Here is a 72,089-nt window from a genome sequence, read left to right as displayed (position 1 = left end):
TCTATGGATAGAAATGCAATGTTAGACTTGGAATGCATTAGTTGTGAGCACTTAAAAGTTTTGTTGTTTAGTTGTGTATTGTCAATGTTTGTTTTGGTTAGTTTTTGCTACAAATATAATGGTTTGCTGCATTTTTTATTTGGTAATAGTTTGCTGCATTGAAAGCTTTTGGTAATGGTTTGCTACATTTTTTTATTTGGTAATGGTTTGCTACATTTTTTATTTGGTAATGGTTTGCTACATTTTTTTTATTTGGTAATGGTTTACTGCATTTTTTATTTGGTAATGGTTTGCTGGTTTGCCGGTTTGCTGCAACTGCAAACCATGGCCGAAATTAAAGGATGGTGGCAAATTCATGATTGACCATTTCAATGCCATAAGTTGTAAATAGTGATCGCTTGAGTGTCAAGTTTTTATAAAATTGATCATTTAAGTGCCAGTCGCGATTACAAAGTGATCACTTATGTTGCACAAGTTTTTTTAAAAAAGAATATGTTAGTGCCAAACGTCACATTTCAAATGCACCTTGTCCTTGCACCTTCTTCTTGCATCAGTTGAGTTGCTGGTGTATTTTCTTGCACCAGCCCATACAGGTGTTGATGCAACAAGATATACCAGCACCCAAAGTGTTTTTGTAGCAGCACATATAATCAGAACCCCGCAAATTCATTATAATCCCCAACTTCAACCAACAACAGCAACATTGCAGCAACAGCAACATTGCAGCAACATCAACATTGTAGTAACAGCAAAAATAAAATATATAGCATAACTGACTTGCTAACATTCTAGCCAAAACCAACACAAGAGAAAATGAATAGTCATTCCAATACTTGCCATAAACATTGATTGATTGTTTACAAAAGAAAAAAAAAAGCATGTCTAACTTCATTCCCCAATCATCAAAAGTTCAGCACTCTCTTAAAAAAAAAAACAATGGCAATATGCAGGCAGCAACTACCATCAGTGATATAATATCCAGCACACTCCTAAAAACAGAAAACATGAAAGGAGACCATGTCCAGCACCCTCCCATTGGTCAATATTGACAACACCCTGATCTCATTTTCCTCTTGGAGCTTTGAATTGATTCATAATCTGAGCACTCTTTTGAACTTGATGTGCATGTTCTTTAACTGGGCTTTCTGTCACCTTATTTTCCTTTTCCTTGGTTTTTACGGCGGTTATTTTTGTTCTAGCACATGTCATGTGTTGGTCCATATCATCACTACTGCTCCCAATTGTTGGTTGAGATAGAATTAGTGTTGGGTTTTTTTTGGATGGTTGTTTCGCAGCTATACCCGCTGTCTTCTTCTTCTTTGGAGGACTCTTCTTTGGTTGCACCATTGATTCTTGAGTTGGCCCACCTTGAGAGAGAAGTACCTCCGAAGTTCTCTTAGGCTACAAGAACATAGTGATATTGTCAACCAAATGAATTGAAGTACAACAAATTAAATGCATGAGGCCTATAAATCTTACATTCAAAATAGTCTTCCAGTACGTTTATTTGTGTAAATCACATAACTATATTGCCTTAATCTTTTTCCAAGAGCCCCTCTTGTTCGCTGTGGTGCATCATTTTCAGCAACAACAATCCTTGTAGCAATCTCTGCAACTTGTGCAGTTGTTCATCTTCTCACCTGAAAAACACATAACAAATGTAAATTTTAGCCCATAAAAGACCAAATACAGCGATGTACAGCTTACATGATATTTTTTTCTTGTTTGCTCAACAATGAACTCAGATGTTGTTATTGCTATCTTGCCCATTCCAGTCCCTGTCTCTACACTTGATTCTACAACAGGGCATTTTTTTGGCCCTTTAGTAGACCTTACAACAATGTACTGTATTAGGATTATGACCAATTACAACGAATAATTAAACATCTACTCATTTTCATGGTGGAAACAAATGGAGAAAACTTCTCAAATCACAAGTGCATGACAGAGGAAAAACACAAGAGAAGCCAGTACACATGGTCAACCATCAAACTCTATCGAATAAGAGCTGTAAAGTTACTGAGACAAAGAGGATACTTACCTTACAGCATGGCTTTCTGTTTTCCCTTCAGTAAGCATTACAACAGGGCCTTCTGTCCTCCCTTCAATAGGCCCAACAAGAAACTCTTCAGTAGGTCCTATCCCTAGCACTGAATCAGCCATTGCATCTTGTTGTTGATGCTGCTTTTTCAGCTCACAACATTTCTTATTGTGCCCTTACTTGCGGCAATAGGAGCATTTCATCTTTGATCCAGTCCTACTCATCCTTTGACTTGATGCCTCTTCCTGCTACATTCTTCGTCTCTTTTTTGGCATTCCTATTTGTTTCTTAAGCGGTAAAGGTAGAGGGCTTTCATGATTTGTTGGCTCCCAAAATTTGCTACTTCTGATAGGCAGCATCATGAATTGGTATGAAGTAAGGCATGAGCTTTTTTTTGCACCAATTATGTAGGTAATCATCTGTGTTTTCTTGCTTCATTCGAATAGCACAAATGACATGGGCACAGGAAATTACATTCAGTTGACAGGCTCGGCATGAACATTTTCTTCTATCCAAGTTGACAACATACTTATCCAGATTTTGAATAATCTCATATCCATTATCTTCATTCTAAATTGGATGTCAGAACCTACTAGCAACAATATTTACATCCAATCTCTTCACAATCCTAGGGCCACAGTCTCTACTCCATTTTGTAGCCTCATCTCTTTGCCTATGCAGTCTAGTCATAGCCATAACTTGAATATCATCAAGCATGCTGATGATGTTTACACTTGGCCTCTAAAATTCTACCATTGAAAGCTTCACTGAGGTTGTTATCAATGATATCGCATTTGAACTCTTCTGTCTAGAAGAGTGCATCAAAACCTTCATTTGTCAGCTGGAACAATCCTTATTTGGCTTATATGAAATCAGCCATATTCGTACTCTTTGCTATCTGCCAGAATTGCTTCTGCAACCTATCTCCTTTGAAGTTCCTTGACCAGTTTGCATATATGTGCCTCGTGCACATTCTATGCTCAGCATGTGGCATCAACTTAGCCAATGCAAGAATAAGTCCCTACAAAAATTCAAACAAATAAATACAAGTCAAGAAAAATATGCAAGTAATTAATATTAAAAGGGAGTGAATTAATTGACAATGAAATTACCTTCTGTCGATCGCTCATGAATGCCCATCCTCCCCCATCGGTTATCTCAAGGTCAGCCATTAAATTTTTTAGGAACCAGGACCAAATATCCTTGTTCTTTATCTTTACTACCACCCAAACTATCGAGAATATTTGATTATTGGCATCTCTTTCCACAGCAACCAACAACTCCCCCTTGCATAAACCCTTTAAAAAGCATCCACCTAATCCTATAACTCTTCTACAACCAGCCAAGAAGTCCCGTTTGCATGCATCAAAATAGACATAAAATCTATCAAATTTAGGCCCAAGATCAGGGAGTGGCCTCTTCACAACCTCTACATATACCCTACTAGATGGGTTTTGAAACATGCATTCACTAGCATAATCTCATACCTGGGCATATTCTTCCTTATACCCACCCATCAATATCTTCATCACCCTCATCTTAGCTCTCTTACATTGATTCCTCGACATATTAACCCCCACTTGCTCCTTTACTAACTGTTGAAATTGAGGACTCTTGATCTCGGGCATTGCTTTGATAGTATTGAAAAAAATGCTTTGATAACCACTCACTTGTTACCCTTTTATTGTTAAATATAATTGGACAAGTATGCTCCTCCTAAAATGACCTAATCTGGAATGACCCATTCTTACTAAGCGTGGCATAGAGCTTCCACAAACAATTAGGTTGTGAGCACTTAGCTCTCACAAATTCCTTCGTGTTTCTAATGAATTTAACGCTCCTCTATTCACCAATTGAGTTCTTCACAACAGCTTTCTTGAACTGTTTGGCATCGTCAAATCTCATGCCCACTCACAAAATAGGTTTATCAACAGTTGGATCATAACAAGGGTACTTACTTTTTCTTCGAGGAGCAGGTTCTTTATCATCATTGTCAAGCTCATTTTCCGAACCAGCAACTTCATCGCTACAGATTTCTTCATCTTCACTTCTATTACCCTCAGCTGGATCTCCATCCCTATTTATTGGCTCGGGCCCTTTTGCTGAAGCTGCAAGTTTTTTTTCTCAGAAAATCCTTTTCCTTTTGTCTTGACTGTGTGAGTTCATCATCATCTTCGTCACTTGGGAAATTTACTAAAGCCAAACATTCATCTTCCGATTCACTAGATAAATTAATTTCCCATTCTAATCCAATGAAGTCTTCATCGCCCACATCTTCACCCAAATCTTCACCCAAGATTTCAGGACATCTCCCTCTTTATTCATCTCTATCAATATGACTTATCTTCCTCTCATTTTTCTCTTCATCTAACCTAAACTCATCCTCGACCTGATTACTCGCTTGAACAAGATCCCTCACTTCTCCTCCTTCAGTGGTGGTCTGCTCATCCCCATCCTCATCCGTATCCTCATCCCTACTATAATACTCAACATATACCTTAGCTTCTTCACCGTGAAGATAATGATAACTAATATCCTTAATACCATTATCGTCATTAAAAAATCTCAACCCATCCTTCAATTCTTTCTCAGGAACATAGTAATGTAGTTTTTGCACTTTGCATCGTAAAAAATACACAAAATCCCTCAGAAAATCAATATATTATGGCTTCCAAACATTGACATAAATAGTATATTCATTTCCACAACTATATTCCCAATCTTAAGTGTCAATAACAAACTCTCCACCATAGCAAACAATGATACCTACCTGATTCGCGTCCATGTCAATGCCGCACCCAATGGAAAAAAAAAAAAGAGTCATTGTCGTTTTGTTGGAACCACATGACAGAATCGACAACTTCACATGCAGGTCCTTGTCGTTTTGTTGTCAAGGAACAAATGTGACTAAAATCTCCCCAATTTGATGCATTTATAGAAACAAAATAAATCGAATTAAATAAACAAAGTGAGGTCCCCACCAGCCATTTTTCAATTCAATCACATTCACATTCGGTCCCCCATAAAAGCAGTCCAATAATTAAACAAACAAATTCAATCCCACCACTGTTTCCCTTTGAGTCAAGCCCCTCCGCACCCTATTTTTCTATTCGGTTCCCACAACATAAAGCGAACGAACAATGGAAGAATTAATTTTTCTATTCCCTCCCCATAAAAGTGACATCGCCACCACTTTCCCCACTACTTTCCCCCTTAGCCGAGCCCTCAATTTGCCCTCCATGCCCTAACTTGCCAGTCGGAACCCTAAATTTTTCGCAAAATTAATCCACGTAGAGAACATGACAAACCTGAACAATCATGAATGACGGCGCAACTACAACGGTGGCTGAGCGACAGCAGGCGAGCGAATGACGGTGGCTGAGCGAGCTATGCCAGCGTCGAGGAGAACCATATAAGAACCCTATTTTACTCCCTCTTCAGCGACATCATTTTTTCCTATGGAGCAACGCAACGTCGTTTCTTATGTGAATCCATGGTGGGTGGCAAGAAACGATGTCGTTTCTTACAAAGAAAGGAAAACGGCGTCGTTTTATGCTATCCACCGTGGACAATCTTAAGTCATGTCGATTTTTTTTTAAATATATATATATATATATATATATATATATATAAAAGCTACGTAATCATTTTGGCCGGAATTTCTCGTCGGTGGCACCAAAGTGATCATTTTTCCTTCGATTTGACACTTAAGTGATCCGACGAAAACTTTTGGCACCAAAGTGAGCACCGTAGACAACTTATGGCACAATTAGTGTACTCATCCCACGGATTGTAGTTACTTTTTCAAATCACAGGTGTGTTTGAGTAACATTTCTATTGCCGGGAACAATTTGTATATACCAGCACAAAAAAAAAATGTTTCTTCAGATAGGGTAATGGGAAAATACTTTCCATAGGAAGTTAATTCGGGATATCACTTTACTGATTAGAGCATTGACACAAGGAATGATTGAGAGTTGCATTCGATTGCAAATTACCAAAAATCCTTAGTTCAACAAAATGGAATAGTGTCACCTCATATGTAGTCACGTCCCTGGTGGAACTTAATAAAGCAATCTCTACAATATCTAATGATATATAGCGGATGAATTCGGCTATCAACTAACAACGCCAGAGCAAGGAGCATCATCATTGATACGGCAGATACTCATGCCCTTTTGGAATCATCATGTATGTTGGGCTTTGCTTAGCATTCCACTACACTAAAGTAGCAAATATTAATACGCACGACATTGCGAGTGTGTCCTTTTACGGAAAATGAGTAATTTGAAAAATATTTTTTTAAAATAAATAGAAATATTTTAATCGCCCACAAATTTGTTAGGCATAGATTGAGGAAAAGTATTTAAAAAAAAAAAAAAAAAACTTTCTTCGGTCACCTAATATGGTAGTATTTGGTTGTTTAGGACTTGAACCTTTCTTTGGTCGCCTTGACGAAAAAAATAATTTTTTCAAGACTCATACCTTTCTACGGTCACCTGAATGAGAAATAGTTTTTCCAAGATTCGTACCTTTCTACGGTCGCCTATATGAGCAACAAACATTGTCTAGAACCTGTACATTTCTACGATCGCCTAAATGGGAGCACTAAGTGTAATGTTTAGGACCTGTACTATTCTATAGTCGCCTAAATGAGGAATCACTTTTCCATGACCCGTACCTTTCTACGGTTGCCTGAATGGGAGATAGCTTTTCCAAGACCTGTACCTTTCTACAGTCATCTGTTAGAGCTACAAATATTGTCTAGAACCCGTACCTTTTTACGGTCGCCTAAACGAGAAGTCACTTTCTAGGACCGATACCTTTCTACGATCGCTTGAATAGGAAATGGCTTTTCTAGAACCCATACCTTTCTACAGTCGCCTGTTAGAGTCATAAACATTATCTAGGACTCGTATCATTTTACGGTCGCCTAAAATGAGGTTTTGCTTAGCTAAGACTCAAACCTTTCTTCGGTCACCTAGCGTTGCAGCATGGATCATCTACTAGGACCCGAACCTTTCTTCGGTCGCCTTAATCATACTGAATCTAGAGAAAAATCTCTTGAGGGACAGCTCAACCAAGTCGAGTGTCGGTGCACTTGAAAAGGAATACATGTGCAATTACAAGTATTTAAGGTATGGATAGAGATATACTTACTTGGTAAAGTCTTTGATCCTCGGGGATATGCCTCCTGTAAAACATAGTTGTAGGAGAGATAACATGCATTTATGGTCACAGACATGCATTAATTCAAGGGAGGTTCATGCATGATGATTTCTATCAATCTTGCATCACCAAATTTCCGTTGGGAAAGATTTCAAAAGAATATTCTAGTCTGAACACATGAGTGTTATGGATATGTCAAATGAGGTATCCTTCGATCTGAAAGGACATTTCACTCATCCTCATTTAAAAATGTCATTTCATCCTAACCTTTGATACAGGATTTTGTCAATCACTCTATCTTACCATTGTCATGCTAAACAAGGGTCTAAGGAATCTTGCAAGTGATACAGTCTTACCAATCTAAGAGGTCTTTAATAAGGACCGTAATGTAGACTTGGTCAATGGCTTAACAAGGAGACACTTTGAGTCGAGGCTATTAAAAAATGACATTTCTCACTTGTCTTGGGGTTTACAAGTCAAGAAACCTATGAAATGAGGCATAAATTATTTTACTCGCACTTCTTCGAGTCATGCTTTCGAACATATGAACTTTTACATTAATTCAAGTGTCCTAATTTGAAAAGACTTTGCAAGGGATGTAACGTAGGCTTGGTTCATTGGTGAGAAACAAAAGGATCATTAGGCTCAAAAATTGTTTAAGGGGGTCAAAGTTGGTGATCATCTTAACATTTCCACCAATTTTCTTCTCCACCGTCGAAGATTTTCTTTACATCACAACTCCATTGATTGCAACAGCACTTGAGTTTCTTAGTACTGCCTTGTTGGGGACAGACTCACTCCATCAAGTGTTTGATTTTTCTCTTTGGGGATTGGCCTTGCTTTTACCATGCATACTGCTTTTTTTTTTTTTTGATGACCCAAGGAAACCCGTAAGCCAACAACCGACGGGCAAACCCTAGGACCCACGGAGGAACCCACCACCCCTATGAAACGGGTAAGTCCACCTGCGACGTGCTGGGGATTCGAACTTCTCCCCTTCGTGAGGGGGAGAAAGTTCGAAGCCAGCAGCACCACTCAGTGTGGTGGTTTGCATACTACTTTTTCATGCCCCTCTTTTTGCACTTATTTTCTTTAGACTCGCACAGCCTTCATTTTTTATCAGCATTGTAAACCATGCTACTTGAGTGGTTTGTTTGTTTTTTTTTTTTTTTTTTTTTTGCCTTGCCCCAATGTGAGGGATGATCACCAATTGGGTTTAATGTGAAACGAATTCATAGGCTCAAATGGGCTATGCAATGGATAAAAGTGTATATGATAGAGAAAGATTTGCTTTTCATCATCCTAAGGCACTTCAATTACCATATAAGTTACTCTACAAAAGCAATACTCGAAGATTGATGCAAGTGTGAGTAAGAAAATTCCTATCATTCATTTCAAATTTTATCCCAGTATGGGATGATCCTTGATAGGGATAATCTAAAAAACTCTTCATGTGTGTGAGCTCAAAGAGCTAAACAATAGGTATACCTATAGTGTTTTGGGTTGAAGAAGAAATTGCCTCTCATCACCTTGATTGACGTACCCTTTGCGATATCATCCTTTTCCTCATGAGTATGGAATTTTTCCACACAACTTACTAGGGATTAGTGTATGAACAGTGTATGGAATAAAACTTGCCTTTTGTCATTCCAAAGTATCCCATTTGACATATTCAATTTATCTCACACAATTCATCAAGAAAAACATGCAATATTTGTAACAAATTTGGATAATTGAATTTGCAACTCATTGAGACAATTTATTCATCATAAAAATACTTGCAGTTCAAAACATGACATGGAAAATTCAATCATGGATAATTCTTCTTGATAGCATTAGAATTAATTGGAATAGAAAACTCATGAACATCCATTTCTGCCAGGATCAATGCACCTCCAAGAAGCACATTTTTCACCACATATAGGCCGCTGTAATTTGGAGCAAACTTGCCCCCAAGATCTTCCACTGGAGAATGATGGTCCTCTTTTACTTGCCCCAAATATGTTTTTTCATTGCAAGTGCGCTCTAAGCCTGTTGATCACGAGTCAAGTTTATGATCATTGAATCTTGATATGCTATTTTCAGATGTCCCATGTCATAACAAGTTATAGAATTATGCTCTGAGACAAGAAGTAAATGAGTCAGACAAACAAACAGGTTTAATTTGCTATAAGCTTTGGGAAAATGTTTTTTTTTAAGAGTGAAATGCTTTTGTTTTCGAAAAAGTTTTCGGGAGGAAACTTGAGAAAGTCGGCCCTCAAGATTTTTCCATGGATGATACTTTCTTTTCATGGTTGGATATCGTCATTGGAGTAGTTTGGTGTACCCCGTCATGCTCTCAAAATTGTAAATAAAATTGTAATTTCATTGAATAGAATCAAATGAATTACATTATTACAATGAAAAATGCGAACAAGCAAACCCTAGAATCGAAAGCAATAATTGAATTCTTAGAAAGCGGGAAATCCTAGAGAGCATAAAAAAAAAAATACTCCTTCATTGAGTAGTGTGAAGATAAGAACTTCTTCACTTAGTGATAGCATTTGCGCCTCCGTCATGGCTAGGCAGAGGATTTTTCTAATTACTGCTGAAAGAGAATGCCTTTGTATCTAAGAGGTTTTGGATTCGGTGTTTGAGGGCAAAAAATTCATCAGTTGAATGTCCCAATTCACTGCTGTGATAATCACATTTCTTTGCCAAGTCATAATCCCAAATGTGTTTGCGATTAGGCCGCCTCGGCTCGCTAGTAAGTAAGCCTTTCTTTCTAAGGATTGTCAATACTTGGGATGGAGATTCAGAGAGAGGAGTGAACCGTCTTCTATTATTTGCTTAAGCAAACAATTGACAGCAAGCAGTTTTTTGTTGCCTTGCATTCATCTGGATAGCCGGATTGCGATTGGCATTTTTCGTGACCTATTTTTCGGGTGAACCACCTAAAATTAGGCTAATGGACTGTTAAGCCTAGACTTAACTCGAGCTCTCCCAGGCCCATACCAATTCGCAACTTAAGTTCAAATTTCTTAACATGCAAATGAATTTTATCTAGGAGTCGCCACTAATCTATTTTTGGTGGGTCAATTAGAAACCCAAGTAAAGTAATTGGAGTTTTACTTTACTCCTACAAACCAGAGATTATGGATTCGAGGACTTGGTTACACTAGATTTCTCTAATGCCCTTTTAGTACCATTCTTTTATTTTTCAAAAATGTTTTTCGCATGCAGTTTGAATTGATTTTAAATCTATTTCCCTAATATGCAAGGTGATCATGCGGGTGCGCAAACCACCAATTTAACACCCAGATAAACAATGAATAAATTGCAAAAACTTACCTCAAAGCAACCAAAGCATCTGCAATGTTAAATTAGAATCCACATCAACAACCTTAGACATGATTTCTAATTAACACGCAATTTCTTTTTTGTTTTCGCTTGATTAATGAAAATCATGCAATATGCAATGCAGCATTAACTAAATGACCTAATTCTAATGACATGCAATTTCTAATTAAATGGACCTAGCAAAATTACTAAGTGGCATGCATTTCATGAATCTAATTCTAAATGACATGCAATGACATTTTTATTTTATTTTATTTTTAAAAAATGCAATCTATCCTAAAGATTGAACCTAATTCATTCAAAGACATTTTTTTTTTGTATTTTTTATGAAATTTTGAAATTAGAAAAATGTGAAAATTATCTAGCTAAATTAAGATTCTATCTAACTTATATTAAGGATTAGGTCAAGCGAAACCCTAATTAAAACCAAGATATTATCTTAACTTACTAATCTCTAACTTAAGATGCATTCTATCTAAATTAATCTAAACTTAAAATGAAATATGCAATTTTACCATGTATAAAATATGCCATAATTCTACATGACATATGCATGATGATTTTTTTTTTTGTTTTTGTTTAATTTCGAAATTAATTATTGCCAAATAATTAAACATGCAATCCAAATTAAAAATCTAGCAACCTAAATTGATTGATTTGATTTTTGATTTTAAAATTCGAAATAAAATTCCTATTCTAAATATGTAAGCCCTAAAACATGCAATATTATAACTCAAACACATTTCAAGATAAATAAAGCAATCAAGACCATCCAAAATTACCAAAAAATATCACACATCATTTAGATCAAGAGATGGTATTTCGCTAGAAAAATCGATAAATTGATCTTAAGCCTTAAATATCAAAATATCAATTTTATTCCCGCTTGATTAATTATTTCATCTAAAACCTTATAGATGAACTAAAAAAACCCAAATTTGGTTGTGAATCAAGTGGTGTGTTAAAATTTCCAATCATATATTAAAGACTAATTATACTAAAAAGAACAAATAAAGTAAAATAACAAAATAATGAAAATAAATACGATAAATAAATAGAAGAAAAAACTACCTAAATTGATTTTTTCTTTTTTTCTTTTTCTTTTTTCCAGGCGAAGATGATGGTTGCTCCGGTGAGGGGATTCGCTAGCAACAGTCTCGCGAAACTGGGTGACGGCAAAGGGTGCACGGGGAGGCCGTGGCGTCGGAGCAAAGGAGGGTCGCGGGCATCGGGTGCCGGTGTGTAGACGCGGTGAGGCAAGCGCGGTAGCGTGGGCGCGAGGTTGGTTGTCGGGCGCCGAGCGGAGGCGAGTAGCGACGGTGTGGGCTCGGTGGCGTCGGGTCACGGTAGGGACAGCGGCGCAGCGGTGGCTGAGCGTCGAGCGGAGGCGAGCAGGGGCGGTGTGGTCTCTGGTGGCGTTGAGCGAAGGCAAGCAGGAGCGCCAAGATTTCTGGTGCTGTAGATTGGCGACGGCAGAGGCGAAGCTCAGGCGCTCAAGTTACGGCTGCTACAGGGGATCACAGATCTGCTGGCGTTGAGGCTAGGTCGCGACGGCGAGGAGCGAGGGCTAGACGCGATCTCGCAGGGGAAAACCTCAGAGTGGCAGTCTGGAGTCGCGGGTGTAGTAGTCGGCATCTGCGAAGGCGTAGCTGGGTCACGGTTGCGGTGGTGGGCGCAAGGAGTGAACCGGCGAGGTGGCAAGGCGCGACAGTGTTCAGCGTCGTGGTGCCGGCGCAGTGGCCGGCGCAAGGACAGGCTGGCACAGACAGGGGAGCCCTTGCGAAGAAGACGACACTGTAGCTTTTCTCTCTCTCTCTCTCTCTCTCTCTCTCTCTCTCTCTCTCTCTCTCTCTCTCTCTCTCCCTCTCTGTCTCTATTGTTTCCCTTCTGCAAACATGACTTTTCCTTCTTTTTGACTTTTACTCTTCAAAACAAACTGAAGAAAAATGTGCTCAACGGAAGAAAACAATTTTTTCTCGATTTTTCCTTCGAATTTGCTCTCCCCCAGTCATGAAAATGAGCCTCTCTTTTATAGTGATTCAAAATGGTCTCTTTACATGGCATTTCCCGAGTTACCATTTCTTATCACATTAAATCAAATTCGTATGATTTGACAATTAGCTCAATTCTTGCCCATTTTTCACTTGATTTCAAAATTGTTGCTACATTTAACAAAATCCGGACATCCATCAGAATTCCATATTTCCTTGCATAATTCAATCAAATCAATTTCTCCCATTTTCATTTTTTTCTTTTTATTTGTTCAAAATGAAATATTATTTTTCCAAAATTAGGTGTCAACAGCTGCCCCTCTTTGAAGGTGAGCTCGTAGAGGTTGCCTTAAAAGACAAATTGAGGCCTAAATTTTGTCATGCACATGCACTGAGTGACTTTTTTTTTTTTTTTTTTGAAAATGAATCTCATTTTGAAATGAAATTTATGTGATGCATGAAAATGCTAATGCAAATGATAAAGGAACTTACCTGAAATTACTTACATTTGGGGATGGTAGAGTAACTCAAGATAGATTGGTGTTATATGTCCATGACCCGTACCATTCTATGGTTGCCCAGAATAGTAACATAACTTCACAAAGTGACTACTTTCCCAGGACTCGTACCATTCTACGATCGCCTCGTATGGCATTGTTTGGTTGTGTCTAGGACTTGTACCATTTTACGGTCGTTTAAACGAAAAAAATGATTTTCCAGGATCCGTACCATTCTACAGTCGCTTGAACTGGTGTTGCCTAGGACCCGTACCATTCTATGGTCGCCTAAACTGGGATTTATTTTCTATGACTCGTACCATTCTACAGTCGCCTGAATGTTATCTAGGACCCGTACCATTCTACAGTCGCCTTCACGAAAAAAATGATTTTTCCAGGACCCGTACTATTCTACGATCGCCTAAATGCTGTCTAGGACCCGTACCATTTTACGGTCGCCTGAACTAAGGTTGTCTAGGATCCATACCATTCTACGGTCGCCTAAACTAAGGTTGTTTAAGACCCGTACCATTCTACGGTTGCCTAAAATAAGATTTATTTTCCATGACCCATACCATTTTATGATCACCTGAATATTGTCTAAGACCCATACCATTCTATGGTCGCCTTAACGAAAAAAATGATTTTCCAGGACCCGTACCATTCTACGGTCACCTAAACGGGGATCTATTTTCTAGGACTCGTACCATTCTACAGTCGCCTAAACTGGGATTTATTTTCAAGACCCGTACCATTCTACGGTTGCCTAATGAATCTAGGAAAAATCTTTGGGGGTGACTCCATCGAGCGCCGGTGCTTGAAAAGGAATACCTGTACAATGACAAGTATTTAAGGTATGGATAGAGATAGACTTACCTAGTGACAACTCTGTTCCTTGGGGATATGTCTCCTGCAAAACAATTGAAGGAGAGGCAATATGCATTCATAGACATGCATTGATTCAAATGAGGTTCATGCATGATGAAATCTATCATTCTTGCATTACCTAATTTTTATTGGGAAATATCTCAAAAGAATATTCCAATCTGAACACATGAGTGTCATGCATGTGTCAAATGAGGGATCTTTTTGTCTAAAAGGACTTTTCTCTCATCTTTATCAAAAGGGTTGTTTCATCCTGACCTTTGACGCAAGATTTTGGCAATCACTTTATCTCACTGTCGTCATGCCAAACAAGGTTTTGTGCAATCTCGCAAGTGGTACAACCTTACTAATCTGAGGGGTCTTTAATAGGGACCGTAATGTGGGCCTGGTCAACGGCTTAACAAAAGGGACTCTTTGAGTCGAGGTTTTTGAAAGAATGAGTGATATTCGGTAATCATCTCTGGGTTTACAAGTCAAGAACCCTGCAAAATAAGAAAGAAATAATCTTGCTTACATTTTTTTCGAGCGATGCTTAAAACATGCGAACCCCTAGGTTAATTTAAGTGCCCTAATCAGAAGAAACTTTACAAGAGACGTAATGTGGGTTTGGTTCATGGGTTGAGAAATGAAAGGATCATTAAGCTAAAAAAAAGTGTTTAGGGAGGTTAAAGTTGGTGATCATCTTGACATTTCCACCACTTTCCTTCTTCCCTGTCGAAGATTTTTTTTTTCTTTTTATATCACAACTCCATTGATTGTAACAACATTTGAGTTTTTTAAGTATCGCATTGTTGGGGATATGAATCACTATATCAAGAGTTTGATTTTTTTTTCTCTTTTCTGGGCATTGGCCTTACTTTTACCAGGCACACTGCTTTTTCATGCCCCATTATTTTTGCACTTATTATTTTTTTTGAACTCGCACAACCATCCTTTGTCAGCATTATAAGCCATATTACTTGAATGATTCTTTTTGCCTTGCCCTAGTGTGGAGGATGATCACCAACTGGGTTTGACATGAAATGAATTTATAGACTCAAGTGGGTTATGCAATAGCCAAAAGCCAAAAGTGTGTAGGATAAAGAAAGAACTGCTCTTTTTCATTCTAAGGCACTTGAATTACCGCATAAGTTACACTGCAAAAGCGATGCTCGAAGATTGATGCAAGTGTGAGCAAAAAGATTCCTACCATTCATTTTAAATTTGCCCCATTATAGGATGATCCTTGATAGGGGTAATTTTAAAAGAATCTCCATAAGTGTATGGGGCTCAAAGGGATTGAGCAATGGATCACATGTAGTGTTTGGGATAGAGAAAAGAATGCCTCTTATCACCTTGGTTGACGTACCCTTTGCGAGATAGCCCCCTTCCTTGCGGGCATGGAATTTTTCATACAACTCACTGGGGGTTAGTGTATGAAACAATGTATAGACCAAGGCTTGCCTTTCGTCATTCCAAAGTACCCCATTAGACATATTCAATTCATCTCACACAATTCATCAGGGAAAATATGCAAAATTTGCAACGGATTTGAACAATTCAATTCATTTAAACAATTTACTCATCATAGAAAAGCTTGCAGTTCAAAACATGACATGGCAAGTTCTATCACAGATAACACTTCTTGACAACATCAGAATTAACTCATGACCATGCATTTATGCCAAGATCAAGGCACATTTATGAAGTATCTTCTTTACCACATACGGGGCCACTGTAATTCGGAGCGAACTTGCCCCCAGGATCCGAAATCGGATTGGACCATTTCCACACCTTTACATGTTATAAGACCGTCTCTGAAACAAAAAGTAGATGGGTCAAAAAGACAAACAGAGTAAATCAAGTTTTATTTTTTTGAATTTTTTTTGAAATTTTTTTTGAAAAGCATTTGGAAAAGCATTTTTTTGAAACATTTTGACACGAGAAAGCATGATGAAACCCAGCCCTCAGAATTCTCCTTGGATTTTTCTTTTCTTTTATCGGTTGGATATCATCATTGGGCTGGTTTGGTGTACCTCATCATGCCCTCAAAATAAAACTTGTAATTTCATTGAAATTCATCAATCAATTACATTTATTGAATAGAAAAAATGCAACACTCAATCACTAAAAGAAAGAAGAAACTGAAAACATTATTCAGAAAATAATAAAAATTCCCATGCAGGGGAATGTGCAAAAGCAGTAAAAGAGTTACTCTTATGGGCCAAGGCCCATCTCTTCAGAGGGTCCTTCATTAATGGCTCCTATGATGAGGTCATCGAACAAGTTTGTAACTCCGTCCAGCACATCATTAGGGTTCTCTATCTTCGGGAGTGTCGGCTTGTCCATGCCACCCCATCCATCATTTGGCTGCCCTAGGGTGTCCATCACATGCACCTTCGAGCTCTTGATTTGACTGGTGTCATGTTCTAGGTTAGCATTCACTGTACCCTCATACTCTGGTAGCAGATTTTTCTGGATGTTCGACTGAGCAGTTTGAAACGAAAAGGCCTTCGTGTCCAAGAGGTTTTGGATCTTGTGCTTGAGGGTGAAACATTCATCATTTGAATGCCCCAGTTCACCGCTATGGTAGTCACACTTCTTCATCGGGTCGTAACATCGATTGCTTTCGCAGTTAGGATGCTTTGGTTCACTAGAAAGCAAGCCTTTCTTTCGGAGGATTGCCAACACTTGGGATGGAGATCCAGGGAGAGGAGAGAATTGCCTTCTATAATTTGATTGGCGGCTAGCAGTTTGTTGTTGCCTTGGATTTGCCTGGATAGTCGGGGCACGATGGATACTTTCTTGGGTATAAGCCACGTTCACATCAACGGAATCTTCTTTCTCTTTCTTGGCAGATAATCTTTTACTTGATGGCTCAGCGAACCACCCTTCCCTTATCCTCATCTCGATCTGTTCTCCTACAGGAATAAGCTGATTGAAGCTCTCGACATACATACTGGCCATTCAGTTACGGAACTCAGATGGAAGGGTCTTCACAAACAACTTCATCAACTCCTTGTTGGTATGCTTAGAAGTAATTTGGGCCGCAAGGTTTCTCCATCTCACAACATACTCTTTAAATGACTCGCTCCTTTTCTTTTCCATCCTCTCCAAGTCTTCTCGGGAAGGCGCGATGTTCATGTTGAATTTGTACTGTTTGAGGAACGCGTCCACTACCTCGTTCCAGGTTTCGAGGAGGTTTACGTTCTTCATCACGTACCAGTTTAGTGCAAGCCCAATCAAACTCGCATGAAACCATTGGATCATGAGTGGCTCATTTTTGACGTGCTGGGCCATGCACACGTGGTACATCTACAAATGAGATTTCGGACAAGATGTCCCGTCGTACTTATCAAATTCTGGCATTTTGAACTTGCTCGGCATTTTGACCTTCTCATAAACTGAGAGGTCAAACGAAAGTGAGCTTTGTGACTCTTGCAGCTGTCTCACTTTCTTTTCTAGCTTTGCAATGCGCTCATCCTGCTCTATCTTGGGAACGCTATCAGGCTTGGCTTTTCCAACAAGGACCAGGTCATCTTCTAGCTCAGGCATTTTGTCATCGCTCATTTGGGTCCTGATCCTCAAGACTACTATCTCAGGGAGAACGGGTGGAGGATTTGGATTCACCTGAAGGGATTGAAGTTGAGCTGTTATAAGCTGCATGGAGGCGGCTAACTATTTGAGTTGATCTTCCACGGAGGACATGCGATCACGCATTTCAGCTTGATTTGCCATTCTAGCTCTTAATCGTGTAATAATGGATGAATGTGGCAGCTCCGTTGTCACCTATTTTGAAGAAATGAACAAAATAAGCACGATGTGTAAATAGATAGCCAATCCATGACAATGATCTGATTTTTTTTTTTTTCATTTTTCATCTTCATTTATTCATGAAAAGTTCGTACAATAAAGGAATTTCCTAAAAAAAAAAGGCTAGAAAAATAGACACCCTAGCAAGATCAAACTTCCTAAACATGAATTGAAAACAAATTCTCTAAAGTTTTTTTTTTTTTTCAAAATGATTCATTGCATGACAATTTCCTCATTTCATCTCTAATTAACAAAGGAGTTAAATCAATGTTTGACCTAAATTGGCATGAACAGACTAAAAGCACGACAAAATAAATTGCATGGTATAGGGATAGAAAACTTACTTCACCAAGAAAAATCGATAACAATCACATAGACATGCACATGAGATGTGAGGCTTGATTTCTACTCTAGACAGGCTTAGCAAAGTAGAGTTACAAGGGTGGGATGACTTAGTTGCAGCCTCAAATACTAAGTCAAGTCCTCCTAACTTCGGCTCAATCAAGAATGATACCCCAATGTGACGCAGCCTCGCGGGCAGAGGTAAACATTTTTTACACCAAGAAAAACTTTCGGGATTGAGTTGGGCAACCTCTACTACGCGGCCTCACGGTCGAAGTCGTATCCAACTCAATACCATCCTAAATATCATAGTGCGGCTCAGGTCCAGCGGCGGTTGTGTGTGCAAAAGTGTAGTGAAAAATACAAAGCATGCACTACAGTTTATATCAAGCAGCACTTCATATATTAATGTAAACCATACATTCATACACCTCCCTGCAAAACAAAGGTTAGCAAACACTATTCCCCTTATACTTCCCAATCTGCAAAAATATTTAACACCTTAAATGTTAGGGACGTACCTGAAATTCTCGCTGCCAAACAAAAACATTTTTCAAAGAGAAGAAAATTGACCTAAGTCCACTAAGTGTTTTAACACAAGTCCCCAGCGGAGTCGCCAAACTGTTACGACCTATTTTTTGGGTGAACCACCTAAAATTAAGCTAATGGATTGTTAAGCCTAGATTTAACTTGGGCCCTCCTAGGCCCATACCAATTTGTGACTAAGTTCAAATTTCTTAACATGCAAATGGATTTTATCTAGGAGTCGCCATTAATCTATTTTTGGTGGGTCGATTAGAAACCCAAATAAAATAATGGAAGCTTTACTTTACTTCTACGAACCAGAGACTATGGGTTCGGGGACTTGATTATACTAGATTTCTCTAATGCCCTTTCAATACCATTCTTTTATTTTTCAAAAAAAAAATTCATAGGCAGTTTGAATTGATTTTTAAATCTATTTCCCTAATATGCGAGATGATCAATTTCTCCCATTTTCATTTTTTTTCTTTTTATTTGTTCAAAATGCAATTTTATTTTTCCAAAATTAGGTGTCAACAGCATTTTATTGGGTATAGGCCACATTCACATCTACAGTAGCCTCTTTCTCATTCCTAGTAGAGAACCTTTTGTTGGATGGCTTAGTAAACCATCATTTTCTTATCCCCATCTCAATTTGTTCTCCAATGGGAATAAGTTAATTAAAGTTCTCAACGTACGTGCTAGTCATTCGATTATGAAACTCAAACGAGTCTAGATGAACAACTTCATCAACTCATTGTTAGTAGGCTCAAGAGTGATTTGAGTTGCCAGATTTCACAATCTCACGAAATAGTTCTTGAATGATTCACTCCGTTTATTCTCCATTCTCTCAAGATCTTCTCGGGAAGGTGCAATGTCCATATTGAACTTATATTGCTTGAGGAATGTGTCAGCCACTTCATTCCATGTGTCGAGAAGGTTTACATTCTTTATCACATACCAGCTCAATGCGGGCTCGATCAAACTTGCATGAAATGATTGGATCATGAGGGGCTCATTCTTGACATATTAGGCCATGCGTACGTGGTACATCTGCAAATGAGTTTTTGAGCAAGAAATACCATCGTATTTATCAAAATCCGGCATTTTAAACTTTTTTGGCACCTTAACCTTCTCATACACCGACAAGTTGAACGGGATTGAACTCTGCGACTCTTGCAATTGCTTCACCTTCTCTTCAAGCTTTGCAAAGCGTTCATCTTGCTCTATCTTAGAGACGTTGTCAAGCTTAACTTTTTCGGCAGTAATCAATGGTGGGTCATGTTCTTGTTCAGGCATGTCATCATCACCCATAATTTGAGCCTTGCTTGTCGACTTCAGGACAACTATCTTAGGGAGAGCGAGTGCAGGAGTTGGATTTGCTTGGAGGCACTGGATTTGAGCTAATATAAGTTGCATAGAGGTGAGCAACTGTTGGAGTTGGTCTTCCATTGTGGAGATACGATCGCACATTTCAGTTTAGTCGGCCATTTTAGCTCTCAATCGAGTGATAATGGGCGAACTGGTGGTTCCGTTGTCACCTAAGGTAATAAAAGTAATGTAAGAATCGATGACAAGATAGGAAAATTGCCCATGACAATGGTCTAATCACCTCATTTTATTCAAGATTTATTTGAAATTTGAACCAAGTTCCCTAACAATGAACTAAGATTTGAAATCAAAGTCCCTAAACATTGAATCTAAAAAATTGAAAACATTGAACTAGAACTCAAAGTCCCTAAACATTGAACTAAGAAATAAAATTTAAAACGTATCATTTTATATGCTTTTGGGATCCCAACGCCTTGCGAAGCTTCTTATTTTCAACTTCAATCATTTCCACTTTATGTTTAAGATACTCAATTTGTGCTTGCTGAGTGGGCTTTTCAGTCATATCAAGGACCACTAAACACAAAGCGGCAGGAATCCGGTATGGTTGGATGTAGAATGCTAACGCATAGTGAATCTCCTCCTCGCCTTTCAATCTCTTGGGCACCAAAATCTTCTATGGGTGGCATTCATTCCATGCAGCAATAATCATCTGGATCTCGTTGAATTAGTTTGTACGAATAAAACGAACTTGAAACAATTATGTCTTGAGAGGTGGAGGAACTTCTTGAAGAGCTTTGTACTGACGGGCCACCCTATATGTGTAATAAGAAGTAGCACTAGAAAGGCCCAGCAACGGAATTTGCTCATCATACTTGCGAGAGAATTGAGCTTCCTTAACACGGAACCATTTAGTATGCCATACGAATACCTTAGGATTAGGATCATTCAAAAAATTAATCCAACGGGCGTACTGTGACTGCAACTTTTTATATGGAGTGCCTAAAATCATCAATTTTAAATTGTTTCATAAGGTGCCCAAATCATTTTATGTGAAAGAAAAACCATATTTGCAAAAGTTCAGGAAGGACACGCCTGGTCTTTTCTTCATTTTGTTTGAAACGGGTTAATGACAAAAATGTTTCAACTAAAATCATATTGACATAATTCAATCCGTCACAAACTCGGCTAACCACCCATGAAATTGAAGGATTAATGGCATTTTTTCGATAAGGGAAAACAATTAGCCCAAAAAACGTTAAAATAAAGATCTTAGCTTTGAAATTATTGATTGATTTGCAAAACACTTTGCCAAAAATAAAAATGGGCACGCATAACAATTGGCCTTGACAACCTTCCTTACCGTTTAGCTTCGGTTTTAAAAACCGTGATAATTCAAAAATATAATCTATACTGATAGACAGCCTAACAAGTTCTTTTTCAAGAAGCATTCCAATAGCAACACTATATTGCTCTAGTGTTGGAGTTAACTCGTACTAATCAAATATGAATGTGGAAGTTTGTGAACATTAGAAGTGAGGCAGTGCTTGTATTACACCAAAGTGGATATTGATCTCTAACAACGGGAGAAGTCGGGCCAGTCTGGCTTTCACATATCTTTGGCCATCTTGATCTAGTTGGTCCAACCACATTTTGAGCTCTTTTTTTGGAGTGGAAATGAACTATTTGTTGGTTTTTCTCATCACATATAAAATAAGACTAACGACGAGATCTATTGTCATGAATTGACAAAATTGCATTAAGTAAGTAAATTGCAAAATGAGAATTTAGACAATTTTCTTTCATCGAAAATGGATGACAATCACATAAACACACGCATGAAGTGTGAGGCTCGATTTCTATCTAGACGGCTTAACAAAGTAGAGCTAAGAGGATGATCTGACCATTGCAGTCTCGCATTTAACATGTAAGGTCCTCCTAACTCTAACTCAGTCGAATGGAATGTCCAATAGTCACACAGTCTCGCGGATGTGGACAAATATATTTGATACCATGAAAAACTTTTGGAGAAGAGAATGTCAACCTCTACATAGCAGTCTCGCTTTAGGGGAAGTATCATTCTCAACATCATCCTAAAAATCCTAACGGAGCCCAAGTCCGATAGCAGGTTGTGTGTGCAATAAGCAATAAAATATGCACAACAATTTAAATGCAAACAACACCATCTGTGGTGGTGGCGTAGTGGTTGGGCGCTAGTTCCTTTCGCGAGAGGTCTAGAGTTTGAATCCCTGCGTCGTCCGCCTTGTTGGAAAGGAATCCACGACTTATCCGGGGAGCAAGAGTAGTGGTAACTCTACTCCCTCCAAGGTTTACTTCAAGCGAAGACGACACACGGAGGTTCCTTGGGCCACAAAAAAAAAAATTAAATGCAAACAACACTTATAATTAGGAAAAATAAATCATAATCTCAACACCTCCCTGCAAGATAAGGATTAGCAAAGACTACTTTCCCTTATACCTCCCATCTGCAACAACATTTAACACTTGATATTAGGGACGTACCTGGTATTCTCACTGCCGGAAAAGAAAAATTGGCCTAAGTCCACTAAGAGTTTTAACACAAGTTCCTAGCGGAGTCGCCAAGCTGCCACGACCTAAATTTCTGGTGTACCACCTAGGGTTTAGGCTAATGGATTATTAAGTTTTAAACTTAGTTCGGGCTCTCCCAAGTCCATACTAATTTGCGACTTAAGTTCAAATTTTAACATGCAAATGTATTTTATCTATGAATCACTACTAATCAGTTTATGATAAATCGATTATATACTTAAGTAAAATAATATGATAATTATTTTACTCATACAAACTAGAAACTTTGGGTACGGGGATTTTGTTACACTGGACTTCTTTAATGCTCTTTCGTAACCATTTCTTTTTATTTTCAAAAATGTTTTTGCAAGTTGTTTTGATTAATTTTAACCTAAATTTCTATCATGCAAAATGATAATTACATAGGTGCTCAATTATTATTAAAAACTCAATGAATCAAACGAATTGCATAAAAAAAAAATTAAAAGCACAAAGCAAACATATTTTTTTGGTTTTCTTTTATCTCTAAATTAAAGGATACACTTTAATTACATGATCTAATTTTACTAACAAGCTATTTCTAATTAAATGAGCCTAACATGCAAACTATTGATATGCACCTAATATTTTTTATTAAAATTTTAAAAAACCTAATTAAACTATCTAAAATGAATGGTCATCTAATATAGTTTAGGGATTAATTTGACTTAAACATTATCCTATTTTAGAAAACTATTTTAATTTTAAAGAAAATTGAGATTATCAAAATGTGCAAGCATTATTTAAGAGTATATATATAATTCAATCATAATTTATTCCAAAAATTATCTAAATGTATAATCCTAAAAATGCAATCCTGATTTACTAAACCAACAACTCCGATGCAAGATTTTGATTTTTGATTTTTTATATTTTTTAGTGTTTGTCCAAGACAAAAATTATCAGCGGAGTGCGTTTATTGACCTTCGTCGTCAAGAAGAATCATTTTACAAACAAAAATCCAGAATTAGATGGTTGAAGGAAGGTGAGCGTAATACAACATTCTTTCACAACTATGTCAAAGCTAGATGCCTCAACAACCGAATTCTCTCGGTTAAGGACTCTGCAGGTGTGGTTGTTTCGGATCCTGTTTTGGTGCCTAAAGTTTTCCTTTCCTTCTTTACGGATCTCCTTGCCCCTCGGGTCAATTTGGCTAAACCGGATCTTCAAGAGCCGACTTCTCTTATTCCGAGGCCACCGACGGAGGGCCAGGTATGTTCTCTAGCCTCACCGGTGTCGATTTGGAAATTAAGAATACTTTGTTCTCGCTAGCCAAAGGAAAGGCCCCGGTCCGCATGGTTTTACAAAGAGAATTCTTCAAGAATAACTGGAATATTGTGGGATCCTTAGTTACTGAGGCGGTGCAAGATTTCTTCTCCTCAGGTTTTCTTCTAAAGGAAGTCAATGCGACTATCCTAGCCCTTATCCCTAAGGTGCCGAATGCTTGTGAAGTGAATGACTTTAGACCAATTACATGCTGCAATACTGTCTACAAGCTTATCACTAAAATATTGGCCAATCGAATAGCACCTGTACTTCAGGATCTTATCAGTCCTACCTTAATGCATTCGTTAAAGGAAGAAGAATTAGGGATAATATCTTATTGGCCCAAGAGTTGTTTGCAGTTTTCACCTTGACCCATATCTTCCAAGATGTGCGATAAAGGTGGATTTCCGTAAGGCATATGATACCATTGATTGGGATTTCCTAGAGCTCACACTTACAAACTTTTCGGTTTCCTCGGTGGATCATCACTCGGATTATGGCTTGTGTTCGTACACCCAGTTCTCTATCTCTATTAATGGGGAGCTTCATGGCTTCTTCCCGAGAGGCGAGGTCTTAGGCGTGGTGACCCAATGTCACCGTATCTCGTTTACTTTAATCATGGAGATCTTCTCAGGCATTTTGAACCGAAGGTCCTCGGCCAAGGAGTTCAAATACTTCTGGAGATGTAAATCTTCCAAACTCACGCATCTGTTTTTTGCAGACGATGTCTTTCTTTTTTGCCAAGCGGATTGGAAGTCGGCTACGATCCTGAAAAGAAGCCTCGACATTTTCTCTTCTTGGAGTGGACTTCTTCCTAACAAAGAAAAGAGCGACATTTTCCTTTCGGGAGGTGATCCTTCTCTATGTAGCAGAATCCTCCTGGCCTTCGGATTCCAAGAAGGAAAACTCCCGGTTCGGTACCTTGGAGTGCCGATCATTTCTAAAAGGTTGAGCAAGGGAGATTGTGTTCAGCTAATTGACCGCATCACCTCGCAGGTTCGCTCCTGGTCTCACAGATTTCTCTCCTTTATGGGGAGGCTCCAGCTTATAAGGTCAGTGCTTCATGCAATTCAATCGTTTTGGACTAGTGTTTTCACTTTGCCGGCTTCGGTAATCCTGGGGATTGAGAATATTCTACGTAGATTCCTGTGGAAAGGTACTTCTTTGGCCACGGGAGGTGTGAAAGTTGCTTGGGCGGATATTTGTTTGCCTAGGGAGGAAGGGGGGCTGGGTATTCGATCTATTAAGGATTGCAACAAGGTCTCAATGCTGAAATATATTTGGATTTTGTTCACTGATAAGGAATCGTTGTGGTGCCACTGGATTCACTCCAACTTCTTAAAAAGCATAACTTCTTCTGGTTGCCCAAAGAGCCTTCAATGTGTGCTTGGAGCTGGAAAAAATTCTTCAATTAAGGGGCCCGTTCGGGCGCAGTCCTTTGGGTGGGAGGTCGGTAATGGCCACTCTATTTCCTTGTGGTTTGATAATTGGTTGCCCAAAGGGCCCTCTCCATCTACGGTTCCCGAGCACTTTGTCTCGATTCCGACGTTCCTACTAAGGCAACCGTGGCGTTTCTCTATTCGCACACCGGCGGGTCTTGCAAACGGTGTCCTGAGGATCTTGGGTTTTCTTTTCCATCTCTCTCGGCTAGTAATGATCGCTTTGTGTGGCATCAACATGCTTCGTGTTCTTTCTCGGTGGCCTCGGCTTGGAATTTTATTAGAATTTCTAAAGCAAGAGTTCCGTGGACCTCCTTTGTGTGGGACAAGGACTTAGCCCCTCGGTTTCAGCTTTCTTTTATGGCTCACCACTAAGAGACGTTTGCCTACCCAGCTTTTTTTGCTCTCTCATGGAAGAATTGACTATTCGGTGTGCACCTTTTGCAATTCTCACCGACTCAATTGACCACTTGTACTTTGGCTGCAATTTTCCAGCAACTTTAGTTTACTGGGCTACCGAGATGCAATTTACCGTGGAGAAATGGCACCTGGGAAGAAAACCTTGATTGGGCCCGGAGGTTCCTTGCTCAAGGACTTCTTTCATAGTCTCTCTCAGTATTCCTTTGGTGCTATGTGCTATCTTATTTGGAAGAAAAGAAATGCCATGATTTTCTGAGGGGATTCGTTGGATATTCCCAATTTCAAGAACTGTTTGATTAGGATGGTTAAGGAAAAGACCCTTACTTATAGAGATGTGCCTGACACTCCAAGGAATCGGCGCCTTCGAGAGGTTGGGGATTCGACCCAGCCATCTTTGTGTAAGACTGCAGCTCTTTTGTTCTTCCGTTTTGCTTCCTTTTGATCCCCGTCTCGGCCGCTTCCGGCCTTTGTGTTCCTGCCTTGCACAATTGCTTCACACCGTCCTTGGAGGTTTATGGTTGAAGCTGGTGGATGGGTAGTTCTACGTGTCCTGCCTTGCGCTCTTCCCCTTCACTTCCCTAGCGTCCTTGGTGGTTACGTGGCCAAGTTTTTGGCTGGGCAGAGTTTGTTATAGTTAGTGCTTTTGCCTTTTATGGCTTTTACGCGGCTCCCTTCCACTCTTGTGCTCTTGCATCGAGAGTGTAAGCTTTTGGTGCCATTTTTTGTTCATTTGTCCTAAGCTATCAATATATTCTTACCTTTACCAAAAAAAAAAAAAAAAATTATCAAATAAACATACCACCCACCTGGGTAGCGCTGCCGGCGGCGAGCTTCTCCCCCTAACGTAAGGGGAGGAGTTTGATTCCCGGGTGTTGCAATGTGACTTACCCGATGGCACATGTGTGATGGCTAACATGTGTTGCACTTAGGGTTTACTCCTGTTACCTGGGCTTTTCGGGTTGTCTGTGTTGGTACGATGCGCGGGTTTCCTAAGTCACAAAAAAAAAAATTATCAAATAAATATTATATCTAAACCAATCAAGATATTCAACAAATAAAAGATTAAAATAATCGAAAAAATAATCCGTTGTCTTACATGTTAAATTAACAATTACTTTAACACTAAACATCACAATATATGAGAATATTCAAAATGATTAAAAATTTGATTCGAAATTTTACGGATCAAATTAATAATTATAATGATTTAATAAGTTAAAATACTATCAAATTGTCAAAAAATTAACATAATTAAAAAAATGATTCGACATCATACGGATCAAATTAATAATTACGGTAATTTTGAGTAAAGTCCTGTGGATAATGCCTAGAATATTCATAAAATGAAAATCACCTTTCAATGTTCCAATTTGTACAATAATGACAGAACTTTGAAAAAAATAATAACATAATAAATGAAAAATAAAAATAAAAATAAACTACCTAAGGGGGACGTGGGGAAGGGCAGCAACGATGGTGGGCGGCGCCGGGCAGAGGGTGGCTGTGGGCGTCGGGCACCAGGCGCAGTAGCAGTGATGGCGCGGTGCAGAGGCGCGGCTGTGGAGGCGGCGGCTGCTGTTGCGATCGTCGGGCAGAGGCGCAGACAGGGGCGGCGTTCGAGCGGCGCTGCAACGGCGTCGGGCGGAGCAAAGGGGGCCGGTGCAGGTTTGCTGCAGCGGGCGGTCAAGGCGGAGCGGCGAGGGCCTCGGGCGCTGCTGCAGGCGCGGTCGTCGAGCAGAGGCTGGCAGGCGTCGGATGCTGGCTCGCGGGCGGAGCGGCAGTGGCCGGATCGGCGGGTTGCAGGCGTCGGGCGAGCAGCTACGGGCGGTGGTTCTGCGGCGTCGATGCCCGGGACAGGGGTGCTGCGACAGGCGTACGGCCGGTGGTGTCTCGGCGGGGAGCAGCGGTGGCCGGCGCGAGGACGGGAAGCGGAGGCGAGGCGGAGGCGGCAGGTGCCCGCGGATGGAGGCCGGCAGGGGCACGGACGCCCGCGCGAGGGAGACGACTCGCTTGCTTCGTCCTTTTCCTTCTTTTTTTTCTTTCTTTTCTGTCCACTCACGTCTCCTCTCTCTCTGCGTCTTCTCTGCGCTCACGTCTCCTCTCTCTTTCACTCTTTTTCTTTTCTCCTTTTTGACTTTTGAACTCAAGAGAAACCGAAGGAAAATGCCTCGAAAGAAAAAAAGAAGAAGAAGAAGCTTTTTCACTCTATTTTTCTGAATTCGCTCACATTATATAGGAGAGGGAATTAGATTTTCGTGGAATATTTTACTTTCAATTTTGCTCGTGCATAGTCCTCCTGAATATATCATTAAAATATAAACATTCCGTGCAATATTCTCCTTTGTATTTTTCAAATATTCCATCTAAAAATTTTCTTTCTACTAAAAAATATGTCATTTGACATATATTACCTGAATATGTGAAAAACCTCACATGAATATATGAAAAATCTCACGTTATATTAACGCTTATCGTCAATCCAATGCAAAAAATGGAATAACATAAAATAGATGCTCCAAAAACTATATGTTGCAATTTTAATTAATTAATTAATTAATTAATTATATTTGGGGGTAAAAATTAACTCATTTTTTATGCAAAAATTTAGGTATCAGCATATAGTAATAATATGCCCATTACAGCTTAAGTAAATTTTTCCTGTCCTCTAATAGCTTTGTTATTATTTGCTTATTGTTTAAGCAATTATTATTTGCTTCACTATTAGGAAAAAAAAGATCAGAAAATAAAAAGAGAGAGCTCACATGTAAAATGTTTTCATAAAAAAAAAAAAAATGTATCAAATTGGGCAAAAGACATATATAGTGTAATCACGTTCCAACCCACGAATCTTTGATTTTCTGAAATAAAATGGGCTCCTATGTCTAATTTGACTTCTAATTGGCCCATAATTAATTAGTAGTTACTCATATAATTAAAGTAGAAATCACGTTGTGATCGATAGGTTTGGGAGAGTTCGTGGTAAGTATAAGTGCCACCTCACGAGAGGGATCATGCGTGTCTGCTTGGCAATTCGTCAAACTTCCATCTCGGAAGGATTGTGGCAATACCGTAGATGAGAAGTTGATCACGACCTTAGAGTTGGACTTTGGTATAGCTTATTGGAGTATATTAAGCAATTAGTCAATCTCAAGTTTAACAAAATATAGGAAAAATAATTCTTATGTTAGGAGAACCGTCCACATTATCTAGATTCAAAAAATTGCAATCAATTAATAAATTTAGGATCCTCAAACCTCTTACGATAATGCAGTACAATGCAAAAAGTTAATTGTGAAGAGATTACTTTTCAATGATCTGTAAGATCAAGAATTTTATAGAGAAAAATCTTAGAATACAGGCAAAGTAATTTGTCTATCTCTAGAGAAGAGAATATCGAATCAAGAGATGAAAATGTTAAAACGATTATAAAGCAATTCAAGTTATTTGTTATTGTTAATTAGTATGATTGTATAGAAGTCCACGGAAGAAGCCAAAATACACGAGGAAGGAGAAAACTATAAACTAATCAATTATGCAAAGTTTTCTCCATCTCGTTCTCCTCTCGTTTCAGCTCAGGTGAGACGCCTGCCTACGTAAGCGGTGACGCATGCATCGCACCACGTGTTCTTGACCACTCGATCTTCTTCTCCTTATTTCGTCAGAAGCTGTCGCAAATCAGACATCCCATTTGACCATTCTTTCATTCCTTTTTCCTTCGTTTTTTTCTTCCCTTTTTCTTTTTCTTGGTGATGATTCATCTGCCTCAACGTTCTATATTTCACACCCTAACTCACGAGCCATTTCAAGGAGAAGCAACTCTAGAGCGTTGCAGTCTCTCTCTCTCTCTCTCTCTCTCTTCCTGTGTGTTTGTGAAGTCATGTGTTCTTTCTTGTTTCTAATTTTGTCTGGGGTGATTGGTTGACACTGTGTAATGATTGGGAGTTCTAATTTCTCTTGGGTCATGCTCAAAGCACTGTTTTGGTGGACTTGGTTAAAGCTGAAGTCAAGTTGAGGAAATTTAACTGGCGTTTCAGTTTGGAACAAAGAGCAATGGACTGTGACTTTGCTTGCATTCCATTTTTTAAATATAAATAAACCGAGTGACCTCTTGTGATTTCGCCATAGTGGATTTTCTTGCTTAACTTCTTTCAATGACAAATTTCCTGCAGTATTCATGGTGGATGTTTCTGAAACATGTGCATTGATTCAGGGGAAATTTCTGCTTAATGAGACTTCTGAGTGAAAAAAAGTTTCAAGAAGTTGTGATGGACCCTGGATGAACTAGGAGCGGATACCTTGCTTAGAAGATGGGTTTCGAGTTGCTGGATTGGTATTGCAGGCCGGTGGCAAGTGGGATTTGGGCAAGGACCACGGACAGTGCTTTTGGTGCATACACACCCTGCGCTGTTGATTCCTTGGTCATTTCCATATCCCATTTGCTTCTTCTGGGTCTCTGCTGTTACCGAATTTGGTTGATCAAGAGGACTTTGAAAGTCCAGAGATACCGTCTGAGGTCAAAATGCTACAATTATATGTTGGGATTGCTTTCTTTTTACGGCGCTGCAGAGCCCCTGCTGAGGTTGGTAATGGGCTTCTCGGTTTTCAATCTGGATGGTCAGACTATCCTCCCTCCATATGAGGTAGGAGTTTTATGGTATCGAGGACCTATTTGACTCTCCGACGCTCACCTAATATTTCTCTGGTTGATGAACAATCTTGATTAGCTGGTTCTTTTGCACATCAACAGAGTCCCATATGTTGTCCAAAAAACTTGCATTTGGTAGCTAGTTGCTTAACCTTAACATGTAAGAAAGCATAAGACTGAAATTGTTCACTAGCGCATTGACTCTCCTTTTGTTTATTCTTTTTCAACTGATTTCTCTTGGATGAAGCTTGGTGCCAGTGGATCCTCGTGGTACAACAGTATTCCTCATTGCCACTACATTCTGTCTAATGTTAAACTTCGTTTTTTGATAAAAGCAAAGAAACTAATGGAAAACATCCTTCTTTGCACACGTGAGTTTTTCAACTTCCATGGGTTCCAAGTTTAGCCCTCTGCGTAAGCAAATCAGCCACGGTTTATAGTTAACTTGTCACTTCCACGAGTCTGTTTCTACTGATGCTATGATATTTTTCAATCTCTGTCATACTGTAAATCTTCAGAACACCAGTCTGTAATGCTATTTTACATTGGCTGGCAAACTGAGAGTCTAATTTGCTTTTTAATAACACCTACTTTTTTGTTTGGCAGATGGTTTCGTTAACCATAGAGTCTCTTGCTTGGTGCTCCATGCTAGTTATGATTGGCCTAGAAATGCACGCTTACATCCGGGAGTTTAAGTGGTACGTGCGGTTTGGACTCATTTATGTTCTGGTGGGGCAAGTTGTGATGTTCAAGCTCATCCTCTCAATGAGAGACCACTATCAGCATCATAGGTTAGTTTTTTATTGCTCAGCAGACATTTATCATAACTGTTCATACTTCAGAACATGTACATCTAATATTCTCCTATTTCATACACTTGAGTGCAAGTAGAGAACATCTCATATTCTCCAATTTCATACACTTGAATGCAAGCAAAGAAATATAGTGATGTTATTAGATGCTCTCTCTCTCTCTCTCTCTCTCTCTCATTATGGAGATTGGTGGAAAAGAACTGACAGAATTAACTTTTCTATTGTCAAAATACTTTATAGTGTGCATTTTTCCTCCTTCGTGGCCACACTGCTTTGCTGAAAATTATGTCATCGCTAAATCATCAGAGAGGAAATTTTGCAATATGACATGTTAAATAGCCACTTGTAGGTGTAGTTGCCTAAATCTCCCTTGGGGACTTAAAAATCTTTTCAAAGCAGGTTATTCTGATTTAATGCATCACATTGTTGAAGAGTTTAAGATCCATATTGAGTGTGTTCCAGGGAGGACCCAATATCCTTCTTTTATATCTGCAGGTCTGCACTGTATCTGTACATCAGCACGGTCTTTTGCCAGGTTATGTCTTTTTCAATAAACTGTTTCCTAACCTTTTGAACAAACAGCTCCTACTGGGATTCATCAATTATGGTCATCAGTTAGTGAGATTTCTTTATGTCATTGGTGACTCCGATCTGAAGAATCCTGACTAAATCTTCTTCTCTTCTGTGCTTTTATTTATTTATTTATTTATTTATTTATGTAGGTTGTATTTGGGATTCTTCTTTTTGTCTATTTTCCAAGTCTGGACCCTTATCCAGGGTATACTACATTCCATTCCGAGCCTCTTGATAGTGTTGAATATGAGGCCCTTCCAGGAGAGGAGCAAGTTTGTCCTGAAAGGCATGTCAACATATTTTCCAGTGAGTAGTACTTTAACTTCATTTTTCTTATGTGACAGCTCGGCTTGTTTTTCATCTGACCAGACCAGTTCAGCTAGTCTTTATGAATTGACATGTCAAGAACTGCTTGTCATTCTCCAATAAAGACTAATAATAAGCTTATAAATTGACATTTTTAGATTCTGTCTGCTTAATGAGTCCATTTTGCTTGTTTTTTCGTGTGGTTTCTGATGGTGGCACTTGTTGGTTCCCTGTTTGGGTAAAACTCTTCCTCCCTGAAGCAAGCCTGAAAATAAAAGTGAGATGGGACATTTCTTTGAGGGTCTAGTGAAATGGAATGTTGGCATTTGATTAGCGTTCTATTGTTTGCTGGTTATTGCTGCGTTGTTTGATACTAACTCTCTCTCTCTCTCTCTCTCTCTCTCTCTCTCTCTCTCTCTCTCTCTCTCTCTCAAAGGGACATACTTTGGGTGGGTGACTCCACTTATGCAGCAAGGCTACAAAAGACCAATTTCTGAAAAGGATGTTTGGAAGTTAGACACTTGGGATCAGACTGAGACACTGAGTAAAAGGTTAGCGTCAGTCACTTTACTTTAGTGGTACTCCAAACTTTATTATGTATTTAGATACATTCCTAGAGCATTTCAATTGCTCTTATTTTCCAGATTCCAGAAATGCTGGGCCAAAGAGTCTCACAGGCCCAAACCCTGGCTTTTAAGAGCTTTGAACAGCAGCCTTGGGGGAAGGTAATGTATCAGTTGAATTGCACCTGATGTCCCATTGCTCATTTCAATTTCGATTTGACAGCACACTGACATCTGCAGCGTTATTCATAAGCATCCTTATTGTTTGAATGCTCCCCATCTCATTTTACTTGTTTGCTTTGTTTCAGGTTTTGGTTGGGAGGCTTCTTTAAGGTATCATAATTACCCTTCATGGTCTAATTGATCACCAGATTGATTCCAAAATGTTCAGATTCCTCAGCTGTGGGGAATGGATGCTCAATCGCATGTCGTAACTCCTTTGCTAGTAGGATAATGATGTCCATATACTATGCATGCCCCGTTACATAATAACTTTGGTTGAGCAGAACCTTAGAAGCTCATGAGTCTGAAAGAAGAAAAGCAGTATCTAAAGGATAGTCTCTTAGGCTTCGTCTTGTGAATAAGCTTGGGCGATCACTATAATAATGATCCTTCAAGAGCATACTGTTCACTTTGATTTGCAATGCTCATTGGAAGCTTAGTAATTCTTTCTAACATGGAAAAACTACAGATAGGGAGCGATCTTTCTGCATTTGCAGGGCCCACATTGCTGAACTACCTCCTTCAAGTAAGTTGTTCCAACTCTCTCTCTCTCTCTGTTAGATGAATTTGTAGGCATAAATTTTAAAATCAATGCTGGACTCTGCTTTTAAGATTTTGATGAAATCCAAGAATTGTGAATTTTTATCTTCTTTCTAGAAACATGTGCTTCATTATGGAAAATTGTTTCCATGGAACCTTCCTCTTAAAATGGTTAGAATATTGTTCAATAAACCATTTTTGGATGGAAAACCTGAAGGGTTGTTCACAGGGAGGGCAGACCCTGGCAGAAACAGAGTTAACATGCTTATCTTAGGGTAAAATGTCATTTTCTAGTAATTATTTCAGTGTGCTTCTTGCATTGTTGTGACAGGGAAGCTGCTCCAATATACACAAGGTAACAAATGAACAGCAATGGCTTAGTGACTATAGGAACTATGATTGGTTCAATAAGAATCTCATCTGTTCTGTTTTAACATTCTCTAGAAGTCTCAATTGCCCCACCTTTCTATGGCAAAGAATATTCTGCTCATAGACTGAACTTTTACTTTTGTATTTCAGTCAACATCACGGTGGATTATGTTAGATGCAGGTTATCTTTCCAGGAAGGGATTTTCTTTTTTCCCCTTCTAATGTGTCATTCTTTGCAACATGCAGTCAATGCAAAGAGGGGACCCTGCATGGATTGGTTACATCTGTGCCTTTCTGATTCTTGTCAGTGTGGTATGATCCTTTCTTTGTTTTGTGTCAAGTTTGTGATTTATGTTAGGAGACAGTCCTTTCCTTCTAAGTTTGCACACTACTAAATTTTTATAGTGCAACGTGTGAAGTAAATATCATTATCACTTTTGTAAATGGTAAATCAAGTTTATTGTCTGCATTTCTTATAATTGTCGGTGTCTCTGGCTTGTGGTTCCTATTCCATGTTTATGTCCTTTCTTCAATAAGATATGTGAAATTTACTGTTTTTGGATATGTTATTGACTTCTGATTGAAATCTGTTCAGTCATTCGGTGTGCTTTGCGAAGCCCAGTACGCTCAAAATTCATTTCGGACGGGATTTAGGCTGAGGTCAACTTTGGTAAAACCTCTGCCAGATGTGTACAAATCCTCAGTATCAGATGCTCAGTCTTGGTCATTCTTTATCATTTGTCATTGTAGAGCAATTAACATAGCTTGTTCAACCAATTGGTAGGTGGTGGCCATTTTCCGCAAATCGTTAAGACTTACTCATGAGGGTCGCAAGAATTTCCAATCTGGAAAGATAACAAACATGATGACTACAGATGCTAACACACTTGAGGTGAGATTTCTCACCTCCTGCATGTTTTATGACATAGCTGCCATAGTTCTCTTATTGCTGCAACATGATTTAGTTAAGTCAATTGTGACATCTTCCTCAGTACAAATGCCCTGCTCTTCTGACTCTGCAAAAGCAAATTCTATGATTTACGTCTGACGTGACAGCTGATATTGTTCAGCGAATATGCCAACAACTTCACAACTTATGGTCAGCTCCATTTCGTATTGTCATCGCCATGGTTCTTCTGTACCAGCAATTGGGCATTGCTTCGCTGCTTGGATCTCTCATGCTTGTCCTCATGATCCCCTTCCAAGTAACCTCGTGCTCTCTCTTTCCCTCAAAAGTTATCCTCACTATAACATCAGAAATACCAAGTTGTCCATGATTATTTTAATTATTTACAAATTTTAGTTAAATCATATATAGGTTAATATTTGTTCTGACTTGGAGGTCCAAGTTCCTTTTTAACTTTAATTTTTATAGGGGGCATTGTGATCTAGGTACTAAGTAGGGGTTGCTTATCCTTTGAAACTTCTACGTAGTCATGGTTGTATCAGTAATATTGTTGATATGGCACTTTGTGCTACAAAGCATGCTCTAGAAAGCCTAATATGGTTGCTTAAGATTTGAAGGCAATCATTTCTTATTGCCATTGTGACCAAAGAAAAATGGTCCAACAAGTAAAGAGTTCCATGAGTTAAATTTTGTGATCTCTGTCTACTCTGCTTATTGCTCATTAACAAATTGCCAGATTCACAATCTCTATATTATGCTATATTTGGTTAGCTATGAGGTTTTCCATGCCAGGTCGTCACTCAACTCATGGATTATATAGTTTATATCATGATGATTGATTCACTATCTGTCAATCAATCGTCTCACATAATCTTTTTCACGGTTAATTAGACGATCATAATCAGCAAAATGCAAAAACTGACCAAGGAGGGGCTGCAGTGGACTGACAAGAGAGTCAGCCTTATGAATGAAATTTTGGCGGCAATGGACACTGTGAAGTATGTTGAATTAGCAAGATGCCCTGCCTACATCTTCTATAGCTGTGTTTGTTTTATAATTACTAAAATTCATCACAAAAAATTCTTGCAGATGTTATGCTTGGGAAAAGAGCTTTCAATGTAAAGTTCAAGAAGTACGAAGTGATGAGCTATCATGGTTCCGTAGGGCACAACTACTATCTGCAGTATGGATTACTTCAAAATTAAGATAATATTGTGCCTTTATTGATCGTGGAATTATCATCTGTATTGACATTTGGAAAATTCTTGGTTTCCCCAGTATACATGTCTATATCGGTATAAAATATGTATGTATACATGTGTACATGCATATCCACATACCCACATGCGTTCGTGTGCACAGAGAGAGAGAGAGAGAGAGAGAGAGAGAATTTAGAGAACCTCAGTGGCAAGAAATTGCTTGTGCTAAAAAAGAAATGTGAAAACACTCTATCTATGGAACAAACTGTCTTGGCTTTCTGCCTGCGGTAAACTTACCAAGCAGTCTAACGGCAATTGAAATAGTTTCAAAGGTGCTTGTGTGCAAGCCATCGAATTCTCTGATTCTTTTCATGTATCATGAGAATAGGTTAGTGTAAAATCAAAAAAGTGATTGGTTTACCATTTAAAATTATTTATCTAGTCTTGAACTCCATTCACCGTTGCGTGTAAGCTGAGTAGTCATAGACTTATATTTGCTGTTTTTCAATCAGCAGACTTATTACAGTGCAATGAAATAGTCTCCATTTGTTTCTTATGTAGAAGTAGATGAATGAATATAGACGCTTTCTGTCAGGCGTGTGAGAACTAATGAACATGATATTTTCTTCTTCCATAATGCTAGATGGTTTTCTGTTTGTCTGAGAGATAAATTTTGGTGGCAGTTCAATGGCTTTGTACTGAACAGCATCCCTGTCATTGTAACCGTTGTCTCATTTGGGACATTCACTTTTCTTGGTGGGGATTTGACACCAGCAAGGGCGTTTACATCACTCTCTCTTTTCGCGGTGCTACGAATTCCTTTGGACTTGCTCCCTAGCTTGATGTCTCAGGTTCTTTCACTTCAACCTACCGTCATTTCTCTATCTCTGTCACTCAAATAGTATAGTGTACTGATCTTCCTTTGTCAACATCAATATGTATGGTTATTATTTGGACAGAGGATCTATCATTTTGTTTTTGCTCCTAATTTTATACCTCGGATGTGTAGGTGTGATACCCTCATTCAGTTTAAGTACTAACTTAGTGAAGAAGACAATGATTGACGCAATCAAACTGCAAGAAAAATAACATAGAATATCAAAGGTGAACTGTAGTAAAACATCATACTGAAGGGTTGATTCTGTGACTTGGACATCCGGAGTAAGAAAAGTTTTATGAGCATTTCTCATATACTACATTTCCATTTAACCTGAACTAATTGTCTTGTTGTTGAAATAGAATAAACAATAGAAATTTAATTAGTAGGACCTGTTACATCAATGTGATAATTGAACTGAAGGCTAAACCATGTTGTGATAACTAAATCTGTAACACATATTCTCTTCATTAAATGGCTTTTACGATATTTAGAAAGTGGGAGTCAGATTTTCTGTTTTGGGCTTATTGCGTTTTTTTACCTTTTTCTCAAGGATGAGGCATATTGTCCATCTTAGATCCAGCAATTTTATTATAACAGTGGTTGCAAACATTTGTTTGTCATATTTTAGTTTCCAATCTTATTTTTGTGTCCAGGTTGTTACTGCGAATATTTCCCTGCAACGTTTGGAGGAACTATTTTTAACGGAAGAGAGAGTATTAGTTCCAAATCCAGCGATTGAGCCAGGAGAGCCAGCTATTTCAATCAAGGATGGGCACTTTTCATGGGACTCAAAGGTCAAATAAACATGAGTCATTTTGTCTGGCAAAATCACTTACCTAACTTTTCTCAATGTGTATAAACTGTTGACTTTAGTATGTCTGAATTGTTTAGATTTTAAGGGTTGTAACACCATCAAAATGCATTTATAAACAGTAATTGTCACTGATGTGTTTGAAAGATAGGGGCATATAGAAAAAAAAAAAAAAAAAAAAAAAAAAAAAAAAAACCCTGAAGTTGGTTGATGCCATAATCAAAATTTAAACCATGCCTTCATTGAACAACTTAAACATTTAGCTAAGTGAGCTGCGCTCTCACAACTTCTATAAAGGTGAGCATCTTCAAAGGAAACTTGTCCTAATTTTTATTTGTAATTTACTCTTGGTGAATTCTGAGGAAAACTGAACTCAGAATTCAGAGGACATAATTTCTCTGGGTGAATGCATCTCTTCTGCCAGCATTTTGAAGGTTCAAGTTAATGTAGCAGTGTCTTCCAACTGATATTTGATGATTAAGCGTAACTAAATGGTTGTCGATGGTGGTTTCCTGTCTTTTTGTTGCAACATCTTATTTCAAGTGGAGGCTAAATTTTCACCTAACTTCAGGCAGAAAAACCCACCCTGTCGAGCATCAATCTGGAAATACCAGTGGGTAGCTTAGTGGCTATTGTTGGTGGTACTGGACAAGGAAAGACATCTCTAATATCAGCAATGCTTGGGGAACTATCTCCTGTCTCTGATGCATGCGTTACTATACGGGGAACCATTGCTTATGTTCCTCAAGTGTCATGGATTTTCAATGCCACTGTAAGTTGCACACTGCTGATTTTATTTATTTGTCGATGTTGGGCGCCTTATCATCAATTTATCTTGTGTCCTATGTGTGATATCAGGTGCGAGACAACATATTATTTGGGTCTGAATTTGAAGCACAAAGATATTGGAAGGCAGTCAGCGTTACTCAATTGGAGCATGATCTTGATTTGCTTCCAGTTAAGTGGAATCCAGTGCTTTGCAAGTATCTCTTTTAACATGGCATGTGATCTGTTAATTATCTATTTCATTTATTCCTCAGGGTCACGATCTTACAGAGATTGGGGAAAGAGGGGTGAATATAAGTGGAGGCCAAAAGCAGAGGGTTTCCATGGCCAGGGCTGTTTACTCAAATTCAGATGTTTACATATTTGATGATCCTTTAAGTGCTCTAGATGCTCATGTTGGTCGACAGGTATGAAATTCATAAGACAGAATTCGTCTCTTCAGATTACCACAGGTGTAGCAATTGATGTTATAAGCTTAAACAATTACCTGTATACTCGGAAAGCTTTTTGTGCAAGGCATGCTCAAATGCTTCGGTTAATCAAGGATAACGATTTTTTTGATGCTAGTCCTGCCCTTAAGATAACTTGCTACAATCAATATTTGGATAATCAAAGCAACATCTGCTACTTTCAATACTTTAAAGAATTTTCCAATTTGGGACTTCTTAACTTATATTTGTGTATTTCTATTATTGTCTTTGTTTGACCAGCTTCTTTTATTTATTTTTTTTTGTTTAATTTTTTTAGTAAATTGGGGTATCTGAGCCTTTGGCTTGACTGCCCCCTGTCCGAAGTGAGCTTTAGCTTCATATTTATAGATCTTCCACTCAGTAGGATCTCTTTTCTGAATTTTCAGAAATAAGGGCACTGTATTAGCTTATACTAATCCGCAGTCAACTACAGGTGTTCAATAGCTGTATCAAGGAAGAGCTGCGAGGGAAGACCCGGATTCTTGTCACGAATCAGCTACATTTTCTTCCTCAAGTGGATCGAATCATTTTGGTTCATGAAGGAATGGTCAAAGAGGAGGGGACTTTTGAGGAGCTGTCTAGAAGCAAGGTACTGTTCCAGACACTTATGGAGAATGCAGGAAAAATGGAGGAACAAATAGAAGATGATGAGGAGGGGGAGAAGAAAAATGTGGAGGAGAAAACATCCAAACCAGCAGCTGACACCATTGTTAATGAATTGCCTAAAAATCAAGACCGTGGGAAGAAAGGTGAAGGAGGGAAGTTGGTACTTATTAAGCAAGAGGAACGGGAAACAGGCATTGTGAGTTGGAAAGTCCTGATGAGGTATTAAAATGCATGATATGAAGCTTCATCTTCTAATACTTGTTGTGTAGACAGATAATTTATGAAGAAGGCTTTTATGTGGATAAGAAATTCATGACCTAAAGACTTTATTGAACTCTAGAATGGAACAAGGGTTCAAATAAGCCAATTAAATGACATAAAACATATATGTGATATATTGAACAGAAAGTTCAAGAAAGTCCATGTAATACCTAAGACGATATGGAGGTAACATTGAGTGTAAGTTTGCGTGACATTTCTTTCTCCGCTTCACGTGACATCACTCGAAAGGTCTCTAAGTAGCTTTTTCTGCAATGCTTAGGTTTCCTCCACATGATAACGATGTTTCATGCATATCACTAAATGCTTATAAACACCTAAAGTCCACGAATTTGACAGTTCCTTTTATTGAAAACCTGAACACTGTTTTTGTTTTGTAAAATGCTATTTTCCCTCTATTTCTGTCAGGACTGATAAATCTGGAACATAGAATTACATAGCAATAATGCTACTTGTCTGTGACATGCGTATGATCTGATTTCCTTTTTCACTTAATCTATTTTTAGGTACAAAGGGGCCCTGGGAGGCCTGTGGGTGGTGGCAGTACTCTTTATTTGCTATACTTTAACTGAAGTTCTTCGAATTTCAAGTAGCACATGGTTGAGTTTCTGGACACATCAAAGCACATCGGAGAACTACAGACCAGGATTCTACACATTGATCTACACACTCCTGTCCTTTGGTCAGGTATGTCAAGTCAGTAGATAGATCTCCAATTCAGTTTCTCCAATGTTGCTATCTTTTCTGCAGTAGCTTGTGCTTCTATAATTTCGTTTTGATTCTTGATGAAGTGGGGAAGCCACATTATCACATTACCTCTTGGCTAAGTAGCATCGATACTAACACGCGATATGACACGCCACGACATGACGACACGTCATTTCTAAAAAAATAGAGAATTCCGACAAGTTGGGACACTTTGTATATTAAACATATATTTTTTTATATACGTAATTAATTATCATTTTTATGATTATTTCAATCAAATTAGTTTCAATCAAATTCATAAATAAATAAATAATTAAACAAGCCTAGAATGAATATGTACTAAAAACATTAATCCGCCATTTATTAATATCATTCAATGTTTCGATTTAACAAATTCAACTCTATTTTAATAATTCATAAAACTTGCAGAAAAAACAAGCGATCCATATTCTGGACTTGCATGTTAGACATGTTAGAAGAGGAGAAAAAGAACTTAAGAGGTAAATTATATATCACAGGAAATGGGAGCTAGAAAAGAAGAGAAAACTAGGTTTTTCTTTTTTCTCCATTTATTATTTTTATTATTGTGTTTTATGTTTTCACACACACACACACATATATATATTTTTCCCTCTCATTTATTGAATTTTTAAAATTGACCTTATCGAAATTACATGTTAGAAACTCGTATGTCAGAATTCTGACTTGAGCATAAAAAAGTATCGAGAAAGTTGACTAGGTGTCGAATTTTCCGACACATGTTAACCGAGTGTCGAAGAGTGTCCGAGAGTGTTTGAGAGTGTCGTACACGTGTCGAAGTGTCTAACACGACACGAAGGCTCTTGGAAAGTGTTGGTGCTTCATAGCCTCTTGGTGCTTGAGTTTGGCTTACAACTTCTTTTTTTAGTGAAGAAAGTATTGTATCTTCAGAGAGAAACTGATTTATCATAACATGAAGCAGACTATTTGTTGGCTTTGCTATTTTTCTAGTTTTCTGTATTATAGAGTCTTTGGTGGATGTGGGCATATGTCAACTGAAGGGTAGGTCTTTCTAGCAATGTCTCTGACAACTCCCGTGTTTCTGTGAATCAGGTGACTGTGACGCTGACTAACGCTTATTGGTTGATTATTTCGAGTCTTTCTGCAGCAAAAACATTGCATGATTCTATGCTTCGGTCTATATTAAGGGCTCCAATGCTTTTCTTTCACACCAACCCAGTGGGAAGAATAATCAACAGGTTTGCCAAGGATCTAGGTGACATAGATAACAATGTTCCCAGATTTGTAAATTTGTTTGTGGGCCGACTCTATCATCTACTTTCGACTTTTGTGCTCATAGGAATTGTAAGCACAATCTCTCTTTGGGCCATATTGCCGCTCTTGGTCTTGTTTTATGCAGCCTATCTATATTACCAGGTCAGTGCAGTTTTGTTTAGGCCATAATGCTCTTTCATGCAAAGTGATATATTCTCTGCTACTAACAGCAACAATTGCCAAAACTTGTCTCACTTGGTGGGGTCGGCAATGTTCTTCTGCTACATTAACTGACAATTTCATGTTGTATTTACATTTTTTGTTATGCCTTTGACACTGTGCACCGCCATTTAATTGTTTTATAGTGGAAATTCGGAAATGCAATTTCCATAATCCTTTCATAGTAGAAAGCAACGATGTTATTTTCCATCGTATGAAACAGTGAATAAGTACTAAGCACCAACGGTTCAATAATGAAAGTTTCATTTATCCTTCTCTTTTGTCAATTTTTTGTGGTAGGGGGGGCATTAATGATCAAGGCTAACAGTAGATCCTTTTAATTGCTCAATAGAACTATACCTCTTTTTCTAACACGCGTTTCGCCCTCTACCCATAGCCGAGCCCTTTGGAAGTCTGGATATAATTGTCTTTCTAATTGTTTGCCTTGCTGCTGTTAACAGACTGTATCTCGTGAAGTGAAACGCTTGGATTCAATCACCAGATCTCCGGTTTATGCACAATTCGGAGAAGCATTGAATGGCTTGTCAACAATTTGTGCATATAAAGCACATGATAGGTTGGCCACCATTAATGCCAAAGCCATGGACAATAACATCAGATTCACCCTTGTCTATGTCTGTTCCAACATTTGGCTCCAGATAAGGTTGGAGACACTAGGAGGCATAATGATCTGGTTGACAGCAACATTTGCAGTCATGCAGACTAGAGATGCAGAAAACAGAGCAGCCTTTGCTTCAACAATGGGTCTCCTGCTCAGCTACACTTTGAATATAGCAAACCTTTTGAGCGGTGTACTGAGACAAGCAAGCAATGCTGAGAATAGTCTAAATGCTGTGGAGCGTGTGAGTGAGTACATCGAATTGCCTTCCGAAGCTCCGGTTATAATAGAGAGCAACCGGCCCCCTCCTGGCTGGCCTTCATCAGGATTAATTAAATTTGAAGATGTGGTCCTTCGTTACAGACCTGAACTTCCTCCCATCTTGCATGGATTGTCCTTTTCAACAGCACCCTGTGAGAAACTGGGAATAGTCGGAAGAACCGGTGCTGGAAAATCTAGCATGATAAATGCTTTGTTCCGAATTGTCGAGCTGGAAAACGGAAGAATCTTGATTGATCGGTGCAACACCTCTAAAATAGGACTGGAAGATTTGCGTAAAGTCCTTAGCATCATACCACAATCACCGGTTCTTTTCTCAGGTAGGCACCGTGAAATACTCTGTATCTTGTTTTTTAAAATCGCTTTTTCTTCCTTCCCCCTTTTTCCTTCAACTTTCTCTGATATTCTGTAGGAGATTCTGCTTACAAGTTCATGCTTTTGAGTCTGCCCACTGGTTGATATTGATATGTCATAGCTGAGAGTTTTCTCTTGCACTTATTATGTCTGATACTGGAGGTCCAGAACTCTGTACTCCTCGGACCAAGTATCATTCACAAGAGCCACTTACTATTCTTGCAATCCAATTCTTTGCTCAACTACCCCTGGACTGTCACTTTCTCTCGATGTGAACTGTCTGCTGGCCAGTACTAATCTGTTAAAATGTCTTAATCCACTGTCCTTTTACTTTGGTTTGATTCCAAGGAACATTCTGCATAAAAAAATTGAAAAACCTTCTTTTCATGAGTTCTGTTATTTCATGTGAAAAAGGCTACAGTACGAATCATAACTGCATACACTGAACTCCATTACTGTGGACTGAGAATCTTCAACCATATACCAGAAAGAAACTTTAGGAGAATAAGTACCGTCTCCAATAGTTTCTTTGTTTTCAATTTTGTGTAGGAGCTGTGAGATTCAATCTCGACCCTTTCAATGAACATGAAGATGCTGACCTCTGGGAGGCTTTGGAGAGAGCACATTTGAAGGATGTTATCAGGAGGAACTTTTATGGCCTGGATGCTGAGGTAAGCTTGCGAAAATTTACTAGATGTAAAATCTTAATCTTAATCCAAGGGATCATTGCGATTTCTATTGAATTCAGGTTTATGTTGATGAAATCATTGGTAGTTATCTGCAATGTTAAAGAGAAAATATCTAAGTTATGCAAATTGTACTTTGAAGGACAAGGATTGTTAGAGGCTGTCTAAAGCATGCAATTGAGATTGTGACAATAACCATTGACGAGGTTAATGCCCTTTGGCAGAGAGGAGAGAGATTGAGTGGAACCAATACAAGGCAAGCGACATGAATTAATATTAAGGAAATAAGTCTGACATGGTTTTTAAAACTTTTTGAAGTTAAAGATGTTGACAAGATTAGTGAGAAATAATTAGCAATAATCTTATAGGTATGATTACAAATATTTTTGCTCAAATGCTCTGCTTGCGCCACTGTTACCTCCAGAATTTCCATTTGATATATAATTTCCTCCACCTGAACTAAATGATAAGACTGCAAGGCAGAGAAAAAGAGCTGTCAATGTGGGCTGGACTTGGTGGTATACTGGACAGAGTGATACAGATGTTGGAATTGATTTACCTCCAAGAAATGCTGAAGGATCCGTTCCATAATATTGTCCAGATATGTTAGATGTTATAGTATCTGTAGTGTTAAACTGAAGTTGATAGGTTGATTTTTATAAATGTTTGGTCTTTCCATACGCAAGAGGTCGATGTAATGCTGTGCATTATTTTATTGGCTTCAGAATGCATCAGTCGTTTTTCCTTGCTAGTTAAGACAGGTGAAGTTAAAAATATCCATTGGTTTAATTGATGTTGGTTGTGCTTTGTCAAGGTTTCCGAGGGTGGAGAGAACTTCAGCGTCGGACAGAGGCAACTGCTGTGTCTTGCTCGAGCATTACTAAGAAGGTCAAAGATTCTTGTTCTCGATGAAGCAACTGCGGCCGTCGATCTCAGAACTGATGCTCTCGTCCAGAAAACCATCCGGGAAGAATTTACCTACTGCACCATGCTCATCATCGCCCACAGACTTAACACCATCATCGACTCTGACCGAGTTCTTGTGCTCGATGCCGGCCAAGTATGTTCTACCATCACAGTTCATCATGCATACATCTGTACTAGCATGAAATGCATGGTTTGTCATCATGAATATGTATGATTCTTAGGGTACTTGAAACTTCTCGTCAACTTAGAAGGACCGTGACCCCCAATTAACTATTCATGCATTTCAATATTGTTGCGTTTCTATTTTCCTATGCAAGTATCAATTAGGATGCCTTCAATCATTCACTTCAGGTAGCAGAACACGACACTCCAGAGAATCTGCTGTCAAATGAAGCAAGCGCCTTCTCTAAGATGGTTCAAAGCACCGGTTCTGCCAATGCGCAGTATCTGAGCGGCCTGGTCCTCCAAAGGAAAGAGAACAGGTTACGGATGGAAATGAATCATTCAGACAGCAAGAGATGACGGTCGGCCTCTGCCTACTGGGCTGCCACTGCCAATTTCACTGCAGCGGGGTCAGCCTCAATTCCACGATGCCCCTCAGATTTTGAATAACGATGACGATGACAGCAATTGTGACAATTGTTAGGAATAAAAATGGTTGAAGTGAAAAAATAAAGAAGAAGACATGTGAATTTTTACATAGAAAAGCTTTCATAATTAGGAAGGGAAAAAACATGGTATCACAGTACGCAATTTCTTCATCGTCAGTATCATTATCAATTTTCAACGTTAAAAGTTTCAGGGTTATGACTACAAAATTATTGCCCTATGCATACAAGTTATATAGAAAATACGTATATACCATTAACATAATGTTTTTTTCTTTACTCTGACATGAAAATTACATGCATATCATTAGCAGTGAAATGCGTCTTTGCTTTCGTACTATTGTCCCTTATCAATCGCCCACTTGGATGCTAATCTTAAAAACAGCAATAGTTTTTTATAGTCTTCACTTGACGTTGAAACCATAATTTTCCCACTGCTATGACCTCCTCATCACTAACTATGAGGCCAACAAAGGCAATGCAGAGCCTCAGTCCTTTTAGTGATGACAACCTTGGTTAACTCATGTGGTAGATTTTCTATACCAAGATTTTATGTTCAACTGACGAATGTGATGATACTTCTACTTAATATGCTTTGTCCTTAAATAAAATACTAGATTCTTTGCAAGACAAGTGCCATTGAATGCTTACCAAATCATCTCATTGTTAGCTTCATATGTAACAACATACTTAGCTTTAGTGGCTGAGAGGGACACACAATTATGAAGTCTAGATATTCAACTTATTGCAGTGTCACCTAAGTCAAAAGCATAATGTGAGGTGTCCTTCCTATTCTCCAAGTCAAGATTTGCATTGACAAAGACTTGTTAAGTCATGCTGTTTTTCATAAGACATAGTGACATACCTGAAGTGTCTCTGAGGTATCTTAATAGCCATTTGTAGTTTACCAATACTTTATTCCTAGATTAGCCATATATTTGCTCCCGACTACCACTTGTGAATTATAGCTAGTTTGGTATACACCATAGCATATATTGATTTGCCAACAACTTACCATAAACCCCAAATGCCTCTCAATTATCTTAATAGTTACTTTATAGTTTCCTAATTTTAATTCCTACATTAGCCATATATTTGCTCATGACTACCACTATGTGAGCTATAGCTAGTTTGGTACACACCATAGCATATATCGATTTGCCAACAACTTATCATAAACCCAAAGTGCCTCTCACCTGTCTTAATAGCCACTTTACCATAAACCACTATGTGAACTATAGCTGGTTTGGTATATAGCATATATTAACTTGCCAACAACTGACCATAAGGCACCTTAGCCATATAATCCTTCTCCTCAACTGTCTTTGATGATTGCTTTTTCAAGAGCTTGGAGAGATATGACGGATTAGTTCTAGGCTTTGCGTTCAAAACTCTGAATTTGCCCAACATTCTCAATATACTTTTCTTGAGACAACTTTAGAAATTCTGCATATCTTTCTTCTTTTTTAAAGGTAAAAGTAAGCAATATATTGGGGAGGTCAAATTGTATAAGCAACATGGCTAAAAAAAATTGCACCCAATATGAGCATGCTCATTATGAGTGGAAGGAAGCCGGGGAAAAAGCCAAGCGGCAACAACAAGATGACCAACAAAAGGCCAACGACAAACAACACCTGGCAAAAGCAACCTAGCAACCAACCCGCATATCTTTCTTGTGTGATCCTTAACTCAAGAATTTGATTTGTTGCTCCTAAGTCCTTGATTTCAAACTCCTTTGAAAATTAATGCTTTAATATCTTGATTTCCCTAACGTTGGATCTTGCAATGAGCATATCATTCACATAAAATAGCAAAATTATATAGTAGTCATCGATTCTTTGAAAGTAACAGTAGTAATCCATTTTATATCTAGTAAACTTGTTATTACACATATGTTTAAAAAAATTTATACCACTATCTAGGAGTCTATTTCAAATCATCTAGACTTTTCTTTAATTTGCGGACATAATTTTCTTCATTGGGAACTTGAAAACCTTCCGAGTATATTATGTATATGTCCTCCTCCAAGTCATCATGGAAGAATGTAGTCTTTCCATTTAATTGCTCTAGATGTAAGTTCTCAGGAGCAACAATACTTAACACTAGCTTGAGAATAGTCAATTTCACAACTTGAGAGAAAGTCTGCATTTAGTTAGTTCATTTCTTTTGCTAAAAACCTTCTATTACTATCTTTATTTGTACCTCTTGCTATCATCGGGTTCTTCTTAGACCCAGTACTTTCATTTATTCTACAATGTCTTCTTCCTATCTAGTAAGTGAGTTAACACCTAAGTTCTATTCTTCTCGAGTGCATCCAACTCATTTCAAATTGCCAATTCCACTTAATAGAATGTTTAACCTACATTGCTTCTGCAAAATATTCTTGTTCACCAGCACTAAACAAATAATGTAATGCTAGAGAATACCTCTATACATATTTAAATGCTCCACTTGATCTACTTAAAGTGGATTAAGGTGCATGTGATTCTTGTTTTTGTTTTTTTGTTATAATCTACAGCAGTAGTTTTAGGATTTCTAACCAAAGCAATCTTAAAAACCCATTCCAATTCAATCTATGTAGTTTCCTCACACTAAATTCTATAATACACTTACCTTTGTATAACACACTTTCATTAAATGTAGCATCATTTGTTCTTATTATTTTTCTATTTTGATCATCCAAAGTCAATAGCCAAAATAATCAGAATCAATCAAAAGAGAAAAAATTTCTTAGCATTTGCATCAAGCTTGTCCCTATTTTTAGAATCTATGTGGATGTACAAAATACAACAAAAAGCTTTCAGTGAGGGATATTTGTCTTCTTTCCAGTCCATTCTTGTTATGGTAACTTAAAATCAAGGGAAACTAAAGGTCATTTGTTGATTAGATATGTTGCTTTGTTAATTGTATCCACCCAAAACTTCTTAGGTAATCCTGTATGCATCTTCTTGCACGGTCATTTAAAGTACGATTTATCCTCTCAGCAATTATGTTTTGATGGCGTTGAGAACTTTTCTTTTCATCCTAATTCAATTCTTTACACAAAACTGCTTGAACTCCTACCTATCATAACCACCACCATCGTCCAACCTTAGATATTTAATCTTTAAGCTAGACTCATTCTCCCACTTCAACTTTACATTATTTCAAAGTACTAAATACATCAAAATTATTCAAAAAATAAACTCATACTTTTCTAATGAAGTCGTCAATGAATGCAATGCAGTAACACAAACCTTTAGGAAATGCATAAGGGCGCCCCCACACATTTATATGCACCAACTCAATTCTCTTTTTCCTTGTTCTTTTCCAATCTGTGGAAAATTGACACATTTTTGCTTCCCTAGAATGCAAATCTCACATAGAACAATTTTTATGGACTTCAGATTAAGCAATTTTCCCTTTGATTCTAACAACTTCATTCCCTTTTCCCTCATGTATATAAGCTTGTGGTGCCACAATTTGGAATGAGCTTTTGACTCATCAAATGTTTTTCTATTGTTTTCAATCATGTACAATGTTCCTGACTTTGGTCCTTGTGCTATCATGGTGCGTTTTACCATTTTCTGATAGCAGTCTCCAAAATGAGTTACGTATTAGGTGGTCTACTTGATTTGTAGGGATCGGATTTCTCTTAGGGACCGGAAGAAATCTAACATTTTGCAACTTTCATTGATATCCATTGGCGACTTTTTTTTTTTTTGTGAACATCATCCTTCCCCCACAATATCTAAAGCTTTATTATTTGCTAGTTAAACCTTTCCAAACTATCCAACAACAAAATTGTGCATACTTTTTTTGCACTAAATAGAATACAACAAAGCATATGATTTCAAAATTCAAGCAAAAATACACTCAAAATTATGGCATCATTGTCAAATATCTTTTCAAGGGTTGCATTCAAAGATTTGACCTCATCGTGATTTAGATTCCGAAACTAAATTTTCTAATTTAGGGTTCTACAATCTTGTCTCATATAACCTTTCTCTACACAATTCTAGCAGATTATTTCACTTCAAGGTCTTTATTTGCTTCTCTCTCTGGACTTCGATTTACCACAATACTAGTTCCAACCTTGTTGATTGCTTCTCCCTCAGCCTTCAATAATCAGGGTAGTGCCCAAAGATTTACCCAACTCTCTTTTACGAAAGTACTCACTAAGAATCAAATCTTAGATTTTTTTAAACTTCATTTCTTTTATCAAATGAACTACTCACTACAATCACAATTGCACTCTAACTTTTAAGTAGAGAATATAAAATTAAAATTTTTACCTTGTTAGCAAATTTGATATCCTTTGTACTCAATTGAGACATGATCGCATTGAATTCATTGATGTGAATTGTCATAGAAAGTACCTTTGTCCATGTTCAAAATGAAAAGATAATGTATCAAATATACCTTAATTGATGCAAATGGCTTCTTGTACATGTTTGACAAGGCCGTCATCAATTCCGTTGTTGTCTTCTCATTGGTGATGTTGAAGGCAATGTTCTTCACCAACATGAGACAAATCATATCCAAAGTTCGCCTAACTAACAATTCCCAATCATCTAACGGGTTTGTTAGAGATTGCGATGGCGGGACAATGCCAAATGCTATTCTGAGGTAGATTGCAAATGTTCAGTAAAAAAGGATTGTATGTGTAGTTCTATTTTCAGATAGTAGTTCAATGACAGCTCCCACTGTTCCTTGCTCCTTTGACCCTCTTCCAATGGATAGATTGAAGATAGATATAAAAGAGAAGACCTAAGAAGTCGAAAGAGAGAGAGAACAACATTATCTAAAGATTTGCCTTCAATTGTGTTCCTAGCGATACACTCTCGTCCGAGTGTTTCATTGAGTTTTGTATTCCTGCTGTTTGAGTAATTGTGCTCCAGATTAAGTATACAACAGTAAGAGTAGCAATTGGCTCCTGATAATGTGATTTATCTTGTGATAGGATCACTGCTTGCCTATTGTAACTATCTGAGTAAATTACTAGTGTAATCCAACCTGACTTGTGGCTATTAGTATGAAGAGTGGGACACTGGCTTAGGGATAATGCCAAATCACTATATATCGTTGTGTGCTACTACTTTATTATCTATTACTCTCATAAGTACACAAAATGATCACGAGCTTTAAAACATTACATTGACTCAATCATTACTTAACATTAGCTAATTTCCATGACAGATTGTTAAGTTTTCCAAAACAACCTATTCACCTCCCTAGATTGTATTGTTAGGCCCCAATAGATATTGGATGTATGCCATTAGCACTGATACTTTTTTTTTCACTACTTTACCATAAAAATTACATATATACCATTAGCAATAAAAAGCCTCTCTACATCACATTCTACAACTCTATCAACAATATCCTTAGACAACGAAACATGCAGTTATTGTTAGGATTTTGGCGCACAATCACAAGAAAATAGAGAGTAAAAGAGAGAGAATTCAAGACACAAGGTTTTATCCTAGTTAACTCTTAGATTAATGCTACACCCAGTATATGATTCCATTATAATTAACACATTGCATCTCTCTGTTATATCCATCAATTATAAGAGAGAGGTTATATATACCTAGTAGGTATTTATGGTTCAAGTCCAAACTATCAATAAAATATGAGTTCAAAACTATAAAAGCTCTCTTGCGGCTCAGGAATGCTACCTTGTGTTCCCCACTAGGGCAGCCTTTGGACCCCATGTGCTCAATGGGAGTAGAACTCTCATGCTATCCCATTGATAGGGAATACGGATCACACCCTATAGTTGTAACCCTTCAAAGCGTCTTGGAAGGGATGGAAGGGAAGCACAAGGAAGACATAGAACTTTTCTTTGTACCATCATCTAAAAAAAGGACCGGTGGTCTACCCTTTACACGATAGTCAAAGGTTAGTGCTTCATCCTCACAAATCCCCTATTATTCTATATTTCAACTAGGATCTTCGCTCGCTTAAGGTCGCCTTGTGGGATTGAGTACTAGAACTTTCGAAACATCAGGTTTCCCTTGCTTATAGCAAGTGGCATTGAGAAATGGCAAAGATCCTATTCACATGTATCTTCTGTTGGTTGTTATGTATCCTTGTCTACATTTTCACTCGTAGATTGTATTTGAATTATTTATTACCTACATGTCCTAAAGCAACTATGTAATAGTTACATGTTGGGGATTTAAATTGCATTATTTGTTTAATGGCAAAAAAATAGTCAATTGCCATCCCATTTATATGAGTGACTCAATAAGATTAGTTGAGACTAAGCCTATTCTTAAAGTGTTAAGAATATGTGTGACAGGTTTAAAGTTAGATTGAATCTTTAAACAGTTTCCGATCTATGAATCATTGAGAGGATCTTGATAATCCTGTTGAGACCATTGTGTTCTTAAACTTCACCATTAAGCATTGTATATCTCAGGGATGATGAGTCATAAGTCATTGGATACTATGATATTTGAGTTAGAATACAAGTGCTTGTCTTAGACAAGATCATTGAACACGACATTTATAGAATGATTAGCAACATGTAATTTTTTATCTGGGTAAATGATTAGTTGTTTGTGCTTTGGTCTTGTGTAAAATCCTTAAACCTGAGGCATGATGGTGACTTGTATATTGGATGGTTGTGATTCACAAGTGTGTATACTGATGCTTCATCCGTCTTTGTACTTGATGCTTCACACAAGATAGATGATTGATGTCTTATGCGATCTAATAATCATGACATTGTATTGAAATCATCAGTCGAGTTGTGATCGAAAGTGATTGGTTCATCTCTCATAGAAATACATGTTAGTTAGATTTGAACATATGATCAAATTGGTGGTTGGATAAATGATTCCATGGCCTTTGTTTGATCAAGACATAGTGAGACAAAAGGATTAAAATTACATGGCCACCCAAGCTAATAGATTTATTATGTTCTTGAAATATTCACACTATCTAGATAACCATGACATATTGCTAAATGTCATTCATAGTTTGTAGAAATGGGGGATTGATCAGGACAATATTCCTCTTGGTTGTGCTAAGAATTAGTATAAGTCCTACTGCCAGCTCAATGATGAATTTATGAATGTCACATACCATAACAATTTTATAAAAACATTAGAACGGAGAAACGATATTACTAATGCTTTTGCAATTGAGGCAATTAGATTGAGTCAAGTTGAAGATATAAGTTTTGAAATGGTTTCAAACTTTATGGTCGAATCAAAGATTTGAAATGAGTTCACATTCAATAGCCAAATTAATGATATGAAATAAGTTCAAAATCAATTGTGAAATTAATGATTTGAAGGAGTTCATAATCAATGGCCATATTAATAATTTGAAGTGAGTTCAAAATCAATGGCCGTATTAACGATTTGAAGTGAGTTCAGAATTAATAGCCAAATTAAAGATGTAAAACGGTTTTAGAGTTAATGAGCCAAATTAATGTGATTTGAGAGTGGTTATAAGAGACAATTGAGAGAGTGGATTAGGAGATGATCGAGAGTGATGATAGTGATCAATCAAATTAGTTATACCCGAGAGCAATTGCCAACACAATTGTAATTGTGGTCTCTCTCAACTTCTATCTATCGTTGGACGTACGATTGGTGGTGTGTTTGAACTAAAAGTCCAACATTTGTAAGACTGGATCTAAAGAATGTCAAAACTAACACTATGAGGACATCGAGTGTTTGCAGTTTGGATCCAGATCTGAAGAACATTAAAACCAATGTTACAAGAAGACCAAACGTTCCTAGTTGGAACTGAAGAATGTCAAAACCAATGCTACAAGGAACTTAGATGTTCATGGTCAAAATCTGAAGAACATCATAACTAAACTTTTGGAGCATAGTACAAGAGTAATGTGATAAGCCTTATTTTATTATAATGTGCTTTTATTAAAATGCATTGTTGCAATCTCCCCATAGTAATTTGGACCACTTAGGGGTTCAGCTAATGGATTATTAAACCAAAGACTAACTCGGTTTTCCTAAGCCCATACCAATTCGCAACATAGGCTTCATGTTCTTAACATGCAAATCATTTTCAAAAGAGATTATAGGTACGGAGACTTTGTTACACTAGATTTCTCTAATACTCTTTCGATATTGTTATTTTCATGAAAAAAAAAAATGTTTGGCGGGCAATTTAAATACATTTTATTACCTCCTAACATGTTAGGGGGTTCATGAAGATGCGCAAATTACCAATTTATCACCTAATAAAGTAATAAATGAATTGCAAGACTTTCCTTATAGCAATGAAAGCATCCGCGAGGTTATCTTGAAATTCACATCAACGGCCTTAGATACGATTTCTAGTTATACTCAATATTTTTGGGATTTTCACTTATTTAATGAGACCTAAACTATGTACAATGCAACATAATTATTCTAAATGATGTACCTAAAATGTGTCTATCCTAAAATGACATGTGACATATAATTAAATAAACTTAACATACAAACTATATGTCACGCGATATTAATTAAATGACTTAATCTAATGACGAACAAATATTAACCTAGTCAGGTCAGTGAGTTCAGCACGTCCAGGGACTCGACCAATGAATCTATAGAACAATGACCAAGCATCTTGGCGTCGGGACAGGATCAGCGTTGGCGTCAATGGGCTAACACGACAGTGACAGTGGTGGCTTGGCGTAGACAGAGGCCAGCGGCTGGTATCGTTGGGAATAGTGGGCTCAGCACGGTGAGGCTCAGCGGAGAGTGCAATGCGACACCACGGGGTGTCGCTCGAAATAGTCAATCTTGCTTGGGGACGAGCAAGGGCTATTTCAAGGCAAGATCGATTGGAGACCTGCAACCAAAAAGCAACGCGAACTTCTGTGGTCTCGAATCAGTAAAACAGAGTAGCAGTTGAAGTTCAGTGGGGTCAAAGAAATCGTGAGAGAAAAACTTCCAACTGGCGTCTGAGTATTGAGTCGCCCAAGGTATAAATCCCCCAGGGTATGTCGGTGAGCGTCTCTCCCTTGAATATTCAACACTGAAATGGGTACACTAGTGGTGGCCACGTCATCAATATATCAGTCCATTCAGTGGACGACAAGTGGCATGTGGGGGGCCCACTCTGTCAGCAACTCTCTCACCCCTCTATACGGACCCTGCTTTGCATTATATTCTCTCTCATCTCTCCTTCTCTCCGTTCTTCACTTCTTAGAAGAAGGAAGGCCATTCCTTTCAAAGGGTTCTGACCGAAGCACAACTCAGAGCATAAAAAAAGTTGAAGACTTTCACCATTTCTTTGGGTAACCAAAAACAAACTTTCTTTTTTGTCGAACCAAAAACAGACTTCAACGGCCAGAAAAACCAAGATGTGGGGGATTTTTGATTAGATGAGTGAGGCTCAGATGGGAAATATACTTCCTTATTAGGCAAAAAGAAGAAACTTGGAACGTCATCATGGCTGCGACACTCGAGCTCCAGATATGGTCGCATTGCCAAGTTATGGATGGTTCTCTAACGCCCGAAAATTTTTCGTTTTCTATTTCTAGTAATCTTCGTCGTCTCACACAGTTCACTTTTTTACTATAATGGTTGGAGCAGAGGCATGTCTCAACCAGAGAAACATATCTATCTCTCTATCTATTAACATATATATATATATAGCATGTACAAGCCAGCGAAGAAGGTCGAGGAACGTTTCGTTTTCATCTGAAAACGGAAGCTGGAAATGCTTTCACTTACCAAACGGCCCTGAGTCTGGTCCAATATTTTTCCGAGAAAAGATTGAGAGTGCGTGTGTTTGAGCGACCCAGAGCGAAGGGAAGAGATCGTTGGGAGCAGCAATGTACGCCAAAGCAGCAACAACGAGGGTGGAGTAGCAAACGAGCAAAATCTGGAGAGAGGAATGGCGTTTCTTCTTCTTCTAGGAAGGAAAGAACCCATAGTGCCACTTGTCCATTAAATGGATTAATGTATTGATGACGTGACTACCACTAATGTTCCAAATATTTTCTTATTGGGACTAGGCTTGTTGGACTTGGATCCCATTTGATTCAGTTTTCGCAAGGGATTTTGGGCCTCTACAACCTCTTGGGAAAAACACAAAACGTTTGGTTAGTGTTTTTGAGAATCCACAAATACTTCATTGTAGGGGCACCGTCGGAGATATGTTGAAGCCGCTTGATTTGCTGGAAACAAACCACACGGCGTGGTCAGGACCCTACAACAGGTCACAAAGTGAGAAGCAACAGTAGTTACTTGGTCGTCGACGACTCGACGGTCAGTCTCGAAAAAGCAAAGATGGCTGGCTGTAGGGGATGTCAAGGCCCCCAAGGAGTTTCGGCCATGCAGTGCTTGGCTGTCACCCCACTTTTTTTTGTATTTTTCTCAACGTGTGCTTTGAATAATGAATTGCCGACCTCTAATTTGTGAGGCATAATGTCCTTTACATAGTGTAAACCTATGTTTAACTTGATTAAATGGGCCTGAGCTTTGGCCTTTTAACTTGATGGGTTCTAACATCCGAAGGCCAGTGCCAAATCATACTCTTTTAGTGGGCTGATTTAAGCTCAAATTAGACCAGTTAAGGCCCTTCTGCCCTATGAATTGTGGCCACCAAGTCCCCTGGCCTTTGCCAAATTTGGCCTCTTTTGTGGGCTCAATTCGCTTAATTTTAAGCTCAAAACCACTCACCGCCGGTCCAATGCTAATGAAATTATTGAAAAAATGAACAACAATGCTCCTAAAACTATATGATGTACAAATTAATTCTAATATTTTTATTTAGAGGTTAAAATTAATATCTAATTTTCAATACAATGAATGAATGACTAGGTCTTCGCAATTTAGGTGTCAACATGCACGAACAATGTGATTAGCCTTCTTTTATTTCTGCATGCTTCTTATTAAAACGCACAAACAATATCAAGAAGAAATATCTATGGGCGTTTTTGCTTCCGCTGCAATCGTTTCTTGATTCAATTTGTCTATGCACGTGTTCGTTGTTTTTCGAAACAAAATCCCAACATTATCTTCCTAGATGCAGTTCTAGGTTTGATGAGTGGACTAGCTGACAGCAGATACGACGACTGGAGACCGAGTTCGGAGACTACTTGTAATAGGACGCTGTGGAAATGGTTACAGAAGAAGTGGACAAGTCCACGCGATTCTTCATTTTCAGTCGAAGGGTTTTATATGTGAATGCCAAAACAGAGATATTGCCCTCAAGTAGAGTGTAATCTTCAAATTTGTGCATATGATTCCTCTTTTAATTTTGGCGATGGTCAATACTAGCGCATTCTTTTCTTACACCATGGACGCGCATGAAGCCATTAAGCGGGTCTTTTCCGGGTCGGTGACCTGAACCGAAAAAAGCCGTGACAATAACCGGATTTTTATGTCTTCCGGACCGGATGAGACCTGATCCCAATTTTTTTTTTTTTTTTTTTTTTTTTGGGGCCTATTCGGGCCTGGTTGGTTCTGGGGTCGGGATGTTTTGACAGTCCTAGTTATTTAGTTTTAGTACAAGTAAAATTGAGTATTTAATTTAACTGAGAATTTAGGATCATGGTTTAGCTAAACTCACCATATGGAAGTATTTTAAGTTAGTATTCTGTATTAACTAGTCTTCATATTTTTGTACATGATTCGATGTATAAGGCATGAATCTTCTCATAAGTCTTACATAACCTTTTTTTTTTTAAGCCTTGAACTTAATTATAATGCCGGGTGATAGATGATGACTCCTCTTTAATTCAAAATCACGTGGCGGAATTGAAGCAAGAGAATCACCAAGTTAGACCTGATCATCCTTGTGCCCTGAATTGACACTAGAATTTGAGTACTTAAGGTACACGTTCCCTCGTAACTTCCATGTATTTAGCTAATTGTTTAAGTAAGCTTCGTCCATATACGTAGGCAAAAAGAAAACAAAAAAGAAAGAGATCTTATTAGGACAAGATCTACCCAATAAATCTTGAAAGAAAGGGAGAAAGGAAGGTAAATATAAGTCTCATTTTGTTTCGTGAGAAATGAATAATTTGAAAAATATTTTCCTAAAAATGATTGTTTATATCATTTATAAGAATGTTTGAGTGTAAAATATTTTCATAGTTTACAAAAATATTTGGACGTAAATTTTTATTGATAATGAAAACATTTTCTATTGATTAATTATTTCAAGTGATGCAAACGACATTTTTAGAATTTTTTTAGATAAAAAGAAACCAAGGAATTACTTTGCAGCAAGAAATTAGGGATTTATTAGAAGATTGCAAAAAGCCAGGGTGAGGCCTCGTGGGTTTTCAATCGAGCAATCACCTAAAGCACCGGATTTAATTTTATTTACAATTGAAGCACCCTTATCACTTTCGAACTATTCAAGTTCGACATGTCTAACAACTTTATGAAAAAAGATGAAATACAACAAGGCTCTCTCTCCCTCCTCGTTATCAAACTCACCTGCGGCTGATTACTTGCAATCGTCTACCAACTCAGGTGAGGTTACTCTCCCATGGAAGAATCCCGGATGTGTCTTGTGCATTTTGTTCAATTAGACCGGATTCAATCGATCACCTTTTCTTTGGCTGCTCCATTACTCGCGGCCTTGCGGCCTTTTGGGCAACGAAGTTTAATCTTCCTTGGAGAAACCAGACTTGGAAAGTGAACCTTTTGTGGGCTATTAATCACTTATCTGATCTAGGGTTCCACCAATCAATGGCTAGGTTTTCCTTTGGTGCCTTATGTTATCTTGTCTGGAAGGAGAGAAACAATATCATCTTCCGCAACCAACAGCTCTCCCTCCCAGCCATGAAAGCCCATCTAATCAAAGCTGTTAAAGACAAGGCCCTTACATTCTCCAAGGTCCCGGATATCCCCCGCAACAAACGTCTTCAACTTAGTTGGGGTATCCACCCTTCTATCTTTGAGTAAGCATTTCGGCCTCCTACTGAAGTGATCATTTGGCCGTCTCCGTTCGTGTTTTTCTTTGCATTGATGATTCTCGTGGGTAGCCCCCTCTTCCCCCTTGTTTGGGTGGTTCTCTATCTCGTCTTTCCTTGGGTCTTTCAGTCGTTGTTGTTGCTGGTTCCAGTTCACCCGGTTGCTGCTTTCATTTGGTTGTATCCTAGTGTTGTGGGGTTGTATTTCTGCCCTCCCTTTTCGTTTATTATTGGCCTGCTTTCTGCCATGGCTGCGCTGTTCGTCAGCCTTCTTTTAGCTGCCTGTTATTTTGTTTCCTATATCTTTCTCTGCAGCTCGGGTTGGCACCCTTCCACTTGAGTGGTACTCTGACATTCTGAGTGCAAGTTTTTTTGGTGCCGGCTCTTCCCTGCTGTTCTTTGTATGGCCTCCTGGTTCTCTAGTCTATCTATAATACTTACCTTTTACCAAAAAAAAAAAAAACAAGGTTGCACTCGCAACTATATCTAAATAACAACGAATATCTTCAAAAGAACCAAAGGAAAATAGGAAAATAGGTTACATTACCCTTTGGTTATAATGTACTTATAAGTTTTTTCACAAGTAGGTTTTTTATAGAACTTAGCTAAGCAAAGTCTAATGTTCAACAAATATAACAAAAGGAAAAAAGAAAAATACGTTAGACTATTTTGACGAATGATCCGATATCTTAAACTGATGTGACAGCATTTCTGCTACTAACCTAACCATTTCATATATTAAAAAAGTATAATGAGAACAAACAAGTTGACCCAATTTCTCATGAACATCACTGACCTAACCATTTCTTTAGCATTTGTTCAACCACTTGACATGTCTTCTCTCGCTGGCATCCACCCGCATAGCTCAGCTAGGCAAAAGCAGGCTCATGTTGTTTTCAGAGCATGTAAGGAAACGCATCATTATTTTCTCACTCTTAAGTTTCTTATTTCGGTGATGCTTTGCGTGAAGATACCTGGTATGTTATCTGGTTCAGTTTTTTTGCGCATCTGCTGAGAAAAAGAAACTTCAGCTGTTACTTACTAGAGTACCAGTGGGGATAAACTACGTTTTCTATGCACAATCTTACTAATCACATGAATAAGTTACTAACTTTATGAATTTCTTAGTCTTCTATATTAAAGCTTACAGGTACGGTGCAAAAATTATTAGTTATGTTTAAACTTGTTGGTTTATTCTTTATGGGGAACGATAAGAATGAACAAAATGAATTAGTAATTATTCATACATTAGAGGTCGAGTTTCTTGTAGAATGAATTAGTAATTATTAGTTACTTTCAGTAGTTGTTCGTCGGTCAGTGCGTAATTAGAACCGTTGACTTTCCGTTTTTGCCTTTCCTATATCATCTGTCAGAGACCAAACTGTCCCTAGGCAGACCTTAGTTTGGTGTGGCCAGAAACTTCCTCATTCTTGCTCAACTAGTCCTCACCCCGCTATCACAAGCTGAAATGTCGAATAGAGACTGTGGAGGCGCCTGGCCATGGTTGTGGCCTGCTAAAGAAGTGAATGATGCAATTCCTAGAGCTACCACAACACTACTTGTCATAGGAATTGCAACTCTTAGTTTTTTCTGCTTGTTCAGGAGAAGAAAAAATGAGACAGCTCCATTGCCGCCGGGGCCCCAAGGCATGCCGTTCCTTGGGTACCTCCCATTCCTAGGGACCGAGCTCCACTGGAAATTCGCTGAATTGGCCAGGACCTACGGTCCCATCTACAAACTCTGGCTTGGAAGCAAGTTATATGTTGTGGTTAACGCCCCGTTGCTGGCCAAAGAAATCGTGCAGGACCAGGACATGATGTTCGCCAATCGGGACCCGAACATCGCCACTACCATTGGGTCATACGGAGGAAGGGACATTACCTTCTCAAGCCAGGGGCCTTATTGGAGGAATCTCCGCAAGCTTTTTGTACGGCAGATGATGAGCAACGCAAGCCTTGACGCCTGTTATGGTTTGAGAAGGCAAGAGGTCAGGAAAGCTCTGAGTGATCTGTACAAAAAATCTGGGGTGCCGGTAGATATCGGCGAATCAGCACTTCTGATCTTGATTAACGTGATCATGGCGATGCTATGGGGAGGGACGCTTAAGCGAGAGAAAAGTGAAGCCGTGGGTGTGGAGTTTCGAAAGGTAGTGGCTAAACTCATGGTGCTTGCAAGTAGTCCGAATATTTCGGACTTTTTCCCAGCACTCGCTTGGCTTGACCTGCAAGGAGTTGAAAGGGACATGAAAAGGGTGCATAAGTGGTTTGATGATTTTATTCAGTCTGCTATCGACTGTGCCACTAAAGGAAGAACAAATGAACTGTTCAGGCAGAAGGACGGAGAATCTGAAAGCAATGAACAGAAAAAGGACTTCTTGCAGATTTTCCTGGACATGGAGATGGATCTTGAAGATAACCAGTCACTAATGGACAAAAACGAAGCCCTCAAAGCCATTCTTATGGTTAGTTTATTAAGCTAGGTGACTAGTTCTCATATGGACGTAAACTACTATTTAATGACCTGATGCAGTAGTAATAGTAAGTATAGTTAATCCTTGTTTCCGACTCTGTTTTTGGTAGATTTCTTTTCATATTTTGGCCACCATAATCATGAGTTAACGTTAAGCGATCATTACTAGAGTACCGTACTCGTTTTCAAACACATATCAGCCCTATAGTACCGTGATTTTCAACCAGTGTCTTGCACAACAGTGAAACAAATATAGCAAAGTTGATATGCTGCGATGATATTTCAATTATCGTGTGCTAATTTTTGTATGAAGTTGGTCGTATCATGTCAAGATTGAAATCTCTTTCCATACCCTTCATTTGGGATTCTCTTGTCTAACTTCACAAAAAGTTCCATATTTCACCAATAAGGTCGATTCTTCTCTAATACAACGCTTCATCATGTATTCAGCTTCATCAATCATGACAGCAATATACTCTTTCTGATGACACTTTGAATTTGTGGAATAGGACATTGTGGTTGGCGGAACCGATACGACTTCGACAATGGTCGAGTGGGTGATGGCAGAGTTGCTGCAGAACTCAGATGTAATGAACAAAGTAGTCCAAGAATTGACAGGAGTTGTGGGGGAGGACAAGATGGTGGAAGAGAACCACTTGCCCAAATTAAAGTACCTCAATGCTGTCATCAAGGAGGCATTTCGCTTGCACCCGGTGCTGCCTTTATTGGTGCCTCGGACCCCACATGCTTCCTGTGTCGTCGGGGGTTACACAATTCCCAAGGGCAGTAACATATTCTTGAATATGGGCTATATCCAGAGAGACCCCAAGATTTGGGACAAACCATTGGAGTTCAGACCTGAGAGGTTCTTGGAAGATCCCGGCAAGTATGATCTCTCTGGCAACAACTTCACGTATATGCCCTTCGGTTCTGGTCGAAGGGTGTGTGCAGGGCTTGCACTGGCAGAGAGGATGCTACCATATGTTTTGGCCTCTCTTTTGCATTCATTCGAGTGGGAACTACCGCAAGGGGTGGAGCTGGATTTATTGGACAAGTTCGGGCTTGTGGTCAAGAAAATGGAGCCCCTGGTCGCCATTCCCAGGCCAAGATTGTCTGCTCCAGAGCTCTACATGTCGAGTTAGAGCTTTCATAAAAATCTCAAGACTCTTCATTTCAGTTCTACGAATAAAAGTATCCTGCAAGTATCAATCATGTTTTAAGCATCTACTCAATTAGGCCTGGGTTTAAAAAGATTTTATGATGCTTTTATTTGTAATATGAGAAATAATTTCTCTTATCTATTGGTTCTTCAGGTCAGTTAGACCAGAAGATGAGGTCATGTTGATTAAGAGCAAAATGATTCTGGTCTTGCATAAATATATTCCACCGGGCAGTTCTCAGGGAGGCGGGTTTGTTTGCATCGGCTGCTGCACGTTTTCTATTGACTTTATCATCTAGTACTCGGGAGCACTTTTTAAGCAATCTATGCAGTTTTCCTAAGACTGATCGACTTTTTCTAGTTGACAAAGTCCTTTTTTATTTTGCCTAAATATCTCTGAAACTTATTTCGACAATAAACTATGGCACATCATCCGAAATCTTGACATGGACAGCAGAGTAATGCATTAATAGCTACTTTTTTATATCATCTTTTAACGTAAGTTGTTTATTCCCGTCTTGCTTTGAAGAACCCTCTGCATGTTCACGGGAAATGGCCTTTGAAGAAAGAAATCTTATAGAGCTGGTCGAGAAATTATGACCAACTCGGATGACTCCGTCACACTTTCTAAAAAGTTCGGGTCAATCTACATCCTCCAATTCAGGTTGTGTCTTATACATGAGTTCAAACTTGAGACATATACTTAAACGCTTTACTTGAAGACTCCTCGTAACTTATTTAATTCAATTTTATTTTATCTCCTAAGAAAAAGAAACTTTAACTATTGGTTGCCAATACCGAACTTTTTTTAGTTAAACAGCGTCACTGGCAATTACATTTTAATGCAAAAACATACTAATCACATGAATGAGTTACTCATCTTACGGAACAATAGGAACAAATATAGAAAAATTACATTTTATGTAAAATATTAGTAATTGTGATGCTCTAAAATGTTACACACAACACATGTCTTTTCCAATTATAACTCTTATTTATGATTGGCATTTAGAAGCATGATGAAACACATCACACGAGAAATTTAGTTGGCAATATCTAATTACTTACACACACAATTTGTTTCCATCTTTAGCCCTCTTCCAAGTATTAATACAAGTACCAAAAGAAATTAAATGTAAGACATTAACTTTGGGAAGAAAGTCAAGTCTCGTCAATACTATCCCATACTCCTGCATCCAAAAACTTGCCTACATTTCCACTAATAGTGCTAGTGAAAATTTGATACATTTTCGTACTCCCTACATGTACACTGTAATTATTTTGATGTGCTGTTGCTAAAATTTCATTCCTCAAATTGACGTTGTTAGGCACACAAAGACATCTATGAACTTTTAAAACTCCATCTTCCAACACTTGAAAGTTGAGGCTTTTGTTGTTACTGAAAAAACAGTAAACAAGAAAATAGAAAACCAGAAGCTATATTTTTGTGATGAGGAAGAGAAGCGTAGAGAAACAGAACACAAACTTGCATACGTCTGTTCTAAAGGAAACTGTCAAGTACAGGACAACTTAAACAAAGCAAAAACTGCTCACGTACGTGCAACACATAACTGCACACAAACGTGCTATTAACTTCCTAGAAAATAACAAAAACACTAAATAAATAACTAAATTGAACTTGGCTGTTTTTTAATAAAAAAACAGAGGAAAACAGAGTAAAAAACAGAACAGAAAAAAAAAGAAAAAGAAACATAAAACAGCATCTGAGACATTATTAATCCAACAAACTCCTCCTTGGATCAGTTGCTGTTGCATACTCCAATTTTCTTTCTTAATACTTCAAATCTTCCAGCTTGAAGTGGTTTTGTGAACATATCTGCAAGTTGATCTTCAGATCTGCAATAGACCAATTTAACTTCGCCACTTTGTTGCACCTCACGCAGAAAGAAAAGTTTGACTTTGAAATGCTTGGTTTTGCCATGGAAAACTGGATTCTGTGATATTGCTAAAGCAGCCTGATTATCCACATTAACTTCAATGCAATCACTAGAATTCAACCACAGATCCTTCATTATCTTCTTCAGCCATAAAGCTTGATTTGCAGCTGCAGTAGCTACTATAAACTCAGCCTCTGCAGTAGACTGAGCTACAATTTCTTGCTTTTTAGAACACCAAGAGAAACAAGCAGAACCAAGACTGAAACAATATCCAGACGTACTCTTCATGTCATCTACTGAACCAGCCCAGTCACTATCAGAAAATCCTTGCAAATTAAACTTCTGACATTTTTCAAACTTCACACCAAAGAACAATGTTCCTTTGAGATATCTCAAGACCCTTTTTGCTGCAATTAAATGTAACTGACTAGGACTACTCATAAACCTGGATAAAACACTCACAGCAAATAGAATATCTGGTCTAGTTGCTGTAAGATACATGAGACACCCAATCAGACTTCTATACATAGAAGCATCTACTGCATCTGTTCCATCATTCTTCTGCAGCTTTTCTTTAGCAACCATAGGAGTGCTTACATTTCGACAATCTTCCATCTGAAACTTCTTTAGAATTTCCTTCATGTATTTTTTCTGACAGATGAAGATCTCATATGAAGCCTGTTTGACTTCCAAACCCAAAAAATAAGCCATCTTTCCCAAGTCTGACATCTCAAAAACTGCAAATAAATCTTGCTTCACATTCTCTATCAATTCCATATCATTCCCTATCACTAATAGATGATCTACATAAAGTGATAGAATTACAACACTGTGATTCACCTTCTTGACATAAAGAGTGAACTCACTTAAGCTTTTCACAAAGCCAAAATCCTGCAAATATCGATCTATCTTCCCATACCAAGCTCTTGGAGCCTGTTTCAGTCCATATAGAGCTTTCTTCAACCTGTATACACTTTCTTCTTGCCCTTTGATACTGAAGCCTTCAGGTTGTTCAACAAAAATCTCCTCCTCAAGCTCTCCATTTAGAAATGCAGACTTAACATCTAACTGAAATATAGGCCACCCCTTCTTTGCTGCAATAGCTAACAGTAGCCTTATTGTATCAAGTCGTGCAACAGGAGCAAATGTTTCAGAATAGTCTACTCCCCATATTTGTGCATAACCTTTCACCACTAGTCTAGCTTTGTGTTTATTAACAGAACCATCAGGATTAAATTTTGTTCTAAACACCCACTTAACCCCAATCACATTCTTATCGGATGGTCTCGTCAACAAGCTCCCATGTGTGGTTTTTCGGATCATTGCAATCTCCTCCCGCATTGCTGCAATCCACCTCGATCCTCCTTAGCTTCCACAAAGTTAGATGGTTCGAGCATTGCCACATTGCTTCTTTCATAGATTTCAGCAAGTGACCTTGTGCCCCTCACTGTAAATCATCCACACTTTCTTCCAATCCATCTATAACTTCATCAACCTCTACATCTCGTTGCAGGTTGTTTTTCGAACTTCTTTTTTCTGCACTCCTTCCTTCCATCCAATTCCACTCATCTTCCTCTAGAAAAACAACATCTCTGCTTACAGTCACCTTCCCTATCATAAGGTGAAAAATTCTGTAAGCCTTTGATTGGAGACTGTACCCAATGAAGATTCCCAGCTCTGCCTTCTTATCCACTTGTCCCTCTTGACCTCGGGAACATGAGTGTAACACAAACACCCAAAAACCTTCAAATTTTTCACAGAAGGTTTAACACCATACCAGACTTCAAAAGGTGTTGACCTCTCTAAGGCCTTTGTGGGCAATATGTTCAACAAGAACACTGCAGTATTAGCTGCTTCAGCCCAGAACTTCTTAGGCAACATCTTCTCCTGCATCATACATCTGGCCATCTCCATAATACTTATGTTTTTCCTCTCACTGACCCCATTCTGTTGAGGTGAATAGGGAGCAGTGAACTGCTGCACAATTCCTGCTTGCTCACAATTCAACTTAAACTTGTGAGTAGTATACTCAGAACCATTATCGGACCTGAGCATTTTAATTTTCTTCCCACTCTGATTCTCAACTAAGGCTTTAAACTTCACAAACACATCAGCAACTTCAGACTTGGCTCGCAGAAAATAAATCCAACTCATCCTAGTCATATCATCAGTGAAGGTAATGAAATACCTGCTACCATTGAGAGAAGACTCAGACATAGGTCCGCATAGATCTGTGTGGACCAATTGCAGCTTCTCACATGCTCTCCAGCCTCCTCCTTTGAAATGAAATCTGGCTTGCTTGCCAAGAAGACAAGTTCTCCTGTGGAAATTCCTCCTCCAAACTTGGCAAGTCATCTCGCTAAGCTATTTTTCTGCATAAACAACATGCTCTTCCTGTGAACATGCCCAAGTCTTTTATGCCATATCTCTGCATTTTCTTCTTTGCACTTTAAAGCCATTTGTTGCATCTCTTGTGGCTTGAACATGAAACTCTTGTCCTCCATTGGAATTCTTAGCACTTCTTTGCTATCTGCATTATTAATAAGACATTCCTTCCCTTCGAACTTCACTTTATAGCCCTTCTCAACTAATTGACCAACACTTAACAGATTATGGTCAATATTTGGCACAAAGAGAACATCACTGATCAGCTTCACCTCCCGATTTCCTTCAATAGCCACTGTACCCTTCCCTTGCACTTCAATATACTATCCGTTGCCAATTCTGACTCTGGACCTGACTGACCTGTCTAGACTCCTAAACAGCTTCGAATTGCCAGTCATATGATTGGTACAGCCACTATCCACCAGCCATGCATCATTCCTAACAAAAGATTCAGAAAAAGAAGCTACAAACAAGTGCTCTTCCTCAGTTTCATTCACGGCTACTTGGGCTTTTCCTGCTTGCTGGTAATTTTTTTCTTTGCAGATGGCTTCCATGTGACCCAACTTGTGACATCTTCTGCATCTAGCATCAGGCTTTCTCCAACATCTAAAAAAACTTATGATTAGTTCCACCACAGTATTGACAACGCTTTTTGTTCATCTTCCATTTGCTAGACCCACCAGAATTTCCTTCTTTTGCTACAAACTTGGTGTCACCAGCATTTTCTCTGGACTGAATCCATTTCTTCCCTTTGCCTCCATCATTTGACTTCACTTTAGCTTGCAGCGCACCCTCTACAAACTCTTCTCTTCTCATCAGTCTTTTGTGCTCCTGTGCCTGCAGAGCATTTAACAATTCTGCAAGCTTTATATCAGGTAAGTCTCTTGTATTTTCCAGAGACGCTATGGTGGCTTCGAACTTCTTTGGAAGAGACACCAGAATCTTCTGAACAAGCCTTTCATCTTTCAAGTCAGTCCCTAAAACTCTGATTTTTTCAGCTATCCCAACCAACCTATCAGAGTACTCATTCACTGACTCTGAATCCTTCATCTGTTGTCTCTCAAATTCCCTTAAGAGATTCAGCACCTTCATGCCTCTTATCTTCTCATCTCCCTCATATTCATCCTTCAAGAAATCCCATATTGCCTTTGCAGAATCACATCTCATGATCCTATCCTTGTGAAGATAGTGGGTGAAACAGCAGCGTATAGGCATGACTTTGCCTTGGCCTTCCTTGTGATTCTCTCTTTATGGTACTTTATCTGATTCAAGGTTGGATTGTCTGGAAGTGGAGCAACCTCATAATCATCCTCCACAGCCTCCCATAAATCATGACCCTCCAAGAATGCCGTCATCTTGACAGCCCAAGCCTGATAATTTTCCCCAGAAAAGACTGGAGTTGCCATTGTAGAGAATCCACTCGATCCTGCCTCCATCAACTTTTTCTTTGCAAATCGGAAGCAATCTTCACTCAATTACCCTCACTTCACAGTCCCTTAAGATCCCACAAACGCTCTGATACCACTGTTGTTACTAAAAAAACAGTAAACAAGAAAATAGAAAACCAGAAGCTATATTTTTGTGATGAGGAAGAGAAGTGTAGAGAAACAGAACACAAACTTGCATACGTCTGTTCTAAAGGAAACTGTCAAGTATAGGACAACTTAAACAAAGCAAAAACTGCTCACGTACATGCAACACATAACTGCACACAAACGTGCTATTAACTTCCTAGAAAATAACAAAAACACTAAATAAATAACTAAATTGAACTTGGCTGTTTTTTAATAAAAAAACAGAGGAAAACAGAGTAAAAAACAGAACAGAAAAAAAAAAAAGAAACATAAAACAGCAACTGAGACATTATTAATCCAACAGCTTTTTCCTTTCTAAGGCTTCTTCTTGAATTCTTGAAATTTCAAGATCTATCTGTTGCGGAGTCTTGATTCTTTGCATAATCTGTTCGTATTTCTAAGAGTAATTATCACACTTGAAAGACTATTCATATCAAACCGAAACTTAGAATCAAGCCTCTATAAGTAAGGTCCATTCATTGACCATCATATGCGCAACTACTTGTGTAGATTTTTTTATTGAGAGCATCTGCAACCCTATTCGTTGATACCAAATCTCATGGCCATAATCTTTTAATAATTCCATCCAACACTCTTGTCTCGTGTTCAATCCTTTTCTGGAAAACAAGTAAGTCAAGTTTTATGGTCTATGAAGGTCTCGAACTTTTCCCCATACAAATAGTTCCTTCATATCTTCAATGCAAACAAAATGGCATCAAGTTCTAGATCATGAAATGGATAGGTCTGGCTTCAACTGTCTTAATGCATAAACAACCACCTTTCCGTGTTGCATTAAAATGCAACCTAGTCCCTTATGAGATACATCACCATAGATCAAAAAACCTCTAAATTCTGATAGTATCATCAAAATCGAACCGTAGTCAATCTTCTTATAAGCTATTGAAAACTTTGCTTGCATTTATCAGACCATTTAAACTTCACATCATTCCTCATCAATTGAGTTAATGGAGAGGCATGACAAGGAATTTCTTCTACAAATTGTTGATAATAACTAGTTAGACCCAAGAAACTCTGAATCTTGGTCACTATCATTAGTCCGGGCCAATTTATCAGCAACTCAACTTTTGTTGGTCAATAGAAATCACTTCATCGATGGGTACATGGCCTGAAAATACCACACGATCTAACAAAAACTCGCATTTGCCAAACTTAGCGTACAATTTGTGCTCATGAAGTGTTTGAAATACAAGTCTCAAATGTTGCTCATGATCATCTAAGCCTTGTTGCCATAGACCCACCTACAAGCTTCTTGTGTTGCGGAGGGTGACACAATATCAAAAGGCAGTGAAATTTTCTTGAACATAGGTTATATCCCTAGGGACCTGGGACAAATTGCAAAGTTTTAGACTTAGAGAGGATCTTGGAAGATCCCCAATAAGTATGATTTCTTGGGCAACAACTTCGAGCACATTCCATTCAGTTCCAATCAAAAGAGACATGTGAGGCTTGTGTTGGCAGAGAGGATGCCACGGTATGTTGTGGCATCTCTTTTGCATTCATTCAAGTAGGAATTACCACTAGCGGTGGAGTTGGAATTATCCAACAAGCTGGGGCTTTGGGTCAGGAAAATGAAGCCCATGGTCACCATTCCCTATCACACCCCAATTCCACAAGAATAAGAGCATGACATGGGTATCCTTTCTACATAGGACACTGCCTCAACATAACCAAAACTCAATTTAGTATTAATATAATACATCGATGTGTGTGTGTGTGTGTGTGTGTGTGTGTGTGTGTGTGTGTGTGTGTGTGTGTGTGTGTGTGACAAAAAAAGTCATTTGGTTACAATATGAGAGATTTCTATAATCCACCAATGTGTGTGTTTGTGACAAAAAAAGTCATTTGGTTACAATATGAGAGTTTTCTATAATCCACCAATACAATAGATACACATATCCAACAAAAATAACTCAAAAGCTTATCAAGGACATAATTCATACCCAAAAGTTCTCACTATCCAAGAGTCCTCCTTCTAATGATGATGCTCATGACCTATTTGCGTCTTACTAAAAAACCTGAATAGCAAGTAGATGAAAGGAGCAAGCTACCATAGCCCAGTAAGTAATAATTTTTTTCTAAACAAATCAAACAATCAATATGCATGGTTATAAGATGCTATAAAAACTCATCATCTCAAAATTAATGCATGGTATACATATTATATTGAAATTGTATAATACTTTCCAACGAAACTTTATATGTGCAAGATTAGTCAACAAACCTACTTGACAATAACAAACAGCCATCAATGATCATCAAATCACACATTGATGGTCCACTCTATTGGCTTATCTAATGTTCAGCATCAAATGTGGTTGCATTTAATACTATGACAAAGGTGACCAAGTTTACCACCCTTGTCTAGGTCTACCACTTATATCAACAGATGGTTCAACCTAGACTCAAGAGGTTCTTATCACAGTGATATGAGTAATATCAACCAACATCTTTCTCTAGCAACCCACTATAAATATCAAAAAACTATTTCATAAAACATTTTGCAACCAATACGAGCAGTTTTTTACTATTCTCTTCACAAAACATTTAAGCAAATCATCCACAAATGGTCATTTTAAACTACTCCATAAAACTTTCCAATGCCTTTTCAATTGATTAAAGACGTAACAAAAGTTCGATCCCATTTTATGCAAGAAACATTCTCTCAATAACTCTTACTATATTAAAACTCTACCATTTTCAAGACACGAGTTTGTAAATTCATAGAAGAAATAATTTTACTCCGTTGGAAAAGCTGAAAGCCAAACTATGGTGGTTATTCAAACCAATGCACTCGAATTCCTAACAATTAATTGAAAAATGTTATCAAGATTTGAGTAAAACAATATTCTAATGAATGATTCAATGAAACTACGCCAATTCATCAATAAAATGACACTCATGCATCAACGAAAAGCTTGCCCATAGCAGAACCCATAGCTGTCCACTATGTGAAACTCGCGTATTGAATTTGATCACACCATAATTTCTTCTACCGAACTCCATTTCAAACGAATGTATAGTCAATATAAAGCCCTCAACGTATTACAAGACTCCTAACTTAATTGGCCCAAAATCTAGCCAAAAACCGATGAAGTTTAGCCTCGAAAGATATTGTTTGCTATTGTACAATACATACACACCCAACTACAAAAATCTGTGCCGGGTAAACCATAAGCTCAATTCGTGTTCTATAAAATGCTATAACTTCACAACGACCTAAACTATCATTTCTATGTATATACGCTGCCCAACAACTCCTCAATTGGACGTAGCAATTCCGAGTTTATATAAATCCGAAATTCATGCCCTAACTTTGACAATTTCTTCAATTAGATGAAAAGAGGCTTTGATTACTACCTCGACATTGCAAAATGGAGTTGATTTAGCTTTGTCGAGGTGTTGAGATCAACTACACACAATTTTTTTTTTTTTTTTATCTCTTTTCCCTTTCTTCCTCTTCACGAACTAGCCCTTCTTCTTTGCTTTCTTCGCTGGTTTACGCTTCTTTACATTTTAAGCATGCTTGCTCCAGCTGATGAAGCACAAGGAGAAAAGTGCATTGAGCTTTTTAATGGGCTGGGCTTATGGGCCAATGTATTACATTCCCAAACCGAGATTGTCCACTATAGAATTGTACATGTTGAGATAGATCTTTTATTAGAGTCTCAAGACTCTTCATTTCAATTATAAAATATAATGCTACGTTTGGTAGTGAATATAAAATTTAGGATAATATAAAATATATTTTACCCTGTATTTGGTGTCTACTCAAGACAGGATACAGTCGAATATGAGGAGGAAATAGGCTGGATAAAATTATCTCATAGAAGAGGTGGGATAAATGTGATAAGATTTTTAATATTTATAATAAGAAAGTTGTTTTTTTTTTCAAATAACAAACTTTTTAAATTAATAGATTTGAAATCATATTTTAATATGAATAATATTTGAATTCTAATATAAGAAATTCAAAATAACAAAAAAATAACAAATTAGTTTTTGTAATTTAATCTTATTTTTATTTATATATTCGAATTCAATTATATCTTATAATATAAATTCAAAAGAGAGAAATAAAACAGGAAATTAATTAAAAAAGAGAGGAAAATAAAATAAAATAGAAAATAAGAGCAAAGTAGACAAGAGTATTGAAAGAAATTTTTACCATTTCCATTTGTAAACTTTATGGTCATTTATATTGATAGGCTGTTAATATCAAATAATTATATTATATGATCTGAATATATTTGAATTTATTAATATAATCACCAAATAGTGGATAAGATATAGTAAAATTCCTTGGATTTCATATCTTATCCTATCAAATCTTATCCTAATTAGAAATCCAAACAATCAAATGTAGCCTAAAAGTATCCAGTCAGTATCAATTATTGTCGCAACCAAATTTTCAGGCCAACCACCTAGGGTTTTGGCTAATGGATTACTAAGCCTAG

At 38.2% G+C, this 72,089-nt stretch overlaps 3 protein-coding genes across 4 annotated transcripts; 2 read left to right on the top strand and 1 right to left on the bottom strand.

Annotated features, from left to right (window-relative positions):
* Positions 1-26,416: 26,416 nt before the first annotated feature.
* On the bottom strand, positions 26,417-29,744 carry LOC104442511 (translation initiation factor IF-2-like). Its single transcript, XM_039310643.1, has 3 exons — positions 29,727-29,744; positions 27,065-27,704; positions 26,417-26,610 (listed from the first exon to the last, which is right to left on the bottom strand). Exons 1-3 carry the CDS (start codon positions 29,742-29,744, stop codon positions 26,531-26,533), a joined length of 738 nt encoding a protein of 245 aa, XP_039166577.1. The 3' UTR covers positions 26,417-26,530.
* On the top strand, positions 29,309-45,522 carry LOC104440730 (ABC transporter C family member 12). Of its 2 annotated transcripts, none has more exons than XM_010053683.3 (27): positions 29,309-29,452; positions 29,832-30,261; positions 30,873-31,057; positions 31,574-31,613; positions 31,801-31,957; positions 32,394-32,508; positions 32,602-32,682; positions 32,829-32,853; positions 33,212-33,268; positions 33,898-33,963; positions 34,247-34,321; positions 34,436-34,543; positions 34,722-34,856; positions 35,450-35,556; positions 35,648-35,741; positions 36,441-36,608; positions 37,291-37,431; positions 38,020-38,220; positions 38,307-38,405; positions 38,489-38,641; positions 39,138-39,529; positions 40,096-40,276; positions 41,390-41,713; positions 42,232-42,988; positions 43,572-43,693; positions 44,523-44,768; positions 44,987-45,522. In XM_010053683.3, exons 2-27 carry the CDS (start codon positions 29,929-29,931, stop codon positions 45,155-45,157), a joined length of 4,533 nt encoding a protein of 1,510 aa, XP_010051985.2. In that variant the 5' UTR covers positions 29,309-29,452; positions 29,832-29,928; the 3' UTR covers positions 45,158-45,522. The 2 variants fall into 2 exon arrangements, with proteins under 2 accessions (XP_010051985.2, XP_010051984.2); XM_010053682.3 differs by having other exon boundaries at positions 29,791-30,261.
* A 13,419-nt stretch (positions 45,523-58,941) lies between these two features.
* LOC104440729 (flavonoid 3'-monooxygenase CYP75B137) lies at positions 58,942-61,998 on the top strand. Its single transcript, XM_010053680.3, has 3 exons — positions 58,942-59,034; positions 59,503-60,590; positions 61,108-61,998. Exons 2-3 carry the CDS (start codon positions 59,598-59,600, stop codon positions 61,738-61,740), a joined length of 1,626 nt encoding a protein of 541 aa, XP_010051982.2. The 5' UTR covers positions 58,942-59,034; positions 59,503-59,597; the 3' UTR covers positions 61,741-61,998.
* The last annotated feature ends 10,091 nt before the right edge of the window (positions 61,999-72,089 follow it).

This window comes from Eucalyptus grandis, chromosome 4, assembly GCF_016545825.1.
Source record: "Eucalyptus grandis isolate ANBG69807.140 chromosome 4, ASM1654582v1, whole genome shotgun sequence".
NCBI classification, from domain to species: domain Eukaryota; kingdom Viridiplantae; phylum Streptophyta; class Magnoliopsida; order Myrtales; family Myrtaceae; genus Eucalyptus; species Eucalyptus grandis.
The sequence above is the reverse complement of the archived record's forward strand: the minus strand, read 5'-3'. Positions and strand labels throughout refer to the sequence as shown.

Excerpts from the sequence above, each read along its gene's own strand:
- LOC104442511 (XM_039310643.1), bottom strand. Across the intron at positions 26,611-27,064 it reads CTTCCCCACGTCCCCCTTAG|GAAACCCGCGCATCGTACCA; the intron begins GTAGTTTATTTT and ends TTTGTGACTTAG.
- LOC104440730 (XM_010053683.3), top strand. The coding sequence starts at position 29,929 with ATGGGTTTCGAGTTGCTGGATTGGTATTGCAGGCCGGTGGCAAGTGGG. Across the intron at positions 31,614-31,800 it reads TCAGCACGGTCTTTTGCCAG|GTTGTATTTGGGATTCTTCT; the intron begins GTTATGTCTTTT and ends TTATTTATGTAG. Across the intron at positions 35,557-35,647 it reads GCGGCAATGGACACTGTGAA|ATGTTATGCTTGGGAAAAGA; the intron begins GTATGTTGAATT and ends AAATTCTTGCAG.
- LOC104440729 (XM_010053680.3), top strand. The coding sequence starts at position 59,598 with ATGTCGAATAGAGACTGTGGAGGCGCCTGGCCATGGTTGTGGCCTGCT. Across the intron at positions 60,591-61,107 it reads CCCTCAAAGCCATTCTTATG|GACATTGTGGTTGGCGGAAC; the intron begins GTTAGTTTATTA and ends TTTGTGGAATAG.